Source organism: Cryptomeria japonica, chromosome 8 (assembly GCF_030272615.1).
Source record: "Cryptomeria japonica chromosome 8, Sugi_1.0, whole genome shotgun sequence".
Lineage (NCBI taxonomy): Eukaryota > Viridiplantae > Streptophyta > Pinopsida > Cupressales > Cupressaceae > Cryptomeria > Cryptomeria japonica.
This window is the reverse complement of record NC_081412.1, coordinates 412,577,216-412,649,304: the sequence shown is the minus strand read 5'-3', so window position 1 is coordinate 412,649,304 and position 72,089 is coordinate 412,577,216. Positions and strand designations below refer to the sequence as shown.

The 72,089-nt window shown below is 36.3% G+C and overlaps 1 protein-coding gene across 1 annotated transcript; it reads right to left on the bottom strand.

Annotated features, from left to right (window-relative positions):
* Positions 1-19,850: 19,850 nt before the first annotated feature.
* On the bottom strand, positions 19,851-57,724 carry LOC131028562 (transmembrane emp24 domain-containing protein p24beta3). Its single transcript, XM_057958867.2, has 4 exons — positions 57,303-57,724; positions 54,223-54,409; positions 53,964-54,071; positions 19,851-20,195 (listed from the first exon to the last, which is right to left on the bottom strand). The coding sequence occupies exons 1-4, from the start codon at positions 57,507-57,509 to the stop codon at positions 20,062-20,064; spliced, it is 636 nt and encodes a 211-aa protein (XP_057814850.1). The 5' UTR covers positions 57,510-57,724; the 3' UTR covers positions 19,851-20,061.
* Between the last annotated feature and the right edge of the window lie 14,365 nt (positions 57,725-72,089).

Sequence of the window (72,089 nt, the reverse complement as noted above, 5' to 3'; positions counted from 1 at the left end):
AGGAAATCTACTCCCCCTGAAATCACCAATAGGGAACTTGAATCTATATTGACCAAGACTATAGCTCTTCATCATAAGGATTGGTCTAGTAGGTTATTTGAAGCAGTATGGGTGTATCAAACCACTTGGAAAACCACAACAGGGTCTACACCCTTTGAAATGGTGTATGGGACAAAATTTATGATGCCTGTGAAATTTGAGCATAGAACCCTAGAATAGCCATAGCCTTAGATACGAATCTCTCTATAGCACAACAGGAAACACTCTTGAAGCTTAATGCATTGGATGAAATTAGAAAGTCAGCCCTGTATCACACAGAAACAATTCAAAATCAATGCATGAAGTGGCATGACCGCTACATAAAAGACAAGACATTCAAACCAGGTGATTGGGACCTTCTCTATGATTCAAGGTATAAGGACAACTTGGGAAAAGTGCAAACACGTTAGTTACGGCCTTATGAGGTGATTGAAACATTCTCTAACGATGCAATACGATTGTCCATAATTGATCCTATCAAGTTCAAATTGTCGGTAAATGGTCATCACCTGCATCTCTATCACAAGCCTCTTTCCAAGGATGAATTCCTGCAGCAGTTCTCTACACCAAAAAATCTTGAGATTCCTACAGCAACAGGCGGCGTCTTTATCATTACATCTTCTTCCTAATTCTTTGTTGCATGATCATAATAAATACTTACATCCCCAGTGGAGGTACATTTCTGTGCAATAAATATTCCATTTCCACCTTCACTCATTCTTTTCCATTCCCGTCATTCATTTTCACCTTGTTTTTCGTGCATAGTGGATCAACTTCCTATATAATAAATTTATTCAGCTGCAATCATTATCGCAAGTTGTCAGGTACACTCGTGTGTATTTATTTTTGTTACATGCATATAATTAAACCATATTTCCTATCATCATGATATTGCATAGAATCCTTTTTCTGTCATTTTCCGCATGTGTGGACACCTGTAACACCTTAGGTTGGGGGGGGAAATACAATGTTAATTATTCTCGTGGATAGTTCTTATGTCATCGCAGATTGAGTTCAATTTTTTCAATTTTTATGGTCTGAATGATATTATGTACTATGTTCCTTTTGTTTGCCCTTAGTTATTTTGAAATTATGTCTGTGTTCCGACCAAATAGAGTATATTTCAGTTGCAGAATTGGGCATATCTACGTCATTGGTGAGTTTAGAGTATTATTGTTGTAATGGGTGGTCCACCTGCTCATCATGAACCGACAATTCATGAAATCCTTCTTCAAGACCAAGATTGTGAGTGCATAGTGGTTAGATTATTTTTTGAAGTTGGTTGAGTTTAATGAGGAAATTGCAAGGGAATTTACCCAAACATTTTCAGATGGAGAATCCCAGGTAAAAGGGTTGAGAGTTATGGTGACAGAGGAATGAATTGCGGAAGTAACTGGGAAGCCAACAGATAGAGAAAATTTCTTTGAATTAAAAGACACATGAAGTGTGAGGCCAGAATTTACACAACAGGGAGACCCACCTTTGGTAATCGACAAACAGGGGGCTAGACGAGAATCTCTTCTCCCTGAATGGAGAGCAGTTGCACTATACGTCTTGAAGTATTTAACTTGCGAAGGGAGATTCTCATGTCTACATTCTCATCATTTCAAGCTTCTAAGTCATCTATGCCACGGGAGAAGGATGAATGTTCCAAACATATGATACATTATTCTTTCCACAAGCGCAACAGAAACGTAGAAAGGTAGGCCTCACTCTGGTTCTCATCTTTTTCTGATTAAATTATTGGTCGAAAGGTATTTTAAGAGATGTCTCTCTGATGACTTGGAATGAATCTGTAGAAATTAGAAGATTTATGGTAGATAATGTGGGTCCAGTGGAACCACTCCCATCTCAAGAGCGGGAAAATTTTGAGAGACCTGGTTCCCCTATTGAACCCTCATCCTCCAGGATATCGCCAGAACAACATGTTCCTGCAGGAGAGGAACCCTCAAAAGAAGAATCCTCGGCAGGGGTTCCTTCACAAAGCCTAATAAAAACCAAGGCTACTGCACAGAGGGAAAAAGGCAAAGGAAAACAAATTGACAAAGAAAAGAAGGAGAGAAGTAAAAGTGGGGATTTGACCTCTCTTGTTGCCAAGAAAAGGAAAGTCGCAAAAACGATTTCTCCTGCAACCACTAAAGTAGTTGAGGAATTAGCTACAGGAAGCGGTCCTACATCCACCCAAGAAAAGTCTCGGAGAAGAAGTGGTAGGCTTCGGAGAAAGCCTAAGAGTCAGAGGCAATCAAAGGAACCAAATATCAGCATTTTGATTGATTCTCCAGAACATGAGCCACACAATCCTCACCAGAGTGATATTCCTTCATCCGCACCTAAGGAACTCAAAAGTGAAGAAGAAAAAGATGAAGAGGAAGAACTATAGAACCTTCTTGGGCAGCTACAAGAAGAAGTAGGTTTTGATGGACTTGACATATTAGCATTCAACGTAGAGCAGATTGTTGAAGCAGGAAGCGGAGTTGAAAAAGAAAAACCTAAAGCACCTATTCATAGACCACCAACTTCTCTTACCAGTCATGCAGTGGCACTTGCGCTTTACTAGGAATGGGAATTGGAAAAAGAAAAAATACAGAGGTTAATTGACTAGCAGAAGAAGATCATTGAACAACAAGATGAGGATATTGTTCAGCTTAAAACTAAGGTGGAAATGGTAGCCACTATGGTACCGCAGCTAATGCAATGTCGAGCACCTCCTCAAATTTACTCTTTATATTTAAAGGAACAACATTTGTTTCTAGCTGATGAGAATTGTCAGGGATCTAAGTCCCTCTTTATAGACACCTAAGGAATTATATCATGTTTATCAGACATCTCCTACAGCTATCAAGAATTTTTTCTATGAATTTTATTTACATAATTACGTTGTTCCTGATGATATTGATTGGAACCCTCTCCTCTACATTGGAGATATCCAGTTCTGAGCTCTCATGTCATGGGTGCAAAATAAAATTGCAAGGGGAGAGAAGTTCCATATACATAGAAAGGAAGAACTTGACCTTTCACTGCCATTAAGAGTTGAATCAAGAGAGACAAGAAGACTTTATTTTGACTGGCAGAAGATTGTGTATCAGCTAGATTTTGGGAAAGACATTTTGCCCTTGAGAGAAGAAATAAATAAGGAATATGATAAAATGGCTCCAGGAGAAGGGCAGGTAGAAATAGGACATTTGGTCCAGCATTGGAATATCCTTTCAAATGAGTTGAAGCAATCCGAGCCACACTCCTTACCAAACTATCATGCAGCACTAAAGAGAGCACCCAAATATATACAATTGGGAAGAATGAAAGGAAGACATTAGTTGCCCCTCAGTTTTCAACCACCAATCCTCCTATGGCCACTAATGGGATGTAGGGATAATGACCCACCATATAATGAAGTAGCTAGAATGCTCCAAGTGGACATGATTGGAAAAGATGAAAGGATTTTATTGGAATTTGTCTACAGCGGGTTCTAGGCAGGTTACTTCTGGCAATTTCAGAATCAATGTCAGAATTCAGAACTTTCTAATTGCTAGAGGATCAACAAGATGTTAGGTTGGGGGGAAATGATGAGCTTAAAAAATGGTTCTATTTTGATGGATTTTTTTCATATTATTCATGCCTAGGTCTTGTGTTAGACAATATTTGGATCAGGAGACTTTCCTAGTTGATGTCTTTTTAAGTGTTTCTGGAACTGATTTGTTCGATACTTAAGGTCATCATCTAATGATTTCTAGTGGGTTCAATGAAAAACATATAAATAAATCTTAAATGTGGTTTAATTTATGTCATGTTAACATTGGTAGATACACATGATTTTTGTGCATGTTAACACCATGATGCAGGGTCAGTCGTGAAGGAGGAAAGACTAAGCTAGGGGTTTAAAGGAACATCAAACATACCGCCACGATGCAAACCCAATCAAAAGAAAGCACCATTGAAGGAGACCATAACCACTTGATCGCTTCTTCAACAGAGTGGTTTATGGACATTTATGGTTGTTCTTAGCAGAGCTTAAATCTAGGAAGGAGATTGTGCTATATCTTCTTAGCTGCAGGATAGATGTTGTTTTCCTACGCTGACTTCTTCTTTTAGTATAATAAACTTGTTCGCTTATTCTGTTGGAATATGAGTTGAATAGTTAGGAATCTGTTATAAGTTTCCTTATAAATAAAAGGTCTCTCTCCTCTCAGGAGAATAACAACCATAGACTTTGCAATATCCATCTCTCAAAATTATGTATTTTGCAGTCAATTTGGAATAAAGAAATCGATGTTATTTTGAGCCTATCAATTGTTGTCTAAGAATTCCGGATATACTCACTCAAGGGGGTCTACTTGGTGAGTAGTCCCTTTGTGTTTTTCAGTTAGTCTCCATTTTGCAATAGTTGTTGTTTTGGCAATTGACTGTTCCTGCAGCCACTGGAAACACTTCCTATGTTTGTTCCTGCAGCCACAGTGGGCAAAGTAGTTCCTATCCGCTGGCGAGAACCTTATCATTTGGTAGCAGTTGCTTGAGTTACTTTCTGGTTATTATATTTTTGCATATTTATTTCAGAGAATTTCCTTTCCTGCAGTAGGATAGAATGGTTGCAATATGAACTTAGTGCACATACTATGTTGGCCCGTTTCAAGTTTACGTCCCTGGTCGATAAAGTAAATGAGACTTTGCTACAAGAAAGCTAGTTGTTCAATAAGGATGTCCAATCCCTGAATTGAGTTTTTATCACCTAGTTGTCATTCCAGTTGTAAGGACCAACACTCCTTTTCAGATTTTGTTGATGATGATGATTTTACATATGATGATTCTATACAAGATGATCACACTTCTTGTGATGGTTCAAATTTTGAGGAGAACTTTGGGTACTTGAACTTGGGGATTCTCACATGTGACCCCGTTCTTGAGCCTTGTGTTTCTTCTCCTCCTATTGATATCACATCACCTATTGCACCTGATGATGCGGATAGTGCGATAGTTTTGCCTTCATGTGGTTCAGTGCAGCAAGATATTCATTGTCTTCCAGCTTTGTTGCAGCAAGATGATCACACTTCTTGTGATGATTACTTGACAGACATTGTAGGTTTGTTTGTGGAATCCTACATTACAGATTTGGGAGACATCATTTATGATATTCAACTTCGCTTTGATGAAGATGATCCTTCTTTGATTGTTGCAAGGGAAGACTCTGACCCTCTTGTTCATTCTCTACATGATCATTCTTTCGAGGTTGATATGATTGTGGATTCTTATGTACAATAGTTGGAGGAGGTCGCTTTATGCTTAGAGGAGACATGTGAGTCTTTGGGACATGTTCTACATTCATCTCCACTAGATCTTGGAGTACTTTTTTCAGCAGTATGGAGCAGTTTACCACCTTTGGAGGGGGTACTTTCAGCATCGACATGTCATCAGATTTTCAGAAACTTCATTCATCATGAGTTTTTTTCATACATCTTCCCTTCATGATTGGGGAGACTTCATGGATACACCTTTGGTTTTGTTTCTTCCTAAGGGGAGGAATTTTGTTCGATGTTCGTGGAGCAGTTTCTTCATACATCATCGAGCTTCTATCATTGGTGCAGATTCTACATTGAGGGGGGCCTTCCTAGCTTCTCTTCTTCTCTCATATGGGGGGGACTTTTTCCTCACATGGGGTTTTGTCCTTCACATACTTCTATGAGACTTCTCTTGTATAGTTTTCATCTCTCTTTTGGGGGAGGGTTTTTTCCCATTGGGTTTTTCTCTCTTTCCCCACTTTGTGAGAGATTTCATTGCATTGGTTTGCATGCATTTGCATTTGTACATGGGTACCTAACATGGCCTTGTAGTTGGGACCCATCTTGCATTGCTTGGTTGCATTGTAGACTTAAGTGCATTCCCTTAAGTTGCACTTAAGGGGGGTGTTGGTGTAATTATTTACTCATGTTGGATATTATTACACCTTACTTAAGTTTACTTAGGATAATGAATTTAATATTAGTTTGGGTATGAGACACTTGGGTTTTTGTGCCACATTGGGATAGTGTGTGTAGGAGAATTTCCACCTTTTATGGTGTTGATCTTGTTACTACTCTATCATATCCACTTATTGTGGAGTGATCATTCCACCTTCGGTGGGTGATCAACCTCATGTGGAATATTTTATTGTTTCTCCTACCTACCACACCTATTTCCTACCTACCCTTGTTTCTTATTGAGCCACATGTCATGTATGTGTGCTCACATATCCATATCGTCTTGCCTATATATGCAGGCTCATACCCATTGTATGTAAGAAGTATTGATATTTTGATCATCTATATATTGATGAGAATATAGTTTATTCTTGTCCTATATTTTGTCTCTCTATTTATACATTTCATTGAGCTCTTGATCTTGGCAAAATCTCACAAATCCCCTAATTTTTAAATTTTTAAATTGAGCTTGTGGGTTGTTTAAATTTTGAATTTCCCTCTTCAAATTTGGTTGCTAATTTAAAATTCAAATTCAAATTCAAAATTGCAACCTTGGATCAAATTTAAGTTTTAAAATGAAGTGGTTAATTATACAATCCCTAATTTCTAAATTTAAATTAATCTTGTGCATTTTTCAAATTCTAAATTCCAATCTTAGATCTATTTTCAAATTTAAATTTTAAATTAAGTAGTTATTTCTAAGAGACCCTAGTTTTAAATTTAATTCTCTTGTGGACAATTTCAAAACTAATTAATAGGTTATTTAACAAAGCCCTGAATTTTCCACTAATTTTAAATTTAAATTAAGAGGTTATTTTCAAGGCCCTAATTATAAATTTAAATTTCCAAATCTCAACTTTCAAGTTCTCATTTTCAAATTTCATCCTAAAAAAATCAAATTTGTGAATCTCATCAATTAAGTGGTTTTATTTATAAAATCCCAATTTATTTCAAATAATTTGCTTGGACTTAAATGTCATGTCCCCTCCTTGATCGTTATATATATCCCAAATGGAATAATTAATTATTATTAATTAATATATTAATTACCAACAAATGATTACTTAAAATTTATTTACTAAATATTATTATTTATTAATAATAATATTTTGTAATATAAAAATAAATTAATATTAACTTATTAATTCCTAAGTGTAAAAGAAAACATATATATATATATATATATATATATATATATATATATATATATATATATATATATATCATTATTAATATTCAATATAACATTGGGTCATATTAATTATGACTAAGATGATGAAATCGATAGGAATTATTAGGGGGGGGGGGGAGGGGGAAACGAGGATGCAAAGGGGGAATAATGATGGGGAACGAATATTGGGAAGCAATGACTTTTCAAAGAGTCAAAGCCATTCCCAAACCCATTTTAATGGACATGACTCCCCACTAGGGACATTACAGCGTATCAAGATTGAATAAGGGAGAGAATAAAGGTGCAATGCTAGGAGATTAGAAAAGGGGAGATATTTCTAGGCTGGAGACTTTGTGGATTTTGGCAGTTCTTGGCTGCTTCTTCTCATTGTTTGCATGAGGATCTTCTATGGCAAATGCAAGGTAAGTAATAGATGGTTTTGGGTATTAAATAATTATATTAGTCAATAGGTGGACAGTAGTCAATCTATAACGTCATTACTATTAGTTAATGGGTAATACTCAATGGGTAATGTGTAACGTTAATTAATAAGGGGTGTTAATTGAAGTCTAGTGCATATAAATATATGTATTAATTAATTCACTGGTCATTATATATAGGTAGGGATTTGGTATAATTAGCGGTTTTTGCATTAATATATATATAAAAAAATATGAATGTTATTCTATATATTAATAGGAATAGTATGTATTAATAAATATAAAGATATAAAGATAGGCAATGGATTAGTATATATATTAATAGGAATAATTAATATATATATATATACATTAATAAATACAAACACATAAAGATAGATAGTGACATTATAAATACATAGAGGAATAGTTTATATATATATATATATATAGGAATAAAGAACGTGTTGTAAGCATATATAATGATTCGTAACTAGTAAGAATGATAGGAAAAATACATATCAGGATAATAGGAATGTATATTAAGGAATACATGTGAGTAATGGTTAATGAACATTTTATGAATATAGTTAATGAATACAAGACTATGTACATGTGGATTATGAAATAGGAAATAGTAAATGCAAATGCAAAGGAATGTATTATGAATGAAATCACATGAGGGAGGCTATAGGGAGGAAACTCTCTTAGTCTAAGGGGGGATTATGATAATCCATAGGGCAGTATATACTGAATATCTATATGCATATATACATGGCTTGGTTGATTAAGTTCAACCAAGAAGAGAAGGATCTGGTCAATTCCTTTGAGGACTTGGATGATGGAGGCATCACCCAAGACAAGGAAAGGCAAGGATCTTCCTTGGCTGGCTGGGGTGTAAGAGGTTATACCCAAGACAGGACTCAAAGGTCGGGTTGATCCCCTCTGAGGACTTGGATGATGAAGGCATCACCCAAGGCAAGGAAAGGCAAGGGTCTTCCTTGGAGGGCTTGGGTGTAAGAGGTTACACCCAAGACAGGATTCGAATTCATCTTCGATTTCCTGAAGGGCTTGGGACCAAGGGGTTCCAAGAATGTGAGCCTCACGGTCGCCTAAGGACATACTCATGTATGGCATCGTATCCTTTTTTTAGATGAGAATTATGATTGAGCATTGAAGTTAGATTGCAATTCGGATTACTTATATATGTATATATATGTTTGTTTTGTTCTAACAATCTATTTTTGTAGGTTAATGATCTCTAACTAGTAGGGACATTACAGTGGTATCAGAGCAATAATCCTGCCATCTTGTTGGGTAAAAATAAATCATTGAATCATTCCAGTCAATAAGAAAAATTTGCCAGTGCATGTATTTACGTGCATGCTTCGTGTCTAAAATTATCTAGGTGTATGCTTCGTGTTTTTTATGTGTATGCTCCGTGTTTTTTATTGGGAGATTACTCGGTTTGAGAAAATTGACAATTGCTTGAGGACAAGTAATTTCGGGAAGGGCAAACTGTCATGTCCCCTCCTTGATCATTATATATATCACAAATGGAATAATTAATTATTATTAATTAATATACTAATTACCAACAAATGATTACTTAAAATTTATTTACTAAATATTATTATTTATTACTAATAATATTTTGTAATATAAAAATAAATTAATATTAACTTATTAATTCCTAAGTGTAAAAGAAAACACACACACACACACACATATATATATATATATATCAATTATTATTAATATTCAATACAACATCGGGTCATATTAATAATGACTAAGATGATGAAATCGATAGGAATTATTACGGGGGGGGGGGACGAGGATGCAAAGGGGGAATAATGATGGGGAACGAATATTGGGAAGCGGTGACTTTTCAAGGAGTCGCTGCCATTCCCAAACCCATTTTAATGGACATGACTCCCCACTAGGGACATTATAGCGTATCAAGATTGAATAAGGGAAAGAATAAAGGTGCAGTGTTGGGAGATTAGAAAAGGGGAGATATTTCTAGGCTGGAAACTTTGTGGATTTTGGCAGTTCTTCTCATTGTTTGCATGAGGATCTTCTACGGCAGACGCAAGGTAAGTAATAGATGGTTTCGAGTATTAAATAATTATATTAGTTAATAGGTGGATAGTAGTTAATCTGTACCGTCATTACTATTAGTTAATGGGTAATACTCAATGGGTAATGTGTAACGTTAATTAATAAGGGGTGTTAATTGAAGTCTAGTGCATATAAATATATGTATTAATTAATTCACTGGTCATTAAATATAGGTAGGGATTTGGTATAATTAGCGGTTTTTGTATTAATATATAAAAAAAAGATATGAATGTTATTCTATATATTAATAGGAATAGTATGTATTAATAAATATAAAGATAGGCAATGGATTAGTATATATATTAATAGGAATAATTAATATATATACATTAATAAATACAAACACATAAAGATAGATAGTGACATTATATATATATATATATATATATATATATATATATATATATATATATATATATATATATATATATATATATATATATATATATAGGAATAAAGAACGTGTTGTAAGCATATATAATGATTCGTAAATAGTAAGAATGATAGGAAAAATACATATCAAGATAATAGGAATGTATATTAAGGAATACATGTGAGTAATGGTTAATGAACATTTTATGAATATAGGTAATGAATACAAGACTATGTACATGTGGATTATGAAATAGGAAATAGTAAATGAAAATGCAAAGGAATGTATTATGAATGAAATCACACGAGGGAGGCTATAGGGAGGAAACTCTCTTAGTCTAAGGGGGGATTATGATAATCCCTAGGGCAGTATATACTGAATATCTATATGCATATATACATGGCTTGGTTGATTAAGTTCAACCAAGAAGAGAAGGATCTGGTCAATTCCTTTGAGGACTTGGATGATGGAGGCATCACCCAAGACAAGGAAAGGCAAGGGTCTTCCTTGGCTGGCTGGGGTGTAAGAGGTTATACCCAAGACAGGACTCAAAGTTCGGGTCGATCCCCTCTGAGGACTTGGATGATGAAGGCATCACCCAAGGCAAGGAAAGGCAAGGGTCTTCCTTGGAGGGCTTGGGTGTAAGAGGTTACACCCAAGACAGGATTCGAATTCATATTCGATTTCCTGAAGGGCTTGGGACCAAGGGGTTCCAAGAAGGTGAGCCTCATGGTCACCTAAGGACATACTCACGTATGGCATTGTATCCTTTTTTTAGATGAGAATTATGATTGAGCATTGAAGTTAGATTGCAATTCGGATTACTTATATATGTATATATATGTTTGTTTTGTTCTAACAATCTATTTTTGCAGGTTAATGATCTCTAACTAGTAGGGACATTACATTAAATTTCAATTATTCATCATGGCAAGTAATGGACTTGATCTATTTTCTATTTCACATATGATTATATTGCTTTTTACATCTATTTATTATAATAATGTGTCAAATAATGGCTTCTTTCACTTCATGTTACTTCTTTTCATTCATAGCACTTGGACATATTGCATTTTTCAAATTTCCAAGTTGATTCTTTTTCATAAAATGGATCTCAAAGCTTTCATTTTTCATGTATGTTGTGTTATGGTGATATTTTTGGGCAAATGCATTTCATACGTATATCACCTCAAAGCTTTTGTAGATCCTAATTCTAGAGATGACAATGAGAAACCCAATACTTGTATCTTCCCTAGGGTATCTAATTTGAATGAAGAAAGAGCTAATACTCCTATCAATGATCTCTCTAAGGGAGAGAAAGCATTGAAGAGTAACCCTTGATGTTGAAAGATATTGAGAATATAATTTGATGATAATATGATTGAGTTATTTGGTTGAATTATTCCATTTATCATGCTATATATTTCCTTTAGAGTTATTACGGTAAAGGCATTTCCTATTGCATAATTATGCCTAACTTTTGAGATCAAAGGTTACAATTGATCTAGGAGTGTGCAAGACAATTGAAAATATCATGACCATTCATTATTTTTAGTATTTTTTGTGTCACCCTTTTTTCCTTAAGTTTTTTTCAAAAAATATCTTTCCATATTTATAAAATTCAATATAGTAACAAAAATATTCTATTTAAATTTCTCTATGTCATCTTTATATTGAATCATCAATACCATGATGTTTCTATTTTAATTACTTAAAATATATTAAGATAATATCAACAATGTCTTTTCATATATATAAATAAATATATTTGTGTTGTCTTTATATTTTAATCTTTATTTATTTTAAGTAATGAAATTATTCTCTTAAAATATCTATTTTTGACCTATATATTGAATCCTCAATTCCATGATGTTTCTATAATTTAATTAGTTAAAATAAATCAAGATCTTTTATATTTATAAATAAATATATATTTGTTGTCTTTATATTTTAATTCACAGATTTTCTATGATGTTTCTATAATTTAATTACTTAAAATAAATTAAGTTATGTCAAAAATATCTTTCTATGTCTAGGGGGTTGAGCTTAGTTGGTTAAAGCATTGAGTTCTCAATGTGGAGACCCAAGTTCAACTCCCATGAGGGACACCTTTGTGGAATTCTAAGTTGTGACTCTTGGTCTTCCATTGGTTGTATTTGTCACATTGTTTAAAGTGGATTTCTAAGTTGTGACCCTTGGTCTTCCAATTGTTGTTTCTAGTTTGGTGCTCGAAAGGAGCTAGTATTTGTAATAAGCTGGTATTTGTAATAAGTTTGTAACGTGGGTGCTCGAATGAGCAAAAAATGAGCTTTATTGTAATGCTATTCTATGATACTTAATACAAAAAAGAAATCTTTCTATACTTATAAATATGAATATAATAAACAAAATAATTATTTAAAAAAAATAGCGAAGATTTTTTCGACTATATATAATCTTTTATGAATAAATTAGAGAAGTCATATAAGAAAATAATTAATGAGAATTAATAGAATCTATAATTAGAAATATAATAATAATAATAAAATTTAAATTATGTGAAAAATATATTTTAATATTTAAGACAATAAATAAAATTCAACCTAACCTTAATATTAAACCAAAATAAACCATATTTGATCATATTGAACCCTAACACAAATTTATGTTTACTTTAAACCAAATTGAATCCTAAATTGAATTGAACCCTAATCCTATAAACAATTGAACCCAAAACTTCAACAAAATTGAACCATAATTCTAACACTCGTCTCTCTCTCTCTCTCTCTCTCTCTCTCTCTCTCTCTCTCTCTCTCTCTCTCTCTCTCTCTCTCATATGTCCATCTTTCTTTTTCTCTTCCCATATATCTCCATCTTTCCCTCTTTCTCTCCTCCTCTCTATCTCCTTGTTGGTTCCTAATAATGCCCTAGTAATTAAGACACATTTTCTTGACCAAATGGTTCAATTATCTGCATCATTCGACTACTAATTCATTAATAAGAAACTCATTCACTTGTCAACCCAAGAACGTATACTTGAAACAAATCTGCACTATATGTGCACTAAGAAACTCATAGGGAATAGTTAACTTAAACTTGAAGCAATTAAATAAGAAATTGACGGAAAACATGGAATTCTAAAGTTGGTTCTACTGATATCAACTTAATCTACTTAATATGAAACTTATAACTTTATGCAGAAAATGAACTAACCAGCTAGTAATCATAAAACTTTGCTTTCCTTCAGCTGTAGAAATAGTCACATAATGGAGTTTCTGTGGCTATAGGACAGACAACTGAAAGATTCTAACCAATGAACATAAGTTTGCTAATGAACTCACATAGAAGAAAATGAAAGGAAATGAGCGTGGATGCTCCCCAAGTGGGCCCCCTTGGATGAGCCTCCATAATCTTAACCAAATCTAAAGATTACAAAAGCATCATAAACACAATGATACTTTTTGACAATGAATATGACAAACCTGAAATCTCTTCATTATTTCCAACTATGAAACAAAGTACACTCGATTCTGAAGTAAGATAAAATTGCATTACATTCTCCATCTCTAACCGATGGATTTATAAGAGATTTTACAACTAACTAACTGCACAATCGATCCACTCCCAACAATCTAGGAGGATGGCTTTTATTAGAAATAAAAGTATAGAAGAATGAATCATTCTAGGACTCAGACTCATACACAAATATAGGCCAAGGTTTCCTCTTGTATTGCAATTCTTCGAATCAGCAACAGATGTCCTTTGTTGACTTGGCCTTTCCTCCAGTTGTATACACAGAAGTTAACGTGCACAACATATATTTGAACAATACTACTTTTAATCAACATTTAATCAAGAATTCCTTTATCATTAAAATGGATTTAATATATCATTTATAAGCTTGTTTAATAGATAGCAAAGTTCATAGGTTAAACACAAAAAGGCTTATATCTATCTCAACCCTAATGTTCGAGTCACAAAATGACAAATCTAATATAACATAAAGTTCATATAAAATAGCCAAAAAGACAACTCATCACTCCCCCTATTTTTCTTCGTCTGACCGTCTAAATTTTTATATCAAGCTACTTCTCTATCTATATATATGTATCATCCTCTCTATCTCTCTGTTTATCTCTACCCCTATCTCTCTCTATCTCTTTATATGTTTGTCTCTCTCCTCATCTCTTTCTTTATCTTCACCTTCACCTCTATCTTCCTCTCTCCCCCTCTATATCTATCCATGTCTCCCTCTCTTTATGCATCTCTCTCTCTCTCTCTAGACCTATACATCCATACTTGTGTGTCTCTTTATCTCTATCTCTCCATATGTATTATTCCATATCTCCCTATCTCTATCTTGTTCTCTCTATCTCTCTATAGTGTCCTAAATTGCGTCCAGTACATTTATGACACTTACACACGGCGTCTTGAAAACCCCTTCGAGCCTATCTTTAGTTGGACGACAGCGCAAGGCGTAGACATCCCCGCATCGCGCTAATGTCCTGAAAACTGGCAGAATCTCGAATCTGGCAAAAAGTCGAATACTGGTTGATGCGTGTCTTTTGGCTTGCGTTTCGCCATAGCAGCTCTCTGCACTTCTTCCAAGTTTAAAAACCCTTCCTAGCTCATTTTGGAGGGTTCCCAATCTTGGGTTCTTGGCTCTTGGCTCTTTCATTGTGCTCTCGCTATCATATTGCTCTCTCTATGCTCTTATACATACTTCTACCAACGTTGAACTACGGCTATCTTGTGGTGGCTCTTACCAACAAACATTATTGCGGGCTTCGTCACACTCATATCACAAACAAGAGGGGTTTGGCTTTGCACCTTGTCTTCTCTTTATCTATTATCTTTACATGCAATGTGCCCTTTGCATTTTTTATTGTATCAATTATCTAGGAGCATTCGTATTTCTAATTTTACCAATATTTATATTACATGCAATAGGGGTTTGCTTCCATTAAACGGAGTATAGTTTCTATTTGCGTTTCTTTCCAATTTACCAAGTTTCCAAGTTTATTTATCTTTTTCCAATCTATCTATCTGGTTGTATGTGGCAGTGGAAACACCTAAGCAAGGGTCTGACTGAGGCAAACCCCTATAGAGCCCCCAACATTTTTCCCATCTTAGTGTGCACAGGGGGTGAGCAGGTCTTGTGCATCAGAAAGCACGCACAGAAGCTTTTCTCAGATTTTTTGTTCGTGAGTCTTACAGACGGCGCGTCGCGCAGGCGTCTGTGCCCCGTGCTGATGTCCCGAACCCGAGAGCTCTTGAACTCGGTGGTATATTCCTCTTTTAATTTTGTTTTGTCCTGCAAAGCTCACTTGTTGTATTTCACTATTCTGGCATTATAAATTTATTGTTTACTCTCACATAGTCTTCGTTTTAGTTCTTGTTATCCCCTAGCTCATCTTAGCGCCTATTCGAAAAGGTAGTGCCGGATTGATTTGTCCTCTAAGATTTATCATCTTGGAGGAGACAAATTTCCTCTCCTACACTCTCTACCCCGATCTCTCTAGATGCATAGTTGATATGAAGCAATCAATTCTTCACCGATACACTTCTTGCACAAACAAATTAATTTACTAAATGGCTTACTAATTGAGATCGTGTACTATACAAATGTATGCAAAAAATGGACCAAAACTTTTCCCTAATTGACATCACCCCTCTTCGATGTACCTATTGCACACTAAGATACAATTGCTAGTTTTATATTATCACAAGTATGATATGCATTATTATTTGTCTATTTTAAATAGCATGCAATTATATTAACTCTAATATTATTCATTGTATTAATTCTATTGCATATATTTAATTTTATATACGATTAAATTTAGGTTGCAGCTATTCTGGCTCGAAAACACCCTATCGTACACCGATAACTTTCATGTTATATTATAGTGGGAGATAGCGGTCGCAACGCTTCTACTGAGTCCTGCAGCTATTATGTGCCTATTTTGCAGTTTTTGTGTTTCCATAACACAAAAGTTATCAGTCATACAATAGTACCATTTTGAAACCAGATTAGATGCATCCTTAGATTTACTACCTATCATGATTCGGAATAGAGATTCCATATCTCCGTAGATAAATATAAGCTTTATATTCATATATATAATGATTGGTCTCCAAAGTTGCTGAGCAATTGTAAATAGTCTATAGGCCCCTTCACTAGAGAAACGTGTGCCTCATTTGGAAAGGTTGAGACCTCTTGCAGGTTGGCATCCGATCAAATGTTTCCATGTGATTTAAAGTTGTCAAAATTCATAAATATATACGTGATTTATGTTTTATAGCCAGGCTTATCAAAAGAATCCGTTGTGCTTTCTGTGTTTCCAAATCTGTTACCGTGTGTCTTTGGCATTGATAAGATTGTATGAGAAACCATTAAATTCCTTCCTCAGAAACTCGTTCTAATGTTTTCCAAACCAAGAGAAATTGGGTATGGATTTGTAAAGCATGAGATTTTATTCTAGAATGAGATCTTTCAACCAAAGGGTGAGCTGGTTTACAATGACAATAATGTAACATAAAAGCACATTGAGCCATACAGAGAATGTCATGGCAACCGTTATGGTTATATAAATTCCAGAACATAAGACGAGCATTTATTACTGATTCTAGTGGTAACTCATAAGATTGACACTGCTCAAAAAGTGAAAACCCACATATGTTCAGCTTCACAACGTTTTGCTCAAGGAAATGTATACTTTCGTAGGGTATTAATCAATGCATGAATTCAAAACATGTATGATGTTTCTATGCAAATTGCAATAGAATTATAAAATGATTGTAGGCAAATCAAGGAAGTCACCATTAAGGAGGACCAAAGCTATCATGGAACTCTATGAAGAGCAAGCTAACAGCGGTTTATTTTCTCTTGGTGAATAAGGTATATAATTCCTCTTCAAAGATAGTTAATTTGCAGACACGTGAAAGAATATGGAATGAAAAGGGTGCAAACCAATCATCTCATTCTTCAACATGTTCTTCATTCAATAGAGTTTTGAGTCAATTTATCTTACCTCCATAGGCAAAATTATCAAAAAATGGAAGTGTTCTACGTGGGCATTGAGCTATCATCTTCACGGAGGAATAAAATGCAAATGAATTTTTATTTCAAGTTGACATCATGGACCCCATTCTAGGGTTATGTTTCAATGTGAATTTAATTTTTCTCTTAAGTTACTTTGTTCCACTTTGTAATTTCAAAGTGACTTGTGTTTTAATTGCGACTTCAAGTTTTAAATGTCACTTGAGTCATTAAATGGTACCATTGCTTAAGTCACTTCATAATGATTCAGCCCACTTTTTAATTTCAAAGTGATTTAAGTGATAGATAGTCAAAAGATGGATTAAATTAAAATTTAAAAATAAAAGACATCAAAACAAGTAATGGAACACAAATTCTTAAAATCAACAAATTCTTAAGTGTAAAATTACTTTCTCACAACTTATAAATCACAAGCCAAAAGAAAGTAGCTTGAAAATTATAACAACTTCATAGTAATCATAAAATAAGACAAATTGAAATATATAAAATTATGAATAAGTGAGCATGGCATTATTGAAATATAACAACTTTATAACAACTAAAATATAACAACTTTATGAATAAGTGAGCATGGCATTATTTGGTCTGTAATTTTTTTTATATTAGGAGTTCTATTTTTTTTGTTATTTTTTATTGGCCTGTCATTTTCCCTTGGTCCTCGTGCACCCCTTCTTTAAATTGAAGCTTTGGTCTGCAACTATCCATCTTACAACACCTTGAGCTCTCTTGCCTCATGATGATGGATCACGAAGTGTGATTCAAAAACGTTGATGGTTAAAAAAAATTACGCAATCCAATTCAAAAACTGTATACATTAAAAGTGACCTTTTTGAAAGGGTATGATGGTTTGGAAAACAATCCCTTGAAAGGTTATATAAATCATTTATATGAGACTTGAAGGGGAGGGAGATCACTCATGGAAGAAGAAAAAGGCAGTGGCTTGGTGGCTATGGGCATTAGTGAGAAGGCACACGCGTGTGTTCAACTCGAAGTTCAGCATACACCCAAGGCTAAGGTTGTGTTTTTCATGCCTTAAAGGCACATAGGGTTCTATGGAACCATGGGTCTTGTGTAAAAACCGGTTTCCTCTGTGGGGTGCTATAACCATAAAGGACCCGAGGCCACTAGAATCTTCTTAGAGTGAGAATGATCATTCCAAGTGTTCGGGATTAAGGAAGTATTGAAAAACCCTTGATGTTGAAAGATATTGAGAATATAATTTGATGATAATATGAATGAATTATTTGTTGACTTATTCCATTTATCATGCCAAATATTTCCTTTAGAGTTATTATAAATTATCACAAGTATGGTATGCCTTATTATTTGTCTATTTTGGATAACGTTATATATGTAATTTATATTAACTCTAGTATTAATCATTGTATTAATTTTGTTACATATAATTAATTAACTCTAGGAGAAGAGTGACCTTACACATGGCCTAAGGTTGTTTTCAATGACATCATGAATGGAGTAAAAAATAAGAAGACATGGATGAAGCAGTTATAGATAAGTTTCGCAAGCCTATATGGTGTAAAGTGCTAGGAAAAAGAAGAAATATTATTTTCAGGAATTCAACCCCATTTGTTATCATAAAAAAAAGCGTATATAGATGCTATTACTCCATGGAGAGCCAAGATTCTTATTGCTCAATTAAGAATTAACTCTCATCAACTCAGATGTGAGACAAGGCGATGGAAAAGAGCTAAAGCATGGGAAAAATGGGGCTGTATCTTTTGCGCTACCAGGACAATGGAATCAGAAAAGCACTTTATTCCGAAGTGTGAGACCTTCAAGGACATCAAAGACAAACATGTCAATATCTTGAAAGTTGTTTCTTAGTACAATTTATTCAATGAGGGGATTATCAAGAAATGGGGGGAGTTCATCATCACCTTGAATAAGAAAAGGTTTGAAATGCAAAAGAAAAAAATGGCAAAGCTGGTTGTCCCAAAAGCTATTTTTAGCCTTATGGACATTAGAAGTTATTCATTCATCAAAAAACAGTTTTGTTCCTTAGTGCAATATCTCCTCTACAGATTTCAAGATGCCATAATCCAAATTGTAGTGAGCTACGTTGGATATTCAAATGAATCTTTAGCATCATGACGTTGTCTAGCATTTTCAACATGCCATAAAATCCTAATTATATTGCAGTAATTTATAAGAGCTACTACATGGTTGAATGAATCTTTAACATCATGCTTTTATCTTTTTGACGGATATAATACAAAAACAAATAATTTATTGAAAAATCAAACTTGTCAAATGAAACACAATAATCTGATGCCTTTCCTTTTTCTAGGATAGCTTCCCTCTGCTACAATGATAATAGATCTCATAGAAGGGACTTAATCCTGATGCAATGTTGAGAACACTAAACAACTAAAACCTGACAGACACCTACTGGGGTTTTGCTTTCATGGAATAAAAACTGATCTCTAAGGTCCACGCCAAACAACTAGAAACTGAATCATAGCACTAGTAGTTTTGAAAAAAAAAAAACAAGTTTGTTTCCTCATTTAATAAATGTGAATAATCTGCATGGAAATAAATATACAGTACATAAGATTGTCAAGAAAACTGAGATTGAAATGCATGAGGATGTTCTTATTCCGTTCTGAAATCAGCTATTTTTTTTTTCAGTTAATACAAGACTGACATTTAATGAGACATAAACCATACAATCTAAAAAGAATGCTCTGAGTTAGATTAGAAAAAAGATATGAACTGTTCTAAAAAAATTAAAATATCTGATAACAAACTATGTTTTCTGTGAATTTTCCAAGACATTTCTTTTCAATATAATTGCTTAATTGACACCAATACAGTTTCAGATACAAATGTACATTTGGCTTCAATATTCAACTTCTAAGCAATATTATCTTTCATTAAAGATGGATTCAATGTAATTTGTCTTTCAAATAGAGCCAATTGTCAATCTAAACTCTGTTATAAGCGATGCTCCTGCTAAACATCCGCCGAATCAGATATACTTGAGTACCACTGGCAACGATCAATGCCACATATTCAGCCAGTGTGTAACCAATTAGTCGCCTGCGTGTGCTCTCATTTGCTGAAATAATCAACAAGACAAGTTTCAACATCTACTTACAATAGTGAGACAATTAGTATATTCAATGATATGGTCTAATTACAAATATATCCAAGATGATGAGAAGGGCATAATCTTAGAAACAGCCCTGCAGGTAAGACTCTTATGCTCTGCAGTCTTTGTATGTGAATCTACGGAAACAAAATCTCATTTTTCCAGTTTCTTCCCATTATTTGTTTTTGTTATAAGGTTTTTGAAATTTTGAACAAAAGAATTCTCAAAGAACCAAAAGTCAGTACTATGTAATCTGATACAAACATGAAAGCCTTACAGACATTATTCCAACCTATGCGTATGGCAAAAAGCTACATATTAGTGCTATAACAGTTAACAATAAATGATCAGATCTAAAGCACCTGACATTTTAGGCAAGGATGTTGATGAGCACGTACGGAGAATTCAATTAGATTTTTTCTCACCATTGACCCACTTTCACTCCAGTTTTCTCAAGCAGAGATCCACAACTATACCATTCAGTGATCTAAACTCCAGATTACAGCAATCCCAAATATCAATAATAGTTTCCACTCTCGGTAGCATTTTCTCATCATGGAAAACTTTGCCACATCCTTGAGGCAAAAGAGTCGTTTCTAAATTAAGGAAGACACAAAAACCCAAGCAAAGGCATGGAAAAGAAAAGGAAAAAATGAAAACAAAAAATGTGTTGAATGTGCACCTGAAATCAACATGCCAAAAAACATCAGGCCTACCCAACACATTCTACCCTTTCATTTAGCTTCCTTAATCTAAAAGCAAAATTCAGGCCCAAGAGAAAAGAAACGGTATTTTGTGTTTCTTACATTCATATTTTTGTTTAACACCAAAATCTAATATTAGGGAATTGGACCCTCTCGCTCAAATCCACATTTACATCTACTCTCGTCCTCACTTCTGATCTGTCAATAGCCATATCTTTGAATCATTGGTATTAAATTCATCCACTTCCCGAAACTCCTCCATCTGGCCAAATGATCCTTTACTGGCTTTTCCACCTGATGCTGTGTTTTGAAATTGAATGAATATTTCAGGTGCTGCTATGTAACATCACATTTTGCCACCTCATGTCTGAAATGGTGTTTTGCCAAGTCAAAATGTTATGACCTAAGTGAAACATAATGTGCTAATTGGACTGGGGTGGTGGCAATGATGATGATGCTTGTCAGACATGACATGTAACTTATATCTTGTAAAGATATACGCATGATTTATATGTTAAAATTCATAACAAAATATACAACAAAGGTGAATCCAAGAGTTCAACAATGGACAATGAAAATATAAGTGTGGGTGCTCAATGGACACCACTTGTCCTTCATAAAATCAAGCTACGGGTGCCTCATCCCTTACTCATAGAGCATATAAAAGATGCAAATCACCTTAACACTCATTGTCCCTCCTTTTGGATAATGAGCTCCACAGATCTTTTGTCTGCCATCTGAAAGCAACTTCAGAAATATGTCTGTGGCCTATCTAGAACCATGTAGCTGCATTGTTTTGGCTGCCATGTTTGTAGAACTGAGGAAAAGTTTTTCAAGAAGCCCAAGAGGGCATCAGGTTTCCTGCTTAAAGCTGGAGGACAGAAACCAATTATTTTAGATTTTGTGAAAAAATATTTTTCTTGCAGAGGCTACTTTATGTGGATACATCCTTGCCTCAAGGTCTTTGCACTTTCTATATCATGGTCGTGGAGTTCATGATTGGGTCCTGAGGAACTCCAGCTAGGCACTTAAATTTACAGAGGGCCAGTAGTTTTCTCCAAAATTATCATAGATAAATAAATATGTAACAATCCTTCACTTTGTTGCCATGTTATGTGCTTCTAATCCTAAATTCATGAACTGCTCCAAGGTTCCTGATATCCAGTTGAAGGAATTAGTAATTAACCATGAAAAAATAAGTTTTACAAAACCTGCTATTGTTCTAATCAAGTATAAATCCACATTCCAAGTTGAAGATTCTGTCTTCCATGCAGCCTAGGCCTCTTTCAGGAGTTCAAATATGTGTCCATATTATGATTTTCCTTCTTGAATTGTGTTTGTTGGAGCTATTTGATCGTTTAGATTGAAACTTGTAAGGTTGATTATCATGGTGAGGTATATTTGCCTCCAAGGACAAGAAAGGAGTGTTTCTCTTTGCCCCAATCACCAGTTTCAGTCATTCAGAAATTTGCATAAGATTCCGTCTTTAGGGATAGCATTCACCTGTTTATGGCATTGTATTCATAGTGTACAAGCTTGCTAGGGAGTTGAAATTACTTTAACTTCTTGATCTTTGCCACATATTAATTTAAATTTTGAAATTGTCCATTCACAATGAAGGTGAGATGGTGCATCTATTATGTGCTAAAGCTACAATCTTTTCTAACTAAAAACTTCTAAGCTGTGCATGTACACTTCTAAGATCATGCTCCATCCCCCACTGAATTGGGCCCACACATCCCTCACCATCAACTAGCTTGTTTCTCAACCAGCAATAGGTCGGTTGGATCTAGATACATACTTCTCAGAAGAGGTAATGGGTGCCTCCCAATGCAATTACTCATACAGTCCAAATTCCAAAACACCATTTTCTAATGAACCAAATCAGATATGCAAAGATTGTTTATTAAATTTTACTCACCATTATGCATCAAGAACCATTCCAAAACCCTATTTTTTTATAAAGGAAAATGGGTCCTAGCTAAGGATGGAAACTGCCACAAAGATGCAATTTTCCATGGATGAGATCAAAACTAATCTATGGCTTTTGAAAGAAATGTCCATGATCTATAATTTTATGGGCTCATTTCCAGGCCTAAAAGCTCTTGAGAGCTTGGGTTCAAAAAAACTGAAGATATACTGGAATATGTGCAACCATGATTTACTTATGAAGCATTGGACCAGGGCCTTCAGTTGCATTGAGGATTTGTCAAGCAATGTCTCCATGCAAGTGTATCTTCCCCTTCTTGTTACAGAAAACTAATTAACTGGAAAGTGTTGGTAACAAGCTAACCAACTTACAATTTAAAACAATCATAGAATCGCTCTAGCCAAAATGACTGATAGTGAGTACAAATGAAGTTGCATCAATGCAAAACTGGCATATTAGCTCACCTGATTCCGATGCACAGCATGCAAGGCAGAGAATGAACTTGAAGAATAAATGGGATCCAATGGTACAATTATCCAAGGATCTAGTACAATGAAAATATTCAGAAAATAAAGAATTTGGCAGTATATCTTCCAGACTATCAACAAGGAATGACTTTCATTTACAATCATATTTGAATCAGTATCAGAGACATTTCTTCATTATTTCTCAAAATGAGCATTTCGTCAAACAGTTGGCATAAAATTGTAAATCGTAAAATAATTACCTGAAAAGAAGCTATAGAGATGAACAATTGTTGCATGAATCAATCAACTAATAAACCACTGTCATTTCCAACCCAAAGTACAGATTTATTAATTTTTTCACAAGCTAGTCTTTCCAATTAAAAATCAAAAATTTGTAAACTTTATCCTCTAAGACCACTTTTAAACTGACAACGATCATTTAGCTTTCTAGTAGACCGTACTGCTACATTTTTAGACTGTTGCAAAACTTTACATAATAAATCATCAAACATTCTTTAGTAGAGAGGTACAACACTTCCCACAAGAGGTACAACTCCTACAAGAGCACTCAACCACTTCAAAAATTCAATGATAGATTTGCTTTGCAAAAGCATAATATATAAATATAAATTTGTATTTCACACAACACAAAACCACTACACAAAATCAAATTCACACACCACACTATTATTTTTTATTTTCTAGAATATGTAAATCACACCGAACATTGAATCCACACAAAACCACAAAAATCTCTACAAACCCAAAATACTGAAAATACCACAAAGCACAACCAAATCTAAAGCTCAATCTGCAACTTTCAACATAATGGTGATTCCCAATTTCCTACAAGAAACTATATAGCCTGCTAGGTGGGTTTTCATCCCCGGAACTGGACTTACCAAATGGTTTTTGTCCTTAGGTAAATAAAACAACAAAGTTCATTCTCAATGTATAAAATGAAAATTCAACAGTAACCCTTCTCCTGAAGATCTAACCTCCTTTTATTACCTTTCAGAGCTATTTTGGGAAAAGCGTTTTTCATTTTTTGTTGCTTTTTTGAAAAAGCACTTTTTCATTGCTATTTAAAAAAGTATTTTTTTCCTTAATAAAATGGCATAAAGTGCCCTTATGAAGACTTGTCAGCACCTTGAGCCTAGCAACACTCTATCTACACACTTGAAACACTTTTTTAAATAGTTAAATCTAAGTTGTCATTTAATTTTACTTTTTCAACTTTAATACTTAATTATTTAATTAATTTTTCCCTTTAAATCTTTAAACTGTTGGCAAATGCACACTCCAATAAGATATCATAGGATTGTAAGGTTGCCATCAATGACAAAACCTTCAATCACCTACAATATCTTATTGGAGTGTGCATTTGCCAACAATCTCCCCCTTACAAACCTATGACACCGGCAAGACAATTTACCAGCACCGGCAAAGATAGACTCTACACCGACACAGAGACCACCGGCAGTAAAAGGAAGCATACCGGCACAGAAGCCGACAGGAATTGTTTGTAATATATTTTGTTAATTATTGTAAAATCATTGTAAGCCGACTTGGCAAGTTGTAAAATGACTCATATATATATGAGATCATTGTAGAACATTTTGTAAGAGATGGAAGAAAATATATAGGCGAAATAAGGCAAACCTATTATGCGAATTATAGGTTAAGGGTTTATGTATGAAGCAAAGCTATAAACCGGTACTGGATCTGGCATAGTAGATGCTATTTTAAAGCAGTACAAGACACTGGATTTATATAATCCATTTTGTAAGTCAGTGAGACTTCCCATTTTGTAATTGAGCAGTGAGCTCTAGGCACTTGGCCTTCCTACATGTGCAGGGCCCTCTTGTAACAGTAATATTCTCTTATTGGCCAGTAAGTGAATATTGTGGGTCACAAATCCCACCGAGGTTTTTCCCACACCGGGTTTCCTCGTTAAACTACTATGTTATGGTGTGTTTTTCATGTGGTTGTTGTTATCTCTGTTTATTGCATTATTTCTTGTTTACCGATATATAGTATTGATATGCTCTACATGTTTTAAGTTCAGAAAATCTTATAACCGGTTAGATACTGATTCACCCCCCCTCTTAGTATCTGTGGGAATCCTAACATAAACCATCTCAAGGTCTTACCAAAATTATTAAAATATGCCAATTAAACTGTCCTAAAAATTCCACCAACCCCTTGAATGCATAGAACTTTAGTCCAGAGAAGGTTGGCACCATCCAAACATGATAGACCTCTCCAAGAAATTTGGAGTGTTCCCAAAATGTCACACACGTAAAGTACAATTGTGAATGTCTAGGCTCTAGGAACTCTCTACCACTCAATTTCCTTCCGAGAAAGCAAGTGTTCTCCAAGAAAGTTGGAGATTCCAAGAATGTTGTAATGGACCAAAAAAGGGGGACATTACATGCCTTCATAATATCAAGAAGTATCGAGGATAAGAAGCATCGAGGATGACATGTCTATTGACATTGATGAGATTGATCCAAAATCATATGATTGCTGCTAATGACGAGCCAATGTTTGATGATAGGGATTTGGCCATCTTGGAGGAGAGATTTAAAGCTTCAACGTCGCATTTTCTAGCCTCATAGTGGCAGTCTTTAACATTTTTATCCCTTTTACTTTGTAATATTGTATTCTAATTTGTAAGTGAATAAGTTGCAATTGATAGTGTAGGTGTGACCTTTGAACTTCAAGAACTAATTACATCGTAATCAGCAAAATCAACAGACAAATTCCATCTTTCATGTCTAGGAATATTTAGTTTTTCAATTTTTATTTCTATGCACCTTACTTGGCACAAAATAACAAACACAGAATATTATCCCCTATTTTTAATGAATATTTCAAGATTTTTAAGTTTATTGATTTTCTTCAAAGTTATTCACAATTTAATCCCACGTAATTGGATTCCATTTATACTTTTGGTTTAAGGTCAATAATGATTAAATAAATGTCATGCTACTATGGTCTAATCCCTTTCCAAATCTCACAGGGAAAACAACCAGACCAATTTCACAACCAGAAAGCTATGGTAGATGTAATTATCCCAACACTTTTGCTATTACAGAATAGACAAAATAAACCCTCAATGGTAGAAGATAAATTTCAGAAAGATTATATTAGAAAAAGCAAAGGAATGACACAAACAGCCACAAAGATCATCCATTCCAATCAATTTAAGACACTAGTAGAATCGGATGCAAAAGAGTAGTTGTAGGTTTTATTTATTTTTTTAGTTTATTATATGTATTTTCATACGCCTAGTTTATTTTGCTTAGGGTAGTCAAAGTACGAGTCATAGCGTGAAAGTTACTCTTTCTTCTTTTAGGGATTTGGGAGCTACATTTCTTATTGGTTGAGCTTTCCACTTCCTCTTGCCTTGTATTGCTTATAAATGCACTCACACTCTTTGTATTTTCACATTTTGGTTAATAGAACAGCATTGTTTTGCCTATTTGGTTTTCATATCTTGATCTTAGACTAGTGTAGTGGCTAGTTCTTAGGCATTAAATCTTGGTTATTTATTTCTCATTGTAAAACCTAATATGGTATCAACGCCATGATGTCCTAGTTTAACCCATTTTCCGTTTTCAAAGAACACTGGGTTTTCAGTGATTGTGACCTGAACTGATTTTTGATGAATGATACACTCCTTTAAATTAGCATTCATCTTTTCTATTTGCCTCAAATTTGCACTCCATTGAGATGAACATCTTCCACTCGCTAGCATTTTTAGTTTAGAAACTTACTTTTGCACTCCAATACACAAGCACATGCTCTTACACTAGTCTTCTAGGATTTGAATTGTATGCACCTCTTTGGAGTCGTGCACACTTCTGGTCTGCAATTTTTCATGACTGAGAAGCTTTCTCACCTTTTCTCCCTTGTACAAGATCCAATCCTTGCTTCACTAGGTGTGTTAGAAAGGCCCTTTCTTTGGTTCTACAAAGGCATTGACCAGAAACAACAATTGATAATCATGACTAGGATTCAAGTATGGCTCACAAAACAGGGAATTTTAAGACTTTGACTCAAAGGATGACTCAATACAAAAAAAAATGTGATAGAATCTATAGTCCGTTTAGGAGACTAGCATCTTACCAATTCAGCAGAGTCAACATATTCATAAATCACCTAAACAACAATAACATGAACCAAAATAGCATTACAAATGGGGAAATACATCACTAAATAATCCAACAATTAGGGAAACCAAAAACTCTCTTGTAAGTGCGGCTGGAGGGAAACAAAATGGGTTACACAAATACATTACAGGTTGAAAATAGCAACCTCTCCTTACAAGCTGAAAATCCAACTACGATAATATTTATTGCAAAAAAAGGCTTAGGAAGACATTGAAATTCTTGTGGAGAGTACATTGGTAAAGAATCATCACTATTTTGTGGCTCAAGCTGAACTAGAAAACCTTCAATGTCGTTGAAATTCATCCATAACTATCGAAAGTACTCTATTGAAGCCTGATGCTGTATATCTTCATGATTGGGGACCACCCATGCTCTGTTTCCTTATCACCCTCTTGATATCCTTCATTCTCTATAGTAGGCACTGCTAGCATAGGTTCACCATTAATCTTCAACTCCTAACCCTTTAAAGGCATTCATGGGTGCTACTAAGACTGATACTAAATCAAATTATGGCCCTTCATCAAGATGTTGCAGGAAAATGTCAATTTCTCGCATAAAATCCTCACTATGTACTTCCACATTGATGTGTGGATTTGGAGCTGAATTATCTTCAATGTCACGTTCTTTATCTAGTTAAGATTCTTTGTTGATATTCTGAAGAAATCTTTCCAACTCTGGCATCAAACTTTCTATCTTTAGAAAGATATCAACTGAGACATATGTTCTTCGTCATTAGTATACATTAAAGTTGTTGAATGTGATGCTAAAAAATCCTCTAAGAGAAGAACATTTTTGTCCTATAGGAATGGAGCCATCTTCTAAAGATTTCAACTTCTTGCATGAGACTCTTCATCTCCTCAACAAATATCACCTAAGTAGCTTGAGTGGACTGTCTTTCTTGGATTTGTACAGGTTCTTCGAATAGACTTTCGAACGCAAAAAAAAAAAAAAAAAAGCTTGACTCATCATTGCGACTAGTGTCTTCTTGCTCATAATAAGAAGTGGAACACAACTTAGACTTTCACGTGCTCAAGTGACCTCATCTTCCTTAGAGAGCATTTGACATTCAAGTGTAATAGTAAGTTCATCTTCAATAATCAGCCTCAAAGAATTTGAACAAAGAAAGCAAAATCTCCTATTCTCCTATTCCTGTGGATACAGTTGCTCCATTTGCAATTCCATTCATAACTTTTCCTCTTTTGCTTTCTTATTTTCTTTCTTATGGTTATTGTCAATTTGTTGATTCAATAAACACATGATTGCATTCAGTTTGACTAAGCAGAGTATTTCTACTATATAAAAATTAGGCTCATATTCAATATATCTCATCTCAGACTTGCAGTCAGGTCCATCTAGTCGATATTGAGGATCATGTGAAAATCTATGATTTGCATTTGAAGCTGCTAGTATCTATGTGAGCTTTTGCATTTCTGCACAAACTCGTCCAACATTTTTATTAGTCTCGTGAATCCAGCAATAATGGTGTTCCTTCTTGGAGATGAACTTTGATATTAATGGACTAGCAAAAAAAGCCTATTACTACGAATGTAAGGAAGATAGGTGTTCCTTCTTGGAGATGGACTTTGATATTAATGGACTAGCGTGTTTGGGGGCAATTGCCTCTCCATCAATAGTAATAATTTTGTACCAATGACCTGATGGAATCTTCCTGAGTTTTACCACTTCTAATCATACTATTGTCCAACTCAATTGCATGCAAATTAGTTTCTCGTCTTGTTTTGAGGAAGAAAACAATATCTGGTGATTGAGCATTTATAAAATAACTTAGAATAACCTTGAAAGATAGCTTCAAAGTGGCAATGATTCTAGTGACCAAACAATTGAATCTTGCAATGAATTCATTCAAAGGCTCATTATCATCTTTCAAAGCAACTGAAAGTTGAGCAAACTAAATATAAATATCTTCTGCTAGCTTGAGGTGAATGAGAAACTTCTCACACATAGTGTACCAATTGGTGATGGAATGGCTTGAAGATTGTGGAACCAAAATATAGTTGTACAACTTGTGCCTACCAAAGTCTCAAGTGACTTCAACTACTCTGAAGCTACCACGTGTTGTTGTGAAGGCTAAAAGATGTTAATCTGGATGCAAACTAACATCATTTAAGAATTTTGGAAATCCCTTTCTTGATAAAGAAGAAAGATTATGATGTCCTGTAAGAGACAATGGACCAAAGATATTCCCCCAACACAAGGTAGGAGATGGCAGGTGATGGTTGTTGTGATCCGCCATTGCTATAAGTGGTTCTCTTCCCAAAGTCAAATATATCTCTATAAGCTCTAGCATAGATGTAGAAGAACCTTCTATTGGAGAGGAACAATTTAGTGATTTATGAACAAGATCAACCAGACATGTAACGTTCTTCTGGAGAAGAATGATTTACTAATTTACCAACAAAATCAACAAGACCTACTTCTTTTGTGATTGCATGTAGACTAAACTATGGCTAATCATCGATTATCAACAAGAAGATGGCCACAACTATCATTTCCCAACAAAGCCACCAAAAACCATAAATGTTTTAATTTGCATCTTTTGGTGCAACACAAAACAGAACATGTAAGGTAAAAATTTCTTTGAATTAGAAAAAGAAGCTGCCGTGTAACAAAAAACAAAATTAAACCCTAGAACCTAAGGAAATGACCTCTAGCTTTTTACAATATGTAAAGTTAAATCTTGGGGTTTTCAACACACATTGAAACAATGAAAAAAAACTAAAGAAACAACTTATCTTTTCAGATCTCAAGCAAGGGCACAAGATTTATCAGCCTTCTAATCAAGAAAAGAGATTTTTATGTCTTTTCATTTAAAGAAAACAACCTATAGCAGCCATTAAACCTCACTCTTTCCAGCTAAAAGCAAGCAATAAAAAAGTGATGATTGATTTATTAAAACAAAAGATACATACAAAATCAAGCAAATCATATGGAGAAAACAATATACAAAGCTGCAAGCCTGCAACAACCATACCTCATTGAAATAAGCAATACAAAGCCTGCAATGTTTGAGGAAAGCAATTTGATTTATCTAGCCAATACATACATAAGATCATAAAGAGATTGAATAAAAATTTCAGCAGCAAAATAGTCACACTAAATTCCCTTCATTAAAGTCTAGGGTTTTGCATGAGAAATATTAAAAAAGTTAACTAGAACTTCGATGCTATAAATATTGGCTTGTGTGTAAAGCAAGCTTATTATATAATTTGGTATAAGAATTTCAAACCCTAAATCACTCTAGAAGAGGTCAAAATCGTTGTATTTCGGAGTCCAAACAGCTCCCTAGCCTCCTTTAAAATTTTGATGGGACTTTTTGGAGGATGAAATATGGAAGGTTGTCAAAGAGTCGAGAAACTATTGTAAAATCCTTAGAAACTTCAGCAACACAGACATAGCACTTATCACCAAGAAGTAGGCAAGCACGTTGTTTTCCCAACAAAATGAAGCCTCTTCTTCAAACCATCGTATCCTAGGAAATGTAGTTTCAACCCAAGAGGAAACATCATAGGTGAGATCATCATCACACATGAAGCAATTCACTCCATAAAGAAGCAAAACTAAAAAGGTAAGATTCTCCAACTAGATATAAGTAAAGCTTATGATCAGGTCAATTGAAGATTTTTGTTAAACGTCATGGAGAAAACTAGCTTCAATCCAAAATGGTTATACTAGGTATTTTCTTGTATTTCCTCTCATCAATATTTTGTCATCATGAATAGAGTTCCTTGCAGTTTTTTTGGCATTGTGCAAGGATTCGACAAGGGGACCCCTTATCCCCTTCTTATTCGTACTTATGGCATGGACATTGAGTAGAGGTATTGCTCAAATGGTAGTGGCAAGGAGTTGGAAAGCAGTATTTGTTGTCAGGAACATTCCTGCCATTTTGCACCAGATGTTCACAGATGCAGTGCTCCACGGAAACGCGTTTCCCCCCCTCAAGCCCAAGTCTCCCCGTCCCCGAAACCCGTCCCCGAAGCCCATCCCCACATCTCCCCGTCCCCAAGGGCCGTGGAACAATGCACAGATGATACATTGCTATATGGCAATGCATTATTGGATGAGGCTTATGTGATTAAAAAAAATACTTTGGAAAATCAAATTTAAAACTTTGGACCAAACTATTAACAAAGAGAAATCAAAAATTTATTTCTTCAATACCAAATATTCAATGCGAAGATTGATAGTTGCTTTGCTTGATACAGCATCGAGTCATTACCATGCCCCTACTTAGGTATCGCCATATTCCAAAGTGCAATGTGAACTGCAATGTGAGCAAAGATAGTGGGCAAGTGCAAGAAGAAAGTGGATTCCTGGAAGGGGTGTTGGCTCACTTTGTCAAGAAAATCACCATGATCAAGATTGTTCTAGCAGCAATCCCTATTTATCTCCTCTAATGCATAAAGCTTACAAGTAAAACTGAAAAGAATTTTATGAAAATCCAATGTAGATTTTTGTGGGAGGGCCCCAATGAAACAAAATGTATCCCTCTCATTGCCTAGGACAATGTCAAACAGAAAAAAGTCTCTAGGGATGATAGCATCAAAGATATTCAACTTTAGAATCAAGCCCTTGGAGCAAAACTCACCTAGAGAATGTATGAGAATCCGAGCACCCTATGGTCCAAAATATTACAAAATAAGTATCTCGATGATGGTGATCCCACATGTGTCCTCGCTATTGCAAATCCTCCACGTAGATCTCATCTATAGAATTTTATGATAAAATGTCACTGTGTAATCACCAAACATCTGTCATGAAAACTAAATAATGGCAAATAGACTTTGCTTTGGAACAATTCATGGAACAGTTATCGCCCCCTTGTAGACATTCATAGGCTCCATGACTACACTAAAACCATGACAAGAAAATATAGGGACAAATTCAAGACAATATCATCCCACTGAGTGACTTTGGAGGCCAATGAAAACCATTTGGTGCATGGCCAAATTTGGAAAATATTTTGTGAAAATTGGATATGTGAAGCACAAACTTCAAAACACTAATCGCATCTTTGACTGACATATCTTTGATGGGATTCCAACGTCCTCCCTAAGGCTGATGTCTTCACTTGGTCTAAATTACATTATAGAATACTAATTGGCAATTTCAATGCCCCTTTGTGAGTGTAACAATGAAACCTGGGATCATTTACTGCTGATTTGTCCCTTTGCAACATAATGTTGGGACTAGATGTTATAAAGACTTGTCTAGTTTGGTCCTCTCCCTACAAATATCGACGCTCTCTTCCTTTGTTAGCCAAAGTTGTACAAAGGTTCACTTTGGGATGGTTGTTGGCTTGCGGCCCCAACCATGATTGTATGGCATCTTTGGCATGAGTGAGATGCCAAAATCTTCGAAGGTATGGTCTCCCTTGTGGAGACAGTAACCAACAAAATTGAGAAGAGGATTCGCAAACACAAAATGTTAAAATGTGAACCAAGAAGAAATGGGCTTTCTCAACATGGGATAACAACATCAACAAAGCATGGCCTTTCTAGAAAATTCTCTCTCCCCTACATCAACATTGCCACCTCAAACAATATGCAACTAATAAGGCTAGAAACACTAAGAATGTAGTTGTAATAGATAATGGAAGAAAATGTTGACATTGTAGCAGAGGCGAATGGTAGCAAAAGAGAGGAAAATGATTGGCAAAGGGGTCAAGACGGAGTAAGGAGAGCAAAGAAATATTGGCGCCTATTGGGAAGAGGGGAGATTCCGTCGTTTGCAACAAGTTATAACCACATTCCCCTTGGTAAGACCCGCAGTTTGGAGCAGAGAGATCAAATGAGAAAGGTTTTTTGCTTCACGGAAGAGCTAGGGTTGCACACTTCGGAAATCACTTTAGCAAAAATGGCTTCAAGCAAGATGGATGGAAGTAGAAAGGCAAAGATATTCCTATTAGGAGACAAAATCAAAGAGTCAATAATAGAAGAACACCTCAATGTAAGGCCATGGCCATGTGGTCAAAACTGTTGAAATGCAGCCTAGATCGCTTGAATGGAAAAGCCCTTTTTGCAAATTGGACGAGATCAAAGTTTTCGGAGGATAAAAGTATTCGATAGAGGAGAGATAGGGGGAGATTGGATTACAATTAGGGCTCTGTAGAACAATTTTTTTCTCATTGAGTGCATTTCAAAGCAGGTTAAGGAAAGGAAACCGAACTTTAATCCAATTGGTTTCAAATTTCAAAGAGTGTCGATATGGATCAAACTCTGCAATCTTCCATCGGAATTCTGGTTTGAAGAGGCATTGCGGGCTATTGGAGAACTAGGATCATTCATCAAGATAGACAAAAGGATTTGGATAGGGGATGATGGGTCTTATGCAAGGATTTGTATTTAATCAAATCTAGTAGTACGCATTTGGGAGGAGCTAGAAATCATGTCTAAAAATGGTGTTTGACATCAAAAGATAACACTAGAAAACAATTGGTTGAGAGGAAGAATCTTGCAAGTGAACCCCTTAATTAGTAAAATAGCAAAAGATGTTGATTCGAAGGTCTCTGTTGAACAAGAGAACGGAAGGGAAAAACGTCCATTGTTCCTACACAAGGATTGGGTGGAGAAAATTCAAGAGGAAGTCGGGCAGAGCATAGTCCTCAAGTTCTCAACCAAGTCGATCCAAGTAACGGTGGGAAGATGAACTCCATGGAAAGAGAGACTGAGAGGAGGGTTGACATTCCAATTGAAGGCACATCCCAGGAGGGGTTACTCATGCCAAACACTAACTTACCAAGCATCCTTCCTTTTGATCCTCTAAGAGATCATAGCAAGGTCTATAAGCAAGGGATGGGGGAGAATAGAGAAGGGGAAGTGTTTGCAACCAAAACTGATAGTGAAAAATGTGATCATCGACATTCCATCTCGATTCACACAGAAATAAAAGAAAAGATTGCAAGCGATATTGAAGCAAAAATGGAAAGCAAAGAGATCAATTTGATAGTGGATCTTTTCAGCACTCCAAATCTTCAACGTCTCAGCATATTAGGAAAAGAGGTTGAGATGGACACAAATGGGGAAGGGAAAGATCAAACGGATGGAGAGGTTGAAAGCGCAGCAAAGGAGGATCCTATCAATCAAACAAATGTGAAAAAGGACATTGAGGGGCAAGATCGATTGGAAAAGTTGGGTATTAGACAGAAAAAGGCAAAAAAGACATCTTTTGATTGTGGCAGAGACAAGGAAAACTCTATAGGAGAAGAGGAAAGCAAACGGTAATGTGGAGGGCCAAGTTAAAATGACAAGACTTCTAAGATCAAGGAAGGGTACCTGTTGGTGGACGTTTTATCAACTACCGAACACTTTGAATAAAATACCACAAGTATACTCTATCCTCTCCTGAACAAAATCACTACTTGTGCCAAGATTGCGAGAAAGACCACAATGCGACTCCAAGGTCTATATGTGCAAACAAGCAACTTTAGTGGATAGCTGCTTGGGTAGTGTGTGCTGAAAATCTCAAGGGGGACTTACGTGTGAACTCAAATCATTCACAAACTGTGCTTAGGCAAATTTGACAATTTATGCTCTATGTTTTTGGATTTTCTGGTTTAGGACTAAAAAATAAAAAATAAAAAGGATGAGGGTTCAAGGATTCTATGCTATTCCTAAGCTATTCCTATGAACTCAAAAGATGGTAAAGATTAGGTGAAACTAGTAACGAAGCTTTGTTTCGCCACACTCGGACAACTACACAAAGCAGGTGCAATTTTCTAGGGTTATGCTTAAGATTTACACACTTAGAAAGAATACCAACAATTGAACAATATCATTCCAAGTAAAAGTTAAACATCTATATTAAAAGCTCAGGCTAACTTTGCACATTGAAAGGAAATCATCCATCCAACAAAAGTATGAGCAAGATTTCACCAATCAAAACTTATCAGATCTATCATTCATCTAACAACTTGAAAACAAATTACTTTAGCAAATCTAATCTAATTGTTGAAGGGAATATGTAACCACTACAACCATTTAGCAATAAAAAGATTTCAAAACAATACTGATAATGAATATTTTATTGCTCAAATAGCTCTACGCAAGAATTTCATAAATCTCTCCACAACACAATGAAATGAGAGAATGAGGGTTTATATAGAGTTTTGAAAGAAAAATAAATGGCCGAAATTGATCTAAGATCAACAGCGGAGATCAGTTTCCCAAAATAATATCAAAGATCAATTACAAAAGAGACAAGTTGCGCAAGATGCTATTTTTTAGGATTGTATCCCTTTCTTCTGATATTCATCGAACTTGGACACAATTCGATCCACTTCCTCCATCGTGACATGTGGCAATAGGTTGACCTTGAATTCCAATCCTTCTAAGTCATTTGTACAAAGAGCAAAGGTGAATTCCCAGTTTGCTGCTTCTGAAAGGTATCTCTAATGGAAAGGAGGTTCGATGCTTTAGCCAGGTTGCTCTTCAAGACCGGTCCTGTAATGGCAAAGAAGATATCATATGTTTTGATCTTCAAATTTTCCAACTGCATATCCCTCTCTCGAATGGTTTCTTTCTCAAGTATTTCTGCAACTATAAGGAAAATTTTATCCTGAATGGCGCCCTTATTTGTTCTTCTATTTTATCAGCATCAATCTTCACCTTTTCCAAGACCTTATTCCGTGCAACCAATGTCTAGAGCCAACTGTGAAAATCATAAGCAGCCCCTGCTTCAATTATCTTCTGATTAACCAACTCTTGGGATGAGATTCCTTTGAGTTCTCAAAGGCACGGAATGATTCTTTCCTAGACATCCTGGAAGTCAGCCCACATTTCTGCCATGTTCTCAATCCTGGAAAGCAAAGAAGTTTGCTCATATGCTGATGATATTTCTTCCTTGAACTTGGCTACCTCTTCTTTTGTACTTTCCATCCAATCCCTGGTTTCTCTGGTTGTCACTACATCTTCCTCAAAACTTTTGACTACCTATTGTGAGCCTAAGAGTAAGAGAGCTTCCAAATTGGCTTGATCAAGTGGCTTAGTAGTTAACTGTCGAATATACTCTTTCAGTCGCTCTACTTCTCTCTTATGCTCATTCTTCTTTTCTATCTCCTCATCCAGTTTTGCTTTTATGGAAGCAACTAAATTATCTAAGTCATCTTTTGTTGGGTCTTTGTGATTGGGCCTAAGTCAAAAGCAGTGATCTCAAACTCATGAGGAGCAATATATCCTTTTGCTTTGTTCACCTTAGGCGCAACTATATACACTGTGCAATTGCCTGTCTCATCTCTCTGGATGGTAGAAAATCTCTTGGCTAGCTTCTTTACAATAGTATGCTCTAACCTGGCAAAGAAATCTGCCATGTCATCCTCTTCTTGAGCTTCTACCACTGGTGTATTCATCTTCAATCTCTCCTTCAGCCATTCAAGAACAGTGGGCTGCTCAATGCCTTCTACCTCTTGGTCATCCTTTGTTTCTATGTCATGTGCAATCCCTCGGAGAGTAGAAATCATCCCTTCTTGAAACTCTTCCTCTTCAATATCTGTGTCATGCTCTGATTCTAGGATTTTTGTGCCAGTAGGTGATGGTGGTTGTTCATCTTCCTGATGGACTAATTCTGCATTTTCCTCATGAACTGGAGAAGGAATTTCTATTTCAACCAATGGTTCGTCAATATTTAATATGTATTTCTCATTCCTTGATGTGGCAGAATGAGATGGTTCTATCCTCTGCGTTTTCTGAGCAGGTTCTTCATTCTCAATTGCCTTCCCCTTCCTTTTAGCATTCTCGCTTGGTCTGGCATTTTGTGTTGCTTCTTCATTTGAAGAATATCCTACAACTACTCCCGTCAGCTTATAAGTCAAAATTATATTCTTCTGCTTCAACCTGTGACACTGTTGATTAACCCACCACCTGGTATATTTCATGACTGGCTGCATTAGGGTTGTTAAGTTTGCATGGTCCGACTCTAACCACTTGCTAGGAGGAAGAGGTGCATGCTCATCAAAACCAGGTTGAGTATGTTCTCCATTATCTTCGAACTGATCTAGTACGAGAAAAGGTTGAGTTTCTCTGATAACAATTGCAAATAGCCTAGAATATAACCTTTTCCTGACTTCAATTTCATCAATAGCATTTGCCAGAAATCTTCTATATCTACTCTATGCCTGAAGCTTTCCTCCTTTACTGATTTGATGTTATTGTGAGGATCATAATTGGTTCTGGATTGATAGAAGGTGAAAGGGTACCACTGCATTTCAAGCCTGGCACTCTCAGCTGCCTATGCAATTGAACAACATTCTTCCATATTTCCAATGAAGATCGGAAAAGATATGGCCGCCTTTTGTCTTACTCTTTTGAAACTCTAATATGTCTCCAATTGTCTAAGAACTTCCAACATGACCATCCTATTAGTTGAGTAGATTGGCAATCGGTAAGGGCGGCCAGTGAAACCTTGGATTCTGATATAGGTGAACTTTGGAAACTGGATAAACTAGGATCCAAATCAACTTATCAAACTTTTAGATTCATGAGAAAGTCTATTATGAGTACCTCCTTGCAATGTTCTTGTTATGTACATGAAGAATGCATCATGAGCTCGGAAACTTTTCTCCTTAAGCTACAGCTGAGGATAACAATCATATGATCGGAATTCATTCTCACCATTTCCTACTATGCCTTTGCAAATCAGTCTTAAATATCTGTAAGTGGCAGCCAACAGATAAATTATGTAAGAACTCATGTGGAATGTCTTTGTCATTTCCAGGTTCATCAACTGTTCATAAAGGTTATCACTAATTATGCGGGACCAATTGAATAACTTGGTTTCTGAGGTGATTTCATCCATAAAATAATACATCCATGTCTCAAATTGCTGATCCTTAGGGCTGCCCATTACTCTATTCAACAGTAGGATGATATCACCATACTCTTCCTTGAAGAATGGATGCAATAAATACTTCGGCACCTTTCCTTGAGGTCTTTTCTTCTCAAGCCAAGACTTGATTACATTTGCAACACAAAGTTTAGACTAACTATCATAGACCTTTTGGGCCTACTCCTTAGTCTTATAGGTGGTTTTACTGTGCTTTGGTATACCAAATGTCTCCTGGATGGACAATTTTGAAAGATTAGCCAAGACCCTTTCATCTGGTGCAATGATTTCTCTAGATAGTGCTTTATAGTGTAAGGCACACTCGACAATCAGCTCGACACACTCTTTGGCTGGTGGGAATCCAGCTGCCTGGACAATTATGTTTTGCATCATCCTACGACCAATAGGTGTAGGAACGTGTCAATCATGTCCATACATTCTTTTCTTAAATTCTTCCATATCAACATGCCCAAGATCTGTCAGTGATATTCTTCCACTTGGACTTGAGTTTGGACTTCAACTGCGCTCCCTTGCTGGCAAACTTCATGGCTACCTGTTATTTTCAGAATTTAATTCTGATTTTAAATTCTTTTCTGAAAATTTTACTTTCAACCTGTTAAAAGGCTAAGCCTTTGAAGGATTTGGTCAAGAAATTAATGAAAAATAAGACAGAAAGATGAGGAAATTCAGTCAAATTGAGTTTTTGAATCCTCTTTATGACTGAAATTTACCTCTAATTCTGAAAATCTGTCTTGAAATCAAAGAAAAGTGCTTAATTTCTAGACCTTCAACACTTCGAAGAATCTTTTTCTGGACAGTTCTTCGAAAATCCAAAATTTATAAAATTTGAGAGAAAACTTTTTTCAAATGCTCTCCAAAATTTTCAAACTGAATAATGAATTGTGAAAGTGAATTGGTTGAAAATATATAGAGTTGAGGGTTCTTAAATTTGGAAGTTTTTTATTTGTTTTATTGTTTTTTTTTTGTTTTTTAAATAATTTCTTATTGTTTTTTGTGTTTTTTTGTTTTAATCTTTCCAAAATGGAAAGTTGTATTTCTTCTCTCAAAATTCGATTTTATCTAGGAATCTTCTAGAACTTTCTAAAAGTTTTGAATTTTGACAAAATTTTCTAAGTGTTGTGAATATTTCACATGACGAATTTATTTCCCATCATGCTGGTCTGATTTTATGTGAATTATAATCAGAATTTCATCTTTCTAGCACGGCAATTTTGCTTTCAATTTCAAGTCCCTGGTTAGGCATCTTCACATATTCCATTTATTCCTAGATAATGTATCAGTGTATGATTGACTTGCAAGGGTTTAGACAATTTCTTCATGCCTTAGGGTTTGTGACCTTGGAATGCTTTATGTCAATTGGACAATCATCTTTCAATTTGTTTTGTCTTTCTTTTCCCCTAGGTGAACTTGAATTTTGTTTGGCCATTTCATGTCTTGGATTGTCTTGGATCGGTTCTTGGAAGAACTTATAGGCAATCCCTCAACATGCTATCCTTTTAAACCCTAGGTAGGAGTTTGGTTAACTCATGCCATCCTTATTGACTGCAAATTGGAGTTTAGTAGGGTTTGAACAGTCATATTTCCTTCTTGCCTTGAGCTGATTTAGGACTATGATCAGATCATTTGATCTTGCTTAGACAAAATTGGACAACCCTTCTCTTGTACTTAGCGAATGAAAAGAGTTTGGAAGTGCTTGCTGTCCATGGTGAATTCCAAGGTTAATCAGATAATTTGTCTTGCTTACTGTCATGTCTTTTATTTCATTTTGTGTGATGCTTCATTTGTCCAACCCTAGGCAGACTTGGATGAGAATATGTTAAGCCATGTTTTGTGAGACAAACTTCCAACCTTTGGATGCTTTCTTTCTTGGCGGAATTTTCATGCTATGGACAGGTTCGTATTATGCTTGGAAGGTCAAGTGGATCAAACTTGAGTAATCTTTCCTTTCCAAGGCGGATTTGGATGGCTTTTAAAGCTTCAATCTGCTATCTTCGACTTTGCTAATCATGGCAAATTGGGATTGCAGCAGTTAGACAATTTTATTTAGCTTTCAAACCCTTGAATATGTGAATTCAGATTTCTTTCTTCTAGACAGGGCAGAATTTACTCTTCCTTAGGCAAGTTCATTTTATACTTGGAAGATCATCAAGGAATCTGTCAAAGGATTTATCTTCAGCAAACCTTCAATTTGCTGTCTATGATGATTTTGGATGAGTTTTAGATATGCATCTTCCTCCATATTTGTCTTGTTTTCTCATTAAGGGCAGATTTGATAGTCTTCTAGACAAGGTGAAGTGCAGGTTTGAAGGATTATTAAGAAGACTATGCACAGATTTGGATTCTCTCTTCCAAGACGGACTCAAAGATGATTAATGGTGAACTCTAGAATTTTATCAGCAACTCCATTATTTTATCAGCAAACCTTGTTAATGGTGAACTTTGAACTTTTGATTGCCCTTTTCAAACCCTTGGACCTCTTCTACTTCTCCTTTCTGTGGCGAATTTTGGAGAGTATCAAGGTGGAATTTACACCTTCAAACTGCTGTCAGTGGTGAATTTAAGAAAATATCAAACTTATTTTCTTCAAATCCTTGAATTTGTTTTATTTCTCATCTTCATGGCAAACCCTTCTGAAAAATTGATAATCCAAACAAATTTTGGAACTGCTTCCTAGACAAATTCAAGGAAGAAATTGAATTTCTCTCCTCAAAACCTTTGAATTTGTTTTACTACTGCAAGGCCAAACTGATAATGTGATCAGACTTTGGCATGAATCTGATAATCTTGTGCTTAAAAGCTGCTTACTTTGATTTTCCTTAGCCATTTTGGGAGAAGTTCGAACTTGCTTGGCAAAGAGAGGTGATAATGGGATGGAACTTTCTTTTATAACTTCCTAAGTGGCTTCTAGAAGCTTTATTCCTCCTAGAAGTTTGAATTTCATTACTGGTCCTTTAGAAAGTTTGAACTCTTCATTGCTTTCTTCTAGAAGGGAATTTGTGAATTTAGAAAGTTTTAATGCTTTATTCCATCCTCTAAGAAGTTCAAATTTTATCCTTAGAAGCTTCCATCATGTTTTTAGAAAGTTTTATTTGTTTTAAATCTCCTTCTAGAAGTTAGAATTTGAGGAAGACATTCACATGTTTTCTTGCTTTAGTTGCCAAGTCATCTTCCTTTGCCATGTCATCTTTCATTGCCAATTAGGAAGGTCTTCTTGTCTAGGCGAACTTGGAATGAATTTGGACATATTTTATTATTTGCTTGCCACACACTTTACACTCTCTTCTCCCTAGGCAGACTTTGTCAATCCTTGGACAAGGCCGACTTTGGAGTGTGTTAGACATGTCTTCTTGAGCGGACTTTATATTCCTTGTGCCATGCTTCATCAAGGCGGACTTTGGAGGGTGTTGGACATGATGAAAGTTGCATACACTTAGCCATTTCTTCTTTGACCATACATAGGAGTTTGTTGACTTTCGCCATGAGTTAGTTGACCCTTGGTAGGAGTTTGCCTTCTGTTGGACAATTTAAGCTTGAACATGAGGTGCAGTTAGAAGATTGTCAGACATTTTTGTGTACAAATAAGCTAACCCTAGGCAGGAGTTTGAGCAACTCTTGCCATGGATTAGTTAACCCTCGGTAGGAATTTAACATTTGTCGAACAATTTTACTTGGACAATTCTCCAATGCCTTGGCAGACATTGATTATGCTTAATCATCTACCATGCTTGACATCCTTGACGATTTTGACTAATCATCTACCATTCCACTTGCCTAACCTTCAGCCTTGTCGAACTTATCTACCATTTTTTTCTTCTTCAACTTGGCGAAATTTTCAATGTGCCATTTTACTTGCCTTCCTTTTGACTTGGTCAACAGTGTTCATGCCATGTTTGTACCTTGTTGGTTCATCTGGAACAAAAACCCTAATTAGGGTTCCCACTCTGCTTTTTGCACTTGGAAACCTCATTTTTGAAATCTGAGACCATGGGTATTGATAATATGGCTGATCTTTTGGAACAAAACCCTAATTAAGGTTTACATTTTGTTTTTACCCTTGAAGACATAATTTTCAAAATTTGAGAACATGGGTAGGAATAATTTGGCATGAGGATTGAAACCCTAATCTCGGAAAAAAGCAAAAATTTCAAACCCTTTCTTTTTATACTTGGAAGCAAAAAATTTTGAATCTGAAGACATGGGCAGTACTGATATGACCTAAAGAACCAAACCCTAATCTTAGAAAAAAAGCAAAAATTTTGAAGCCCTGCTTTTTATACCTAGAGACAAGATTTTCAAATTCCGACAAAATGGGTAGTACTAGAATGATTCAAAGAACAAAACCCATAATCCACTTTCAAAAAAGTAGAAAAAAGCACAAAAAGCAAAAATTTCTAAAAATAGCAGGTGTCAGAAATGACCCAAAGCATAAATTCTCAATCTGGCCAAGAATGACCTCAAAACTCTTAACTCATATTTCTCTCAAAATGAAGATTTATGAAAATGCAGAGCTAGGACAAAACCTAAAAAAAGCGATTTATGATGCAGATTTGTGTATTTTCTGAGTTTTTTTCAGAGTTATGGAAAATGATTTTTTAGTGGATTTATTCGAATTTCTAGTGGAGGAAAATCATTTTTTTTGACGAAGTATAAGAGAGTTTTGGAGTTATAACACTTGGTGTTGATTTATGATCGCAACCATCCTTGAGATTGAAGGGTTTACAAATGAAATTTCAGTTTGTTTGTTTTTTTTGGGGTAAGTATGAGAATAAAATGAAATTTTCAAACACTTAGCCAATCGCAGCCCCCTTTATTTTCTTCAATTTGCGAATCAATTCCTAACTTAGGTTTCATTGTCTAATTGCAGATTTTAGGCACTATGAAATTTCAAGTGGATAAAGATTCTCCTCCTGAGTCAAGGATGGCTCCGAAGTGGAAAAATGTTAGCGACACCAACCTCGGACACATCAATCTGAGGGAATTTAAGAAGCGGATGTTTGGTCTGGACAACCTTGTGCCTACCACAGCCGCACGAAAGATGATGAAGAGTGGCATCATGCATGCTGCTGGTTTTCTCCCCGCCATGCAATGGACTGAATTAGTAGTTGAATGTGCTAAGCATTACAACCCCACCAGTAAAGACATTGTTGCACTTGATGGAAGAGTGTTGGCAAACATCAGTGATGAGGCCATCAGAGAGCCCTTCAGGATCCCTGAGTATCACAACACGGTGTATGTGACAAAGGACAAAGCTGATAGCATGTATTGAAAAATAAATTGAATGAATGATTCAATAATCGGATGATCACATTGAACGATATACACACGTATATATAGAGGTTACAAGACGATGTTCTATAATTAGAACATAGCGTTAAAGTAAAAGACTAAAGAGCTAAATGCTAAATTAAGCGTGAAAGCTATATTAAGCTTAAAAGCTAATTACATAATAAAAAGCTAACTTAACAAGCTAAATAAGTCGACAACTTAAAATAGAAGATGACCACTAAAAATAGAAGATGACCATTATAGAAGATATTAATATTATTTTAACACCCTCCCTAATGGTCATTGTACTCAATACCTTACAGAAAACTCTGCAGGTGTTATGATCACAGATGCAAAGAACACTCTACTGCTACGAAGACCCTCCCAGGATCTATAGAATGTAAATGACCAAGAGTACCAAAAGCCATCCAAGCGAATGTAGCCTTCCCACGCGAATTAGAGATCTGCCACACACGAATTACTGAAGCCTGAAACAATGATTTTGAGGAAAAAATCAGCAAACCCTTTTGCAGAAGAGTACCAACTCCAAAACTGACTGCAAGATACCAAGGTTGCAGACGTTCGCCCTAGCAGGTGCAACCCAAACTGACTGCAACAAAGCTCAATTTTTTGAGGAGAAAAATAAATCAAAACAAGAGAACTTCGTGAATCAGAAATCCCACGCGAATTTTGCGTATTATAGATGATTTTTGAGGAAAAAATCGTAAAAACCAGCAAACAATTTTTGAAAAAAAAATCGTGAAAACCTAGAAATCCCACGCAAGCTTTGTGGATGACAGATAATATATTTAAGGAAAAAATCTAAACCCTGAAATAGGAACCCTCGAAAAGAGAATTTACGATTTTGAGGGGAAAATCGAAAAACCAAGAAATTTGAGGTTACAAAACATCGTTTTTGTGGAGAAAAACGGTAAAACCCAGATAACTAAAATCTTACGCGAATATCGTGGATTACAGATGAGATAATTTTTAAGGGAAAATTATAAACCCTGCGAACAATTTTTGAGGAAAAAATCGTGAAAACCCTTCCATGATTTTTTTGTAGAAAAAATCAAAAAACCAACAGACAATTTTTCAGGAAAAAATCTTTAAAACCATGTGACCTATAAGACGAGGTCTGGCCTAAATCAATCTGATAAAGGTGACGATATTAGGATATCGTGAACATGCACTGTTTCCAAGTGTTGTTGCAGCTGTTGAACTTTTGATTGCGTTCCAACATGATGTTGGTCAAAGATGCCATCACGAAAATGGAGGTTGAACAAGGTCAACCTAGTGAAAGCATAAGACAGAAGAATCTGATTCAAAAATCAGAATAGAAGCAACTGCTAAAAAATTGAAACCCTGGAGGAGAGTTTTGGCATGAATTCCAAGGCGTGAATTTCGAGGTTTGGAAGAAACCCGGAAATTAAATTTTTTTGCAAACTTAAAACTTTAAATTTTTCTTGAAAATAATCAAAAAAATATAGACGATTTTTTTTTTCAAAAAAAAAAAAAAAAAAAATCTCCAAACTTTAAAGAATCCCATCAACCCGCTCTGATACCATGAGAAATAAATTGAATGAATGATTCAATAATCGAATGATTACATTGAACAATATACACACGTATATATAGAGGTTACAAGACGATGTTCTATAATTAGAACATAACGTTAAAGTAAAAGACTAAAGAGCTAAACGCTAAATTAAGCGTGAAAGCTAAATTAAGCTTAAAAGCTAATTACATAATAAAAAGCTAACTTAACAAGCTAAATAAGTCGACAACTTAAAATAGAAGATGACCACTAAAAATAGAAGATGACCATTATAGAAGATATTAATATTATTTTAACATGTATCATGACCACTTGGAGGAATATGACGCCATCGTCAACCATTCTTGGTTGGACAAGCCAAGGAAAGGCGCCTCCAAACTTCAAAGGAAGAGCTTAGTGAGAGCATACTTCAAGGAATGACATTTGAACACAGGGCTGATCTAGAAGATTATTGGGCTAACGCAGCCGATAGTTTTGAGATTAGGAAGAGATTTTGGTCGAGAATTCCTTTGAGCATGGTAAGAGCAACAGAGGTATTCAGAGTCGCTGACCAAGTAGAGGATAGCCTTGAGCTTCAATAGCCGAGCTTTGAAAAAATGAAGAATGAACCACTCGTTTTGATAGATTGGGCAGAGGGAGAGAAATCCGATCTAGCAGACCTCATGAGGATGGTGGTTGAGTTTTCTAGGTGGTGGACATCTAAAAGGACAAGGTAATTAAAGTCCAAAGGTGTGGCCTTGACCTATGAATTGATGGGAATGGATGACTCTTTGTCCTCCAATGCTTGTACCTCTGCAGGTAATGCTCGGAATCCAGAAAGTGTTAGGTCTCAGAAGAGGAAGGAGCTAATTGGAAGCTCCGTAAAGGTCACAGGAAAGAAGATTGTAAGGGAAAGAAGGGAGTCCAGCGAAGGCCAATCCATCCTGAGCGCCGCTTCTATCGTACCTGATCAGAATGCAATTGAGGAGCAGGAGATGGACATATGCATGGTTAATGATGAAGTAAGCGAGCCTTCTCCTTCGATTGTGGAAGTAATGAAGGAAGTTGTCCAAAGTCCGGACAGAGAGCAAATTGAAACGCCTACATCTCCCATAGTCTTCTTGGATGGTATAGCTACTGATCCAGGAAGGACAAATGATGGGTTTGACCAGAATACCATAGAGCAATCAACTATCCCTGATTGGCTAAGGGAAAATATAAAGGCTGAGGTCCCCAAGGAGGCCCGTTCTGAAGAAATCACAATAGCATTTCTGGAGAAGGTAAATGAGCCATCTATAGCTAAACCATCTAAGCCCGCCAGAAAGTTTTCTTTAACCCAGAGAGACAATGCAGGATTCAGGACAATCCAGATAGCAGTGCCTAAAGAAGGAAAAACTAGGGACAACGTCGCCACAGATGATTACAAGATCACCACCATAGAGTTGGGTAAGCCCACTCAAGACCAAGAGGTCCAGTATTTCGATGACTCTTGTAATGCTCTGAAGGCAAGTTTAGCTCAGGAGAAAGAGAAGACAAAAAAGGTTGAAGAAGAAAACCAGCAGTGGAGAAAGTACGTTCTCCATCTTACCAGACCACTTAACCATGAGATCCCGGTTACCCCTCCACAACCTCTTCAGCAAGAATCGATGAAGGATTATGAGGATATGAAGGGCACATTCACACAGGCCAAGGAGTGGATTTCAAACGCTTCAGCACGTGCTGAAATGCTGGTAGAAAATTTGGTGTCAGCACATGAGTCGGCCACTTCAATGGTCAGCCGTATCCAAGATCTAGCTACCAATTGGGAGGACGTGGAGGAAATTCAAGATGAAATACTTCCGCATCTGAAGGTTATCCGAGGCTTGTCGAAGAGAAGTCTAGTGGATGCTGGTGTCATACAGGTTGGAGATAGGTATGACTTCAACACCTGGTATTATGCCTTGGACACCCGGATTGAAGTTTTGAAGAAATCCAAGAGCAAGTGCTTCGAGACAGAGGAGAGTGTTAGGGAGATCTTGAGCAAGGTGTTTCATGTAGCGTCTAAGATCTGGAAGAAAGAGAGTATAAGGGAGAAGCATTTGCAGGCAAAGAACCTGAGAGCCAGGATTCAGTCAAGCTTCTTCAAGGATTCAGGGATGATTGACAAGGTCGATCTTTCAAAGATTGCAAACTTTCTCTTCATCGATGAAAACTTTCTTGCCCAAGCAGTTGAGTGGGAAAGCATCCTCGCCACATGTACCGATGATGTGGGCATCATCGAATTCCAGATTAGCAGTTTGCCAAGTGTCACTATGGAGGAGGTCAGGCTTATTGTGTCCAGGTACATCGAATCTGTGAAAGAGGAAAGTGGATGCTCACCTCAGTGAGATTAGCAGTTGTGCCACATGTCACTTTCTTATTCATTCAAGCTGATAGTGTTTTGGGAAACCCTAATTAGGGTTTATAGCTTTCAATCTTGGCCCTTGATCACTGTTTGATCTCGATCGTTCATTTATTTTTGAAAAACTATATAAGGCTACCTCCTCTCATTTGGAGAGTGTGAGGTTTTTGATGTATTGTTGCGTAAGGTCATTTCCAGATAATATATTGCATGTGCGCTTTCTCTCAAGGCTTTGTAATCCCTATTGTTTGAATGATTTGCATGGTTTCAATTTCCTCAACACTTAGTTAAAGTTAATTCAGATTTGCTTTCATTGTTGTTAATTTGAATGAAGGAATTGATAAGTGTCAATCGATGGTGTATCTCCGCTCATACTTTTGGTGAATGGATGATTTCCATTTCACCGTGCAAAGTTAGTCTGAGCCCATCCTCTGTGCATCCCAATATCTTAATCATAAGCACAATCCATTGAAGATTGCACCGGCTTTGTGTAGTTGTCCCTAGTGTGGCGAAGCAAAGTTTGGTTTCCCGAGATCATCCAATTGATACCGTCCCCAGAGTTTGTAGGATTAGATTAGCTTTCTCAAATCCTATCTCTTTTCTCCTTCTTGAAAGTCCAAATCCCCGAAAATCCCAAAAAAAAAGGGAGCCTAAAATTGCTAAATCTATCTAAGTCCAGCAGTTCAAAGATACTTGTTCGCGTAAGTCCCCCTTGAGATTTTCAGCATACACTACCCAAGAAGCTATTTCACTAAAGTCGCTTGTTCGCACATATAGACCTTGGAATCAGTAGTGATTTTTCAGGAGAGGATAGAATACCTTCGGGTATCCTATTCTAATGTTTGGTAGATGATAAAACAGACACCAACAGGTTGCTTCTTGGAAAGGTTGGTGGTTGTCATGGGTGGTTGTATTACAATGATGAAGACCATTCTATCTGTTATACGATATACCAATATATCTAATGTCATGCCTCTCATCATCAGCAGGGACTAACCAAAAGATAAATCAGTTCTTGAGGAAATTCTTTTGACAGGGCAGTGAAGAAAAAGATAAGATAGCACTTATGGCCTGGGATAAAGTTTGCAAATCTAGAGTCTAGGGGAGCTGGAATCAGGCAAAAAAAACTTCAAAACAAATCTCTGGGTGCTAAATTGTTGTGGAGGATGTTTAATGGATCATATCTCAAGTGGGCTCAAATATTGCAACATAAATATTTGGGGAAAGATGAAGACTCCAGCATTTTGATTACTTCAAATGCCCCAAAGTTCAAGAATTTGGAATTTTAAGCAAGAGTGTAGACCTCTCATTTCAGACTATTTAAATTGGGATATTCATGATGGGGCTTCAGCCTTGTTTTGGGAAGATTCATGGTGTAGATATGCATGTTTAGATAATATCTTGGAGCTGGAAGCACACAAAACTATCTCAAACAGCACTGGGGAGTTCATGTGGTTGATTACTTAAAGATAGAAATGAAGGATGGGATTCGAACATGGTCCTGGAAGACAGCAAACAATTTGGGTCTGCATGATACTCTTAAGAACAGATTTGTGGTGTTGAGAGAAGGAAAGGATAAGATTGAGTGGAATGGTTCAAAGACTGGTCAATATAACGTGAAAGATGGTTGCAGGATCCTAGAAAGGGAGTTGAAACAAGATGAAGTTAAAGTTCCAATAGTCTATGTTTGTATAAACTTTGTATGCCCAACGCTGGAATTTTTACTTGGGTGCTCTTCAAAGTAAGGTTTTGACTATAGATATATTTAGAAGAATGGACTTTGAAGGACCTTCGAGGTGCCAGTCATGTCACAGCAGTGAAGAGTCGATGATCATCTTTTCCTTGGTTGCCTTTTTGCTCAAGAATGTTGGGTTTAGTTATGAGCAAAGCCTGGGTGGAAAATGGCTCTGCCAAGGGACATCTTGAGTTAAGTCTTGGCCTTTGATCAATAAGAGTGTTGTCTTTTCTTGTATACAGATAATCAGCCCGTCTCTTCTAATATGGTAAATTTGGAAGGAGATGAATTGGAGAATTTTCCAAAATAAAGATATGGGTTTAGATTCTTTCCTCAACAAAGTTGAAGCAACTTTAGTAGAAGTTATCAACAGCTAGGTTAAAGAGCAAAGTAATGGTCATGCCAACTTTAGCGATTGGGATACTTCTATGAAAAGGAATTGGTTCGGTTTGAAAAACCCTCCTATCACTGGGCCCAGTGGGGAGGAGTCAAAGAAAATAATACAAGAAGCTAAACAGAAAGCACCTCGACAAGGGTGAGAGAAGATGAACTTTGATGGTTCATCTCGAGGCAATCTTAGAGCTTCAGGTGCAGGTTGCATAATAAGAGATTGGGAGGGGAAGGTTATTAGCAGACTAGCAGTTCCTCCCCCTCCAAGAACTAACAATGCTGCTGAGTTTAGTGCTGTCATCATTGGTCTTTGTAAGTGCAGGGAATTCAATTTGCCAAGGATTGAGATAGAAGGTGATTCAGTAATTGTAATCAGTGCACTGAGAAAAGGGGAAACACCAAACTGTAACAGTAAACTACAAGCTTATTTAGAAGAGGCCTTGGAGATTGCAGGTTTTTTTAATTTAAACTTAGCCGATCACGTGTATAGGGAAGCAAACATTGAAGTTGATCAATTGGCAAATTTGGCAGCGGAAGGTATAATGATCAGGTGATTTTGAGAGGAGAGTTCCTCTTTAGTTCCACCACTGGCTGGCAATTTCAGCTCGAGTTTAGCACTGCAGTCGATGTTGTACATCTGCAACGGATGGTGGATGTTACTTTTGCAGGAACACTAAGGTTTTTGTTTACAATGGTGGCAGACAAATTGGCCTTGGGTAAGGCATACGAGTGTAGGTGGCATCACTTGCTGCTGTCTTTCTTTAGATTGCTCTTTTCCTTTCGCTGGTAGAATCTGAGTGATGGTTTCCGTGATGGGCTGGACTGTTTGCAGCAGGTTGAGAAGCTAGTCTCGATAATCTAATCTATTTACATCATTTGGTTTTGAATAGGGACGTCTCACGGAGTGATTGGTGACCTTAAAGGGCATGAATTGTGATGTGGACCTCTCTACTGAAAGTCTGTCTGAGCTTTCTGTTTGGGTCTTGAAAGCCCTCCAAATGTAATCTTTTCTGACAATTAATACAAACTCTTTCTTACGTAACAAAATAAAAAACATTGCCACCTCAAACTGACAGGTCAATGCTAAATGGGCCACCCCCTCTCGAGGAAGATTAAAATTAAATTTCAACAGGACCACAAGGGGAAACTCTGAGGCCTTGAGCATTGGATTTATTATCCACAACGAACATGGGGATTTTTGTTGGGCTGATTCAATCAAATTGCCTAACGAAACAAATAATGAAAGAATTTTCTACAATGCTGCCAAGCCTCAAACTATGTAAAAAGAGAAGTATGGTCGATATCAAAGGGCTTCCATGACTGTTTTCTGTGCAATTAGCTCTCAAAAGGCCATGAATTGGAAAATGTCAAAATGGATCGACCAAATACACCTATACCACAAGCAATTGGGAGAATAGGCTATGATGCAAGCCTATCGAGAAGCCAAAAGAGAGATGAACTTCTTATCCAATCAAGGTGTTGACCAAGACAAACAATTGAAATTTTCAACAAAATTGTTCAACATTTTTATTTTTGACTCCATGTATCTCTTTGATTAAGCGCACTCCTCTACATTGGTAAACATTCTCAACGATGCTACAATACCAATTGCTCAACATCCACAGACCTGTATCCAACTTGCCACTAATATTAATATACTTGAAATGCTGGTAGTTTCAGCAGTGAGAAGCTCAAATCTTGACTCTGAAGCCTTAAGGCTCACTTCAAAACTTATCCTACAATCAATTATGCTGAGAAATTCCAAATTACTGAAACACGTATGAAAGAAACTTGCTGGATTGGTAACAAAATCATCAGAACATGCTTGCTGCAATTTATAATAAAGATGTTATTAATCATCAATTGGCCAATGCGACCAACTCAAGGATACCATGAAGAGGAGGGTCCACCCTGTTAGGTATCCAGATAACCTATTGGCATGATAGCTTCAACTCGGAAATGTCCAGATCAATTGTAGAACAATGCATTGAGATTTTCACTAAGTTTTCAAGACTCAAGAACAGTGACATCTTGAATGGGCTTATTACAGTCAACAGTTCCATCGTGTTATAAGTCTAAAAACTAAAAAGGTGACTGATAGTAAAGTTGTATATGTTGAATAAACCTCCTTGCAAGGTTCTAAATATTCTCAATACAGTATTTGCAGTATAAAAGAATCAAATCACTTTACCCTTAAGATCCACACTTTGGGCCAATTCACATTTCCTCACAGCAACCCACACTAAGAAATCAAACTCCCTTTCATAATTATAGTTAAGAGATAGTTTGTTGTATAAGTTAAAAGTTAAAATAGCTTAAATAGGCCCACCCCTTATCATATGTTGATTATTCGGAACATTGAAGACTTCTCAACTTTTATAGAAATATTTATGTTGGCCTTCTATGAGGAAGCGTGTAGAAGACTTGGCCCCCTAATAGAAAGCTTGGTTTAAGTCATGACTTCTTGTTCAATGCAGGCGTTGGGAATTTATTCTGTGGGCTTTGTCAGTGGGCTGCACACTACTTACAGGTAAGTATGATTGTTTCTTTTTGTTGTATGTTGGTTTTCTAAGTTGGTTGTTTTTATTCTATGCAACAAAATTAGAGATGCTTCAATTGCCACAAAGCTGTTTTTCCAAAATTTATGGTGTCACTCTGGCTTACCACTCACCATCATTTTTTATTGTAACACCATATTTCTTAGTCGCTTTTGGAAAACTTTGTGAAAGATTGTTAGTGGAGATTGTCTGCATCATTTCGTCCACAAATTGATGGTCAAACTGAAGTGGTAATCCGCTTTTTTATTCGTACTCTCTATACCTATCATCGCCAAAATAGGCATTGAGATACATTTCCATGTGCTGCAGCATAATTTGAATAAACCCACCCATGCATCTATAAGTGATTCTCCATTGAATCCTGTTATTGGTATCAAACCATTACTTCCTTTAAGATTCCAGAAGCTCTTCCAACAAGCTCTTGAACTTATCAACAAAAGGACCAAGATAAGGTGAATTCTATCATTTGCAATTGACTTAAACCCATGTGCAAGCTCACGATACTTCATTAAAGACTCGAGAAAAATACAAAGAGACTAATGATTAACATAGAGTTTCCCTGGTTGGTGACAAAGTTTGACTCCATTTTAACAAGAAAATATTTTCTAGGGAGCATCACAACCTCAAAGGCTCAAACCCATTCAGTATGGGCCTAATGTTATTTTGCAATAAATTGGAGGAAATAATTTTAATTTCAATATTCCTTCTCAACTTGGCATTCATGAATATGGTGAGTGTGAGACAAATTTTATGAGCAACCACAGTTGGAGAGGTTGCAACATCTCATCCTAAGGACATTATTCTAGGTTTTCAGCCTCCTTTGGATGAAGATGCTCTTCATTATTCCCGCACACACACCATTCAGCACCACTCTACTACCACTTACTTGGGTACAAATGACCCTTGCTAACTAAAGTTAAGTGGGTATCCCAATCAGCATTTGAAAGGCACTTTTCACATCTATGACGAAGATTGGGCAGAAATTCCTCTAGACAGAAAGACAAAAAAAAGACATGGTTATATATTGCATTTTAATTGTATATTTAATATTCTCTTATTTGCATACATCTCTATGTATCTACGTTCCTATAGAATCTTCTTTGTTATAGAATCTTTTTGTGCATGCCTCTTCTCCTAGAGACTTCTATGTATGCCATTGTACTCTCTGAATATCATATAAACTAAAGTGTACCATTGAACTCTCTGAATATAATATAAACTAAAGTGTAAAGCAAGTATAGTTGCGGCTAATTCCTTTGTGTTATTTTCTTACTTGCAATTGTGCTCATATTCTAAGATGATGTCCACAGACTTGTGCACAAAACCTTATCCTGAAAGATATTTGACTCTTAGTATCTAAGAGCCTACTAAAACTAGCTTCCTACTTTAATAGTTTTGCCTTTTGCATGTGTGATGATCATATTTGCTTTAAGAGAACACAAACTAGCTAACATAAAATATATATACATATGGAAAGTGGAAACGATAAATGGTCATATAAAACTGGTCCCAACCGAACTCGATAATTCCTAATTGGTGGACAAAGTACAAGTCGCTAGTATTAAAGTTGATTATAGTCAAGCATCATACCATGTTTCTAAGCATCTTTACAGATGTTATTAGCCAGGGCCAACATGCTTAATGCATAAGTGATATGAAGAATTTCTAATTGAAAACAAAAGTTACAAAATGGGAAATCAGGAACTCCAGGACTCTAGGGTGCTTCAAACTCACTATGGCGGTGACGAGCATCACGAGCTTTCAGATATTTTTGTTCTGCTGAAGCAGATTCTAAAGCCTCTCTCAGCTGTGAAATTTTGACATTGATAGGATCAAGGTGCTCTGCACAGAAAAAGAATACAAAAGTTGAAGAGAATTTTAAAAAGGTTACAATCTGATATGCTTCTAACAGAAAGGACAGATTGAATAGTTAGGTCTCAAAATAATATCTTCATGGACCTAATTTTTTACCCAAAAAAACAATTCTTCATACCATCCTTAGCAAGATCATGTTCACTAGGAATGTGACCAATATGTATGTAAAAGGAAACTGTCTCTGGAACAGAATAGCTGTTATGAAAGCAAAACTTGTACAGTCCGCTCCTTGGAGCCCTGAATTCAAATTTATCTCCAACTGATCCTTTCAAATTATACACAAGATTCCCTCCAGGTGCTGTTACCTGTAATCCACCATTCAAATGTTAAATTAATACAATAACTTTATTGTCCATAATTAAATAGCAAAATAAGGTGTAGAGGATTTAGATCAATTAAAGAAGCCTGTTCAACTAGCATTCCATTGATTGTAAAAATTTGATTGTGGAAAGAGACTCTATGTTGTTTATTTATGGCTTGGATAAAAATGAAACTCGGAGTTGGAAGTTTTCGAGCTATCTTGTTTGATTGATCTTCCTTTATAAGAATGGTGGTGGAGGCTTTCTACTTGTCCTTCGAGGTTGGTGCTCTGCAAGTTGGAAAGTTATTCTACAACACGTGTGCACAGTAAATGGGCTTTCCTTGATTGTTTGGCTTTAAATGCCTTTTTGTCCCCATTATGTGCCACATCAGAAGTTCTCTGGAGGCAATAGGAGATCAGCTCCGTTTCTGCACCGGCAGTTTTTGGTGTTGTTAAAATCTGAGCAATGGCTAAGTGCTGCTGGAGGAGTTTGTGACCCCTTTAATAGGAATGCAGTCTCTGACAGAAGCATGAGGAGTGTTTTACCAAGCCCACATGTTGAGAGAGACTATTTTATCAAATTAATTCTTGAGTCAGATGGTATGACTCTAGTATACTAAAATTTCTAGGTCAAAGGCATCAATTGTGGTCAACTTCAGGAGTAAGCTGGGGGTTTGATTGCAATAAAACCATTCAAAATTGGATTGGCCATGTGATTCTTCCAGAACAGGATGCCAGGTCACTCGCTGAGGTTCGGGAGCAAAGTGCACAAGAGGCTGATCATGATGAGCCAGTTCATGGTTTGCAGGAGGAGATTCTGGTCTTGAGGACGGAAATCCAATTGTAATTCTCCAGAAAAAACTGTCATCAATCTGCAAGGATCTAACCATTGTTGCCAACACTCTCAGGGTTACACACAAGAATGCTAAGCTAGAAATTTTCAGCCAGTTTTCAATGCCATGTCTATCGAATGACATTCTGTGTATGGTGGCAAAGGATTTGGAGGTCAACCAACGGGTGCAGTTCCACTGTTAGGAAGATTGCTCACAGAAAACACAGCTGGTCCATAGCATTGGTTCTGGCAGTTTTCAAGTGACTGTGCCAGGAGGGGCAGGAGGTGGCAGAGGCTTTGGCATTGTATCAGGTTCTTTCTCTTATGTTTCATCAATTGATCTTTAGTTGACCTGAAATTTGTGAGCCCAGATGGTTTTGAACTTTTTTTAATTGGTCTTTTCAGTTGGCCGAGCCTTTGACTGGTTAGTTTGTGTTGGTGTTGGAAATAAGCCACACCTGGACCGACGATGGACTGGTCCAAGAGGGGCCAGTAGCTCAGTGGTAGAGCACTCCAGCAGCGTATGGAAGGTCCTAGGTTCGAGTCCTAGCTGGTCCATGTCTCAACATGGTATCAGAGCCAGGTCCAGGCTAGGATCCCCAAGCACACGAGAGGTGTGGCTTAAGGGGGGTGTTGGTGTTGGAAATAAGCCACACCCGGACCGACAATAGACTGGTCCAAGAGGGGCCAGTAGCTCAGTGGTAGAGCACTCCAGCAGCGTATGGAAGGTCCTAAGTTCGAGTCCTAGCTGGTCCATGTCTCAACAGTTTGAATGCAACATTGTCACCTTTAGGCTTCCAGGGTACAAGTACTAAGAATTAGTTAACGTGTGAATTTGCACCCCTTTATTTGTACTTTGTCTAAATTCGTTTTATACATGTGCATGAGGGCCCCAACAGAACATTTACTGATCCAGAAAGAAAAAGAAACAAATACCTTATGCATAAATAAAAATTGTTGAGAAATATTCTGCTTGTCTGACAATAACAGAAGAATGATATCATCCATCTTGAAACTGGACAGCTGCATCTCAAGGAATATGCACAGAAAACATTAAACTGCATAGGGATATCTCACCAGCCAAATTTAGAATTTTACAGATATGTCCATTTGAAGAGTTCAACTTACGATTCAACTTTTTTGATCAGGATAAGACGGTGCCTGGAATCAATCAATCTATTCAGAGAGCATTCGCCCTTGTCTCGAAGGCACTGCCCAATAGCAATCAATACATGATTGATATGACGGGGTCCTACAACACCCGAGGCCCTATCCAATTAATCGGTGCGTAGTGAGGTAGAGAACATTGCCATCACTTGGCCAGGAACAGATCAATCCTCTGATCTGAATTCATGGCCCACTATCCCCACAATTCATTGAAGTTGCTGTGACAACTGCAAACAAATTCTCCAAGGGCGAATGCATGTGGGTCGGTGGTAGTTGATCAGAAGTCGCACCCAATTGGAGGAGAAATTACTTCATCCCTGCTAAGGGTAAATGTCCAATAGTCTCAAATAAGTATATCCCCCTACCAAATTGGATGTAAGCTTAAAATAGGTTGGATGACGATTCAAGATGTGAGAAGCAATAGTTTCACAAGTAATAATACAAGCTAATTCTAGTTTTGAAATGCGCTAAAGTTGAATCGAGAAAGCAATGGCATAAATCAATATTCATGGTTCCCTGAGTCAGTTTAAGAAATTTCTTGGCCTTTATTCTAATCAGCTTCATAAGAAAAAAATCAGTCTTTGATCTTGTCCGGATAAAAAATACACCACGCTATGTGGCCAAGTTCAGACTGAGGAGAGCGCAACCGGATCCGGTTATCACAGAAAGCACAACAAAAACTAAATGCATGTAAAGTTAGACCCAATTACACAGGAAAGGCCCGTCTGTACTAAAGCTGACTTCCGCTTCTAAATTGTACACAAAGAAAAGTAAATTACCCCACATGTCCCCAAGATGGAAACAGTGAATCTTCACCATGAGGCCACGAGGCATAGGATTCGAACTCATGACATTGTGATTAAATATAAAAATTGGAATAAAAGAAAGAGAAGAGCACCTTGAAGTCTATGCCTGGGCTTTCGGATCTCCAGAAGGCGTCATGATCTACCACTACAAAATTGCCGGATATCATGTCTCCTTCGTACTCGGCCTTTTCATAGACGCACTCCTCCTCAAACACTGTCAGCGATAACCCGCTGCACTTCCAACTAAGAGCAAGTAACGCAGCCACAATAACTGCGCCATAGTTAATTCTATATCCCATCTTTTCTCTGTATCTTCAATTTGTAACTTGGAGGGTTTCTGAGAGAGTAAGGGATCTCCTCTGTTACAGCTTTTCCCGTTTGACCTTCTTCCCCCTGTGTTATTTATTTAAATGGAGGCGAGTAAAGATTTGATGGACGCCGGTGTGGACTTTTTCAGACAATGCAGAATGCAATTGTATATCACCAAATCGAGCGGACAAAAAGCATTATTTAAATTTCATGGTTTTTTTTGGTTTTTTTTAAATGTATATACTATTATAATGGTAAAATCTCTATAACTATCTTAATTATCATTCAGTTTTGAGTTTTTTTAAATAGAATAATTAAATGTAATTATATTAAACACATTGATTGATGATTCTTGTATCTAACTTGTCTTTTCTTAAGTTATTTTAACAATATATAGGAGCAATCCAACCTAATGTGTATCTAACCAAAAAGTCATTTTAAAAAATTCCAATTGTCAACATTTGCTCTTTTCTCATAGCCATTAGGAACCAGCTTGTTACACATTTGCATGACTATCTCTTATATTTTTGTATTTGATGTTGAAGCATTTTGCCTCAACTAAAAAAAAAGTTTTTTTTTTCCATGTTTCTTTAGTTGTCACAATCATTCCATTATTATCATGGGGATTGATTCTTACCATAGTCACCATTATAAGCCTATATTGTAGCAAACAATGTTTTTGTTTTGCAATACCATATATTCATCATAGAGCCTTCAAATTGATAGTAACATGTCTACATATTTGCTTTAATGTTTCACATATAATATGTTGTGACTTGTAACATGTACTCGAGGGAGACATGATAAGTTATTTGCCACACATTTGAATATTGCAATAAATAATAATGTTTTGTATGGAATTATTGGTTTTAAGGAAGTTTAAGATTAAGCTCACAATAAATTTTAAATGATACATCTTTTTGTAGTCATCAAAAGGACTTATTATATGCAAGTGTCCAATTTTATGGAGTAATTCAATTAGAAATCATTTAGTTTTAATGGGATCATGATCCTTAACACGTGCATAGGACATTGTCTTATGCTTTTGGTTAGTATCAAGATACTCCATCCTCACTCTCTATAATTTTTTGCCAATTCAACATGGAGAGGAGCAATTTTTTAATTAAAGAAAGAATGTAAAAGAAGATCAAAAGAGCATCATACTAAAGACTAACTCATAGGATATTGTTTTTAGAAGCTATACACAATTTGTGTTTGTATTTATGTAAACCCAATACTAAGGTTTAATTCTATTTATAGGCCTTAATGGTAGAACAATTACTCAAACTATGAGTTAATATTGTTGTTTTGTTGTGACAAACATGAGGCGTAATTTTTGTATGTAAATTATGTTAGTTGTATGGCTACTTATTCCCTATGTAAATCCCTCATCCATAAGTACACTGGTATTTAAAAGCATTCATTTGAGCATTAAAAAAGAGGAAATCATTTGATTATCATTAACAATCTTTGGGTTTTAAAGGGGCACTAAATAGGAATAATTTGACTTAGATATAGTGCATAATAAAAGTAGTGTTTACATCGAAATTTGCATCCAATATCACTTGCAAAAAAACAAATTTGTTTGCCAACACTTGCCAAGGTTGTAATGTTATCCATTACATGTGGTTGACTAGGGACAACTAAACCCTTCCAATTTACTATTTTTTATGAGATGTTTTTGAGTATTGCCAATCGTTATGCTATAGTAAACAATAGAGATCAATGCCAACTAGGTATTAGAAGTGTACACATGGCCAAATCAAATCCACGTGATGTGGAATTGATCATGAGACACAAAATTAACCCATAGGGAATCTCAAGCCTATACAAGGTTCTAAACAATTGGCATTTTTAGGACATCCATTTTTTGACTAATCTTTATACAACATCAAAACTAATATTTGTTATAGTTCCCACAAATAAGTGTTCCCTTTCTTTTCAATTGACTATTTTAGCATTTATCTAGATTTGTTGTTTAGGTTAATTATGATCTATTAATAGAATCAATTATTTAACATGCATTTTCCTTTACATTTTGGTGAACATGTTTGATCTTACACCACCCTAAGTTGTATATATTCATTGATGTAAGGTTTTAGACATGTAATTTTAAGTGCTACATCCTTTTTTAGATTTTACCATAGTTATTTTCCTACTCGTTATTACATTGATATATCTTTCCTCCTAAGGTTTGTGTGTTGTTGTGACCCTCAACTTTCCCACCCTACCCACCTTTGGATACTTCATTAGGGCTTCCTTTTCAAAATTGATATACTATTATTTTCTAAATTTTCAAATATGAAAGTGATTGATAGTGCCTTATTATTTTACCTTTCCTTGTCTTTATGCATTGTTTATGCCATGAATGATTCATTACCATAGTCTCCCTTTTAGAAGTGCTCTATCAAACCCCCCCCCCCCCCCCCCCGCCCCACCTATGGGTACCCATTTAACAGCAATGAAATATTTTCTTATGATCATAATAAGAACCACTTAAAGATCATCAATATTATGATCACGAGGTATACTTGATTAAGCAAGCTCTATCACTCATTAGACAAGCAGTAGTTGATGCATTTATTCAAGTTGAATCTCCTTGTCAAATAGAAAATATTTATATTACATTAGAAGGGTGTCCTTTTAACTTGGATATTTTATATGACTGTGGATCTTTACGAATCTCTTCTAATATTGTATCTTCCCATCCTCTTCTTTATATTATATTCTTAACCCTATTACTCTCATGACCATAATATTATTACCCTTGATGCAAATATGTCTTCTATTGTCCCTCCTACATATCTCATCATCTTTACTCCTCAATACGGTTTACCTCCTAAATAACCCCCTTCCACTATACCTTCTTATAGTTATTTCATCTCATTTAGTGTTCAATTTTCATTACATCATTCTTCTCACATAGCCACTAGTTTTACACCCTTCATTTATACACCCCATATCATTCTCCTTTCCCAAATTTTGGCTCATAATATTCCCCCCTGTATTTCTATGACTAATCCTTCCCATAATGTGATTCATCCATCCATGGTTGTGTCTTTGTCCTTGACATTGCCACCTCACTATAGCTCCTCTATTATTTCATATTCACCTAATGCTAGCCTTATTTCTACCCCTACCTTAGATAAATTATTACAAGAAATAGTCAAAACTAAGAAGGCAATTTATAAAAATCAGAATAATTTTATTGCAATCCACCATAACATATGCTATTAGAATTATAGGTGGTTACATATCATTTCTCATGAGATTTGAAACCCCTAAATTTAAGCTATATAACATAAAAGGAGATCCAAAGTCCACATAGAAACTTTCACCACAACACATGCAATGAAAAGATACTCACCAAATTATTCCCACAAACATCAAAGGACTATGTTATTCAAGAATTTTATTCTTCATCTCTTGGTTTTATATAGTGCTTTGATGCTTTTGCTAGAACCTTCCTATAAAATTTCCATACAAGCATGAGTTTGAAAATCACTATGAAGACATAAATAGATGTGCAAGATGAAGCAATGAACCTATAAATGGTTATTGCATCCACTTCTAATCTCTGTGTGATAAATTAAAATATTTTTTTTGATGATTGTTATCTAAATTTTGAATCATCAAAATTTGATAGGCCTATGATCGGCCTTACACATCAACTGAAGGAAAGTTACAAAAAAAAAATTCTTTATACTTCATCATTTATCAGATTTGGATATACAAATGAAGAATTCTTTTGTGATGCAATGTATTTCAATAATGTACATTTAAAACTGCATATGAGAGAAAAAATTTGTTTACATAAATGTGTAAGGACCCACACAAGTCGTGGGTATGAGTGAGAAGTACAATAAGTAGAATGACAGGCATATGTATAAATAAAAGAGAGAGAAAAGGGGATTTTTCATTGCCTTTCAATGACTAATCATTGGTGTGATCAAGCTGCATCTTTGTGTCTTCATGCTCCTAGAGTGCCTGCAAGAGGTGAAGGACAAGCATGTTAGAGCTCGAGATCTCTAATTCTCTAACAAATCTACTCATACACATGTATATCAGACTATAGATGGAAAGAATCGGAACAGAACAACAAGAGAATCAGATATCAGAGTGACAAGTCATCAGAAGCTTCGTGAGCTTCTTATTTTTTCTAAGTTGTTTGTTTAGTGTGCAAGTATAAGATAGGTTTACATTTCATAAATATCAAGTATGTGGGTTAAAATGGGCTCCCACAAGGGTTGAGCTCAGCATACTAGTCATCACTCATAGGGTGACACTAATCAACTACCAAACATGAAGCACGGTTCTATCCACAGTCCCATATATTGGCATTCAATGACAGTATAAACTGCCATTCAATGACAACACATACAACAATGAATAAAACTATTTTCCATGATCAATAAGTGACTAAAGCCATCATATGAGTAATGGCAAGCATATAGTGCTCTGAGACACAAATCATGGAGGATCTAAAGATGTAAAGGTCTCCAAGGACAATTAGCATGTTGTGATGTTCACACATCACTGAATATTCAATCATGCAAAGATAAGAACACCCAATGAATGGCAAAAGGTTCTTCTTGATAGCAGCAATAAAGATCAAAACTCGCATAGGACAGTCATAAGTCAATATTGCAGCAGTCCAAGCCATGAGGATATTCAAGAGGATTGAATCAATTCAAAAGATACCACTACATGAATATAGTAAATGAGGATGTTGCTTAGAGTCCTTTAGCAATGAAGCCAATAAAGATAAAAGTCTTTAATAGTCCCATATGCATTCCAAAGGCACCTTTTTGACAATTTGAAAGATAGCATAACTTGCAAGGAGCTGGTAATATCAATGAGAAATTTGAAAAGTACGGTTGTGAATAGCACAAAGTATAGTGGCAATAATGATAAATGTCAAAGATCAGTATCAAAGACAAGCAACATTGTTAATATTGTCATGATCCATAGTCACGGTCACAAGTTCAAGATAATATTGAGATCAAAGAACATTGAGAGGGGGGTGAATTAGTGTTCTGCCGGAATGATGAATTTTAGCCTTATTAACACAACAACTTAGCAATCGGTAAACATAAAACCATATAACAATAAGTAACAATGCAACCACAAAGATGAACACCATAACACCACATATTTATGCATGGAAAACCTTAGTGAGGAAAAACCACAATGGGATTGGAGACCCACAATATCTATCCACTAATCAAATGAATAAATATTACAATAAGGGGCATGCACATGTAGGAAGGCCAACAACCTAGAGCGCATTGCTCGTTACAAAAGGAGTCTCACTAACTACAGAAAACATCATACTATAATATGGAATGAAGATTGAACTGCAAGAATAGCATCTCCTATGCCTGAGTACAATTCTAGTTAAGCTCAATATCAGAGGTCTTAAACCTCTTACACAAACCCAATTCGATCACCAATGATCAACCAAAACCTTTACATATGATTACAACTTTATTCGCACACAGATAATCCCATAACCCACATACCACGATCTACAAAGAGATCTTACATCATATTTATACAAACTCGGGACCTAAACAATTAGGTCGACCACCTAAAAGATAATACAATAAATCTGTTATATAATCTCGCAAACCAATGATAAACCAAGTTGGCCTAAAATCAAAACAACATAAACCAAACAATAAATCCAACTGGTAACGCATCGGGAGCATCAACCAACACGTTACATAAATTGGTCCATAACCTAACAAAATAGAATAGCATTAGGTTCGATTTTAAATGCAACACCACCGATCAATTGGAACATGAACAAGATAATCATCAGCATCCTAATAACCTTCTAGAAGTCACACAAACACCACTTATTGAATTCATCAAAATATCTTCAACAAAGCTCTACTGGTAAAACCCTTACCAGTAACCAAAAGGCTTACTAGAACAAATGATAGCTTCCAGATCATCAAATCCCAAACCAACTGAATGTGATACGCATCAGGAATGCATGAATAACCAATCCAAACCAATTTCTCAAGCCGAAACATACCAGAGAAGATCTCCATAGAAACATCATAATCCAACCACTCTACCGGAACCTAGTAGACAACAAAACAACTAGTGTTGACATCAATGTAATACATAATAAATTCCTCCAAATTGCCAACAATCTCCCCCTTTGGCATTGATGGTAAAACTAGATGTGAAAAAACATCCAAGTGCCAAGAAACGTCAAACAAGTCTCCCCCAAAGGAAGACATCCAATAATCTCCCCAAAATGATATGACAATGAAGTTCTAAACCAACAGACCAAACTCCCCCTATGAATGATATCCCTTTAAGCTTTGTTTTTCACATAAATATCTCTCCCCCTTTGACATCGATGCTAGAAAACTGACATAAACATCAAAGAAAAATCATAAATCTTTTGAACCACACATTTGACTACTCCCCCTGAGTAGTAGCACCAACACATCAATCCGGAATGAATGATAGCTCTGATAAATGCATACCGGATTGATGCCAATCGGCATCACTCAAGTCTCTACCTGAGGGGCAGAGACCCCCAATTTGTCTCTGAAGTATTCAAATGATTCCTTAGGCAAAGGTTTAGTGAAGATATCTACAATATTCTCTTTAGTGTTCACATAAACCAGTCTGACTTCATTTGCTTCCACCTTCTCCTTTAGAAAATTATACTTGATAAAAATGTGCTTTGTCTTAGAATGAAATATCGGATTCTTTGATATGTAAATAGCAGCAGAGTTATCACAGTGAATAATTGTTGGTTCATTGCAATCTACCCTTATATCCTTCAACATTTGCTTCATCCACAGAACTTGTAGCAACAACAACATACTCAACTTCAGCAATAGATAAGGAAGTACATCGTTGTTCTTGCTGATCCATGAAACAAGTTTCTTTTCAAGTTTCTTTCTAAGAAAGAAAACTTCACCGGATGTGCCTATCCGATTACCTATTTATCTATCCCAGTTTGCATCTGTATATGCACATAGTGTAAATTCATCATAAACCCAAAACCATACCTGAAAATCCTTGAAAATATCTGAAAATCCTAACTACCAGAGCAAGGATTCAACATAATCAAATCCTTCCTTCTGAGAATATCCTTTGTAAACCAATCAAGCCAAGTTCCAATAACATCCAAGTCCATGTGTTGTCCTTTTCTAACTGATCCAATTCCTCTTCCATAACTTACATCCAACATTCATCCTTACATGCTTCATCTAATGATGTTGGTTCAATTAAAGAAATTAAGCATACCTTATTAGCTGCCAACCTTCTTCTTGTCCAATTATCTGATCTTCTGAATGATTCAGCCTTACATACCTAGGAGTCTTCTGACTTTTTGTTCCTCTGCTCTAATCTTCAGTTACTGTTGAATTTTATGATACTGTCGGAGTAATTGGTTCAACATTTTGTTCTCATATAGGTGTTACTGGTTCAATTATGATCATCTCCACTTCTAATTCTCTCTCATAAGTTCTAATTTGACCTTTGTACATCTCATCCACCTTGACATTAACACTCTCCAGAATTCTCTACAATCTCTTGTTGTAACATCTATATGTTTTTCTTTCATTTGAATAACCATGAAATATCCCTTCATCACATCTATGATCAAACTTTCAATTCACTACCAAATATTCTGAAGTACTTAAGTGTAGATGTATGACCAAACCATAACTCATGAAGTGACTTACCGATAAACCAAACTAGATCCAAGATCCAACAAATCTTCGTCGGTTAACCTTTAAAATGACTTCTCCAAAGTCTGAAACAAGCTTTCAGACCACTATCGGGGGCAATGCAATATTTGTCATCAATTTGCCTCCCCCAAGGCGAATGCCTTAGATATCGGATGAGTTTCCTACAGGTGCAGGAAGATTTTGCTCTGTCGGTTGAGTAACCGGGGTATATGCTTCAATCGAATGAACATCTGGGGCATTTGATTCTATCAGTTGATCCTCGGACTTCATAACCCACTTCTCCTCATGCTCCTTCTGAATATCACCAACCTTTTGCTTTCCCTTCTCATTAGATTTATCACTTCTTGCTGGTAGGTTCTTGCTTCTACAAAATTTAGCAATATGTCCTACTTTATTGCATGCATAACAAGTGACATTATTCTTTTGAACTGTCTTACTGTAACCTTGACCATTCCTCGACGTACATTGATTAGCCATATGTCCAAACTTTCCACATGCATGACATCTCACATTCATTCTACAATCTGATGTCCTAAACCAAATTTCTTGCAATTGAAACATTGACTGGTACCTGAATTATAATTTCTGCATTGACTTGCTCAGTGACCAAACTTATTGCAAACAAAGCATCTACCATTAAATTTATGTGCATTGGGTTGTCTTACCAGTGATTTATGATTTCAGTTGACCTTCTAACCGGATGTATTATCCTGATTTGCAGTACCAGAGCTTTCTCCATGCTCAAATCCAAGACCTCTAGTGCCTCCAATGTCCCTTTGATTTTTCAATAACTCATAAAGCTTAGCAAAACTAACCTTGAACTTGTCTTTGTACTCATTTGCAGCATCCAATTCACCTCTTAGGACTATCACCATTCTTTCCAACTCTTGGTCATTATTCTGTGATTGCACCAATTCAGTTCTCAATATATCATTCTCATGCGCCAACCTAATGCATTCCTCAGATCTATCTTTCAGAGATATGGCAAGATTTTCTTCATTCTTCTTTCGATCTTCAATCTCCTTGGACACCCTCATGGTTAGGGCTTGCATTTCATTCTTCATGACACCATTCTCCTGACTCCGCTTCTGACATAATTCCTTTAAAGCATTCTTCTCTTCATCATCTTGTTTTTGTAATTGATCACAAAGTTCTTTCCTTTTAGCTTGTGTAGATGACAACCTCTCCTGTAGAGTAAAAATGAATTCCTTCACAGATATCATCTCATCTTGCAACTTCATGTTCTTCAACCTTTCAGCATCATAGTCTTCAAGTGCTACTTGAAGTTCCTTCCTTAAACTTATCTCCATGGATTCCGAATACAGGATCTTCCTCAAGCTATTAGACTTTGTAGACACCCAAAATTGTCTAGTCTAATTAAATAAATATCTATATTTATATAATTACTTTAACTTAATTCTTCTATTAATTAAATAAATCTTTATTTATTTAATTAATTCATTTATCCTCTTCTAGCCTTATTTCTCGTTTAAATAAATACATTTATTTATTTAAATTATCATTTTCCTAAATTAAATAAATATTTATTTATTTAATTATCCCACTTCTTCTATTAATTAAATAAATTTTTATTTATTTAATTGATTCATTAACCTTTTCTACCCATGACACATGTCATTCATCTCTTAATTCATACACTACCTACCCCTTTCATTATTTTATTATTTCTTTTACCTACCCTCTAATCTTAACCGACCTCCTTTTACACCTCTCAATCTTATCCCTCCATTTCATATAGGGTCTTCTATATAAGGAGATGCTTCGTTCATTATCAAACCCTAAGGATACATTCTAATGAATTTTATACACTGGACTACACTACGATCCTACTTGCAACCACATTTCGTTCTTTGTTGAGCTCTTATGCATATAAAATCTGAGAGCAAATATATCAAACAAGATCAATGGAGATAGGAAGAATGGAGATCCAAACCCTATTGGACATGTGATGGTATAATCTTTGTGATTTCATTTGATTTGCATTGTCTTAGGTAATCTTCACATGTTATGGTGGATCTTTGTTGTTGTTAGGCTAGGGTTTTGTGGTTGAATTCATTTAGCCTTTCAATATCGTTATTATTGTTATCCATTTTCACCATATACATTTTGGCACGCCCAGTGGGACTCTTGTCCCTTTTGCATTTAACTTCCTTGTTGCAGATTTTGTATTTTGAAGTTGCAGATTTTGTATTTTGAAGTTGCAGATCTAACGTTTTCGGCAACATTTTGATATTTCCGCGTCTGTGTACTTTCGGATCGCGTTTTTGATTTTCTGGCGCGTCTGCGACATTTGGAGTCGCGTTTATGTTATTGGCAATATTTTATTTTGCAGGTTCCAAGAAAGCGCGTTTGTGTTATAAAGTCGCGTCTGCGATATTTTTAGTCGCGTCTGTGTCTCACAGAACCGCGTCTATGTCACGAAGTCGCGTCTGTGTTCACCAGTTTCAAATTTTGGGGTTTTTATTGATTTAGTTTTCGGATTTTTGCATTTAGGGTTTCAGATTTGGTTTATTTTGAGCTAACATTTTTAGATATAGCTAACGAAATTGGTGCAGCTTGTCTTGAAAGCTAAATCGTTTGGTTGAAGGCCCCTATTTTCACAAAGTCTTTTGGGTTTAAAATTTACCTAACTTGTGTGCTTGCAGGAAGGGGTGATCATTTGAAACAATCCAAACTACTAACAACTCTTTGTTGCAGGTCCTTGGCAAGGGTTTTTGGATTTTTATTGTGTGCCTTGTTTTCATAGATTAGCAAACACTTCAATTGGTGCACTAAAATTGAATCATTGTCTTTTGTGTCTTGAGCAATAGGCTCTTTTTGTTTAATCTTTAGAGGGCCTGTCTTCTCGTGTGGTCATTAGGACTACTAGTGAGAAGAGAACAACCCAAGTGGTAGCGAGGAAAACCCACCTCTTCCGAACCACTATAAACAAATGTATTCATGGTGAAAACTATGGATAACGTGTGTTGATTAGTTCATACCGACACTATGTCTCCCCATAAACCCGTTTGATCAAATTTATTTGATCAGTTGTAGGGCGTAACCCCTACCGGCTGGGAGCCTTTTGTATTTACAGAGCTGAAAGTGCCGCATGTATGGCCACACGAGCGGATGCCCTTACTAGCACCTTTTTGTTTTAGAAGCCCAAATCCTTCTAGTTGTTGGGGCAGGAGGTCGGACCTCTGGTAGCGGCCCACACACATACGGTTCTTAGTAGAGATACAAAGTTCACCACGAGGAGTTTTCGTGGGGACTGATGCTTGGCTGACCCGAGAAGTGAGTGCCGAGGGTGGAGCCAGTGAGGTCAAGCATCTAAGTATCCGCTCTGAATAGCGTAGCCTCGGGGGTAAAACCCCATGTGGGATCAACAACTATTGTCTTGGCCAGCCATAAGAATTATGCTTGACTTATTTTAAACATTCAAAATATTCAAGACCAAACAGCAAAACATTGTGTCTTTTGTGTCTTCAAGTGTATGCAAAACATTTTTACATCAAACAACACACTTTTCTTGGAGTCATTTTTGAGTCCAGACACTTGCAAACATTGGGTCTTCATCAACACTATGTCCTCTTGTCACGAAAAAAAACAGTCAAACAGTCTGATTTGGTCACAACAAAAACAACTTCACGGATTGGAAAAAAATTGCACAAATTTTACAGAAACGCGTCTATGTCGGACATAATAGCGTCTGTGTAGTATAACTGCATCTATGAAGGGCAGAAACGCGTCTGTGTTCCAAACAGTCAACATTACACTTTGCAAAAAATCTTAGAAACGCATTTGTGTTAAACAGAGTCGCGTCTGCGTCAGGAAACCGCGTCTGTGAAGTATACAGGCGCATCCGCGTTCAGAATTGAAAAACTGATACAATCCAGCAAACAAACACAGTCAGTTTCAGAATTCTTGAACTTCCTAGGTCATTTCTCCAGGGTTTCATTTAGCATTCAACCTGTCTTTGGGTCTCACAAAATCCATCATTGCTTCACATCTCACTTTACATTCACACTTGTCTAAACTTGAGTCAAAAGGTCACTTGCTTATCCTCACTATACTTTGTCAACACACTACATACAACAACACTTTGCTAAGTCGTCCCTCATCAAGGTTTCTTACCTTTGGGTCTCATTTGGTCTTACTTAGAGTCAAGGTCAACTTACCTCATCAAGAGAAACTATCCTCTCTTTGGAAGTCACACCTACTCTACTTCATACATACTTGGTCTTACAATTTGGACATTGCAAGTACACCTCAGATTAATTTACATTCCATCCAACTCTTAGTCTTCCATACTCTTTCCATTTTCATCTAGTCTCACACATCTTGGTCAATACCTAGTTCATGGTTGAAACCTGCCTTCAAAAATATAGGAGAGAAACTAAAGAGGCTCAAGAGTCCGCAAACACGAGTTCTTATGAGTATGACAATGATATCTTTTTCAATTCTGATCATACTACATTACCTGACATGGATGCCTATAGAAACATTCCAAATGTTGAGAACATGGACACTACAAACAACAATGCTACACATAATGACAATATGGACAACTTTTTAGTACATTCAGCAGATGTGGAAGAATCCATTATGAATCCCCATTTCAATCGATTGGTTGAGGAAATAATGAGGAGGGATAGACAATACTTCTTACAAATGATGGCACAAAGTGGAGCCAAGATACCTCATGATTTTGACATGTCTCAAATAATGGAAAATCGACCTTTGCAACAACCTCACTCCAACATGGATCAAAGGAGACCTAATAGTGGAGGCAATAGAGGACCACATATGGTACCTGAATCACCATCAGCTTTGCTTCAAAAACCAGAGGTCCCACATACACATGGTCAAACATATGATACTCACCTTCGCAGACCATTATGGAAATCTTATGGAGAGAAATATGCTCAATCACATATCAATGCTAAGGATCAACCACCAAAGAAATTGGATATTCAAAGGCATGCTCAAAATTTGGACACAAGGAAACCCCGCATCAAATTTGGGGGCAACACATTAGAACATGACATGCCTGTAGAGTATGATATACATGCACAAAATAGATATGATGTTCATCAACATGAATCTATACCAAGTGGTCCATATACATAGCATCACTATAGACCTCCTCCATATGAACATGTGTATGATCAATATCATCCATATATGCAACATGCTCCTCCTCCAATTGGTGCCTCAAGCATGAGGTATGGTCCAAGAAGTTGATCTCCACCTAAGAGCAATTTGGAGCAACAAATCAGGGACTTACAAAAGAAAATGGAGGACATAAATACATCGAAGCCAACATACACAATGAGAGACATATGTCCTTATCCATTTGACAAGAGCATTCCAATGCCTCCTTTTCCTACACACTTTGTGACGCCTAAATTTGATAAGAATAGAGGAAAAGGGGATCCTAAGGCACACATAAGACAGTTTTTCACAGCTTGCATTGAGGTAGCAACAGAAGAGACATATTTGATGAGATTATTCCCACAGAGCCTAGGTGATCAAGCTATGGAATGGTTCTCCCAACTTCCACCTGGTATTAAGTCATGGGGTGACCTAGCAAAGGCATTTATCCAACATTTCTCCTACAACATAGAGACAGACATATCAGTCACTACTTTGTGCAACACCAAGAAAAAGGAGGGAGAATCTTTTGCATCATTCTTACAAAGATGGAGAAATCTAGCCAGCAGATGCTCTTGTGAAATTCCACAAAAACAAATGGTAGAAATGTTCACCCAGAATGTTAACAAAGACATTGGCTATGATCTTAGGTAAGCTTGCTTGTCCACCTTCAAGGACGTTATTGAAAAAGGCTTAGCAACAAAAAAGGTCCTAATTGAACAAGGAGTCATTAAGATATTCAAGGAGAACAAAGATGACTTTAAAGGAAAAGACAAGCGAAGATTTTGGAATAAAAACAAGAACACAGTCAATGATGGTGTTGTTGATGCCAACACAGTGCGACCCAAATTCATCTTTTCGGGATCAAGTTCTACAAACAATCAAGTGAATACTCAAACAACTTCCAGATCACGAAGGAAGTACACCCCATTGGGAGAACCACTTGAGTCAATTTTCAAGAAGCTTGTGGCAAACAAGGTAATCACAGTTCCAGATTTTCCTCCATATGAACCAAAGGTTAAGCCAAATTGGTGGAACGATGATGAGTATTGTGAATTTCATAAGAGCAAGGGTCATAAGACAGGAAATTGTCATCGACTGAAGAACATCATACAAGATCTCATTGATAGGGGTGACATTGAGATTGAAGGGCACTCATCCAATCAAGAACATGAAATGTTTAAGGAACCATTCCCAAAGCATGACAAAGGAAAAGCTAAAGTCACAGATGACCAAACCAACTATACCAGAGCATCTTATAACTATGATTCAACCATCAATCACATCTCGATGGACAATTATGTCTCTACCATTATCATCAAGGACAAAAACCCTGAGAATTCTACCCGGAGACCCAGGATTGTCCTAAAAGGTGTTGGATCTTCTTTCGAACCTACCTCTGAATGTAATGTCACAACCCATTGAGGTAAAATCACTTTGCAAGGTGCTCCAGCCAAGAACACTGCCTCCTCATCAACCAAACCTGAGTATGACCTTGTAGAACAGTTAGGGAAGACACCCGCGCTCATCTCCATCCTTGAGCTCTTATGCATATCCCCCGCTCATAAAGCCATTCTTGACAAAACCTTGAGAGACACCGTCGTTCCTACTGATCTGAACGTGGACCAGTTTCAAGCCATGGTGGGATACCTTTCCGTTCCACATTCACTTACATTCACAGAAGCCGAT

What these genes read in the sequence shown, in the direction of transcription:
- LOC131028562 (XM_057958867.2), bottom strand. Translation starts at nt 57,509, where the DNA reads ATGGGATATAGAATTAACTATGGCGCAGTTATTGTGGCTGCGTTACTT. An exon ending in GCCCAGGCATAGACTTCAAG is followed by an intron (nt 54,410 to 57,302) that starts GTGCTCTTCTCT and finishes GGTGGATTACAG; the next exon opens with GTAACAGCACCTGGAGGGAA. An exon ending in ACATGATCTTGCTAAGGATG is followed by an intron (nt 54,072 to 54,222) that starts GTATGAAGAATT and finishes TTTTCTGTGCAG; the next exon opens with AGCACCTTGATCCTATCAAT.